Source organism: Triturus cristatus, chromosome 1_2 (assembly GCF_964204655.1).
Source record: "Triturus cristatus chromosome 1_2, aTriCri1.1, whole genome shotgun sequence".
Lineage (NCBI taxonomy): Eukaryota > Metazoa > Chordata > Amphibia > Caudata > Salamandridae > Triturus > Triturus cristatus.
In genome coordinates, this window is record NC_140580.1 from 308,486,727 (window position 1) to 308,558,815 (window position 72,089).

Consider the following 72,089-nt stretch of genomic DNA (forward strand, 5'->3'; position numbering starts at 1 on the left):
GGGGGGGGTGGGGGTGCAAGGGGCAGGAAACATAACCCACACCCCACAAAATACTAATACATCCTGCACATTAATTACCTCCATGGTCTGGTCACTTCGGGGGGCGTGTCCACCAATCCCACGTCCCGCCACAACGGAAGTGGACGTGGATGCGTACCCGTCCCCACCACAATGGTGGTACGGGACGTAACCACGCCCCTCAGAGCGTGGGTACGGACCGTACCCATGCCCCACAGAGCGTGGGTACGGCCCATACCACCATTGTGGTGTTGATGTAGGGGTACGCGTGTACGGACCGTACCCACACCCCCCAGAGTGTGGGTACGGACCGTACCACGCCTATCCCTACGTCACACCAACAATGGCGGTACGGCCTGTACCCACGTCCCAAAGGCATGGGTACGGGCCGCACCCCCAAAGTTGGGGTGCCGTAGGGGTACGGGCCGCACCCAGGCCATCAGCGCGTGGGTACGGCACATACCACGCCTACCCCTACATCACACCAACAATGGCGGTACGGCCGGTACCCACGTCCCAAAGGCATGGGTACGGGCCGCACCCCCAAAGTTGGGGTGCCGTAGGGGTATGGGCCGCACCCAGGCCATCAGCGCGTGGGTACGGCACATACCACGCCTACCCCTACATCACACCAACAATGGCGGTACGGCCGGTACCCACGTCCCAAAGGCATGGGTACGGGCCGCACCCCCAAAGTTGGGGTGCCGTAGGGGTAGGGGCCGCACCCGGGCCATCAGCGCGTGGGTACAGCTTGTACCACGACAGTGGACAAATACATAGGGGTGTGTGCCTATCACACCCAGCAGTGGCCAGACATATGAGGGGTGTGTGCCTATCACTCCCAGCAGTGCCCAGACATAGGAGGGGTGGGTGCAGAGGACTCCCAGCAGTGGACAGACATATGGGGGGTGGGTGCAGAGGACCCCCAGCAGTGCCCAGACATATGAGGGGTGTGTGCCTATCACTCCCAGCAGTGCCCAGACTTGGGAGGGGTGGGTGCAGAGGACCCTCAGCAGTGCACAGACATATGAGGGGTGTGTGCCTATCACTCCCAGCAGTGCCCAGACATAGGAGGGGTGGGTGTAGAGGACCCCCAGCAGTGGACAGAGCCATGGGGGTGTGTACATCACCCTCCGATGAGCAAAACTCCATGGGTGCATGAAGGCATACACAATGTGCGACAATGTTGAGAGTGCCATGACAACACATCACTGACTGCAGTGTCCCACTCCCATGAGGATGGATGTCCTTCCCCCACTGCATGACACACCACATGTGGGTGTGATGACAAATTATACATGCATACCCACCCCTGGCGGACACAGCACAATATACACACTGAGATCATGCAACAAGACAGAATCCTCATGTCAAACACCACGAAACTAAGAGAGCCTAAGGGAACACACACTGTCCCCCACATTCCAGGAATAATAGGAATGTACAGGTGCCGGGGCAGCCAACAAGTTGTAGCCACCCATGGAAGGAAAAGGGTGAAGTACACACAGATACAATGCCCACAATTGTCAGTCAGGTGCCCAAATACCCTGCAGAACACGTAACACATGTGTGTGAGGCAGGAAGTACACATATGCATAGTGCAGAAAAGGGAAAATGTCCACATGAAGTCATGTCAATACACTCCATACACAAGTACAGTGTCCAGCAAGGATGCCACAAACGATGCAGGTGGAGACATAGCAGAGCATGCATGGCCAAAGTCGAAGGGATGTGTCACACACCGAGGAAATGTTGACACAGCTCAGCACAGCAATTGGGAAACACCCTGCAGGGAAGATGGCAGGTGCCACAGAGTAAGGAACACACCTTGGGACAATGTCACCATGCAGTAAGGGCTAACATGACCTAAGAATACATGCAGTCACCTTGTGACGGCATGCAGATACCAGGGTCCACCCCATGAGCAGCACACTACAACATTTCCCAGACACACAACACATCATCACCACCCCAACTCAGGGAGCAGCAGCACCAACAGCAATACCAGAAAAGCCATAGTGTGCATAGGAAAAACAAAAAACCACATTCAGCATTTCGAAGAAAAGTAGCGACAGTACACTATTCACCAAGCCCATGGGCCACGGCAGATGCGGAGTCCTGGGGGGGACACGTTGGGACGCGTCTCCCATAGCTTGAGGCGGTTCACGTGTAGGACCCGCAGGGGATCCCGGGGCGACTGGACGTCCACCAAGTACGTGACTGGACTCTTCCGCTCAATCACTTTGAAGGGCCCGGTCCACTTGTCCTGGAGGGCGCCAGGCTTCACGGGGGCCATGACCCATACCTGCTGGCCCGGCTGGAACTCGACCAGAGTGGCATTCTGGTCGTACCAGTGCTTCATCTCTTCTTGGCTTGCCTCCAGGTTGGCCTCGGCCAGCTCTCGGAACTTCCTGGTCTGGTTCCGGAGGGCCAGAACGTATTGGAACACATCTTGTGGGGTGGTCTGGGGTGCTGCCTCCCACCCTTCCTTAACCAAGCTGAGGGGACCTCGGACGGGGTGTCCATATAGTAATTCAAACGGGCTGAACCCCAAGGACTTCTGTGGGACTTCCCGGTAAGCGAACAGGAGGCAGGGGAGCAGGACGTCCCACTTACGCCGGAGGGGTCCTTCTAGGCCGTTGATCATCCCTTTCAGAGTCCGGTTAAACCTTTCTACTAGGCCGTTCCCTTGGGGATGGTACGGGGTGGTGAACTTATAGGACACTCCACATTGTTGCCACAGGGACGTCATGTATTTTGAGATAAAATTAGTGCCGCGATCGCTCACGACCTCGCGGGGAAAACCCACCCGGGAAAAGATCCCCATCAGGGCTCGGCCCACCACGGGAGCCATGACGGTGCGTAGGGGGATCGCCTCAGGGTATCGGGTGGCGTGATCCACTAGGACCAGGATGAAACGGTGACCTTGGGAGGTGGGGGGATCCAGGGGCCCCACGATGTCGATTCCGACTCGTTCGAATGGGGTACTGACGACCGGGAAGGGTTGGAGGGGAGCCTTGCGCTTCCCCCCACTCTTCCCACTGGCCTGGCACGTGGGACAGGACTTGCAGTGGGCTTCTACAGCTGCTTTCATCCTAGGCCAGTAAAAGTGAGTCACGAGACGGCTGTAGGTTTTGTCTTGACCCAGGTGGCCGGCGAGGGGGACGTCGTGGGCCAAGCCCAGGAGGAAGTCTCGGAAGCGTAGGGGTACCACCAGCACCCGGCCGGATCCTGGCTCCACCGACTTCTGCTCACTGTACAAGAGGTTATTCTCCCAATAAACTCGGTGCGTTCCGGTTTGGTCGCCTGCGGCTTGGCCCTCGGCCTGGTGCCGCAGTCCGACCAGGGAAGGACAGGTGGCTTGCTCCCGGCAGAACTCCTCCCGGGTGGGCCCGCCCTCGTGGCGCCACGGGGCCAATTCGGCCAGATCGCCTAACTCGGGGACCGGGGTGGTGTCGGACGGTGAGGGTTCGTCGCTGGCGACTGACCCTCCCGATGGGGGGACGGGAGGACCCTCGGCGGGGACTGCTCTGACTCCCTCGGTCGGGGTGTCCTCGACTTCCCCCAGGGGGGTGAGTCGGGCGGACATAGATCGGGTGGTGGCGCACACCCACTCGGGGAGTCCCATCATTCCTAGGTGGGCCTTGCGCTCGACGTACTTCCAGGGAGAACTCTCCAGGTCGTTCCCTAAGAGGCAGTCGACCGGCTGGGAGGTTCTTACGGCAACCCTCAGTTTACCTATCACCCCTCCCCACTCAAACGGCACCAGGGCTACCTGACACATACTCTCTCTATTATCTGCGGAAATTACGGGGCAAAAGACGTTGGGTAGGATCTGCTCCTCGGGGACTAAGTGCCTGAGGACACCGGTGATGCTGGCCCCGGTGTCTCGCAGGGCTTCTATTTGGTGGCCATTGATCTTGACGAGCTGCCCGTACTTCTTCGTGTTGGAGGGCAGGAGGCTACCAGGGACCATCTCTCTATCTCCCAGGGATACTAGGGCCATAGCTGCGGGTTCCCACTCCCCGGTGTCCTCAACCTCCTCCCCCAGGGCTACGTTGGCTATCTGTCTAGCAGGGTTTGCAGCAGGGGGGAACTGGGGGGCCATGGGGCACTCCGGGTCATTGGCGTAGTGCCCAGGCCTCTGACAACGGAAACAAGTGATGGTTACCCGGTGCCCCCGTCTCCCGGGGGGTCCGGAGACCGGTGGGGGGGCGCCGGGAAAGGTGGAGGTTGGGCCTTCGGGGGACTCGACTGGGACTCTCTCTGCCCTCCCTGGTTCCCTCCCCCTCTCTGGCGGGGTGGTCCCTGACTGGCTCGGGGGTATTCTCCTACAATGCTCCGGGGGACCCGGGTGTTGGTCCAGCGGTCTGCTTCCACAGCCAGCTTCCGGGGATCGGTGAGTTTGCTGTCGAGCAGATGCTGGTGTAGTTCCACAAAGCAGTTCGCAGCCAGGTGTTCCCACAACATGAGGTCGGTGAGTTCCTCGAGGGTGGTGACCTTGCTGCCCTTGATCCACCCATCGAAGGCCCGACTGAAAAAGTTTACATACTCCACCCAGGTGGTGCCCGGGATCTTCCTGCAGTCCCGGAATCGCTGACGGTACATCTCTGGGGTGAGGCTGTACCTAGTGAGGAGAGCCTCTTTCATGTGGCTGTAGGAGGTCTGCAGGGAGAGGGGTAGGTCGAGCAGGGTGTCCCTTCCTTCGCTCAGAAACCGTCCCCACAACCCTGCCCCCCAGTCCTTCTGCGGGACCCGATGAGAGGTCATGGCGACCTCGTAGGCCCTGAACCATTGTTGAATGTCATCATTTTTATAATATTCTTTGACCACGTCCTTGGGGATGTGGACCTTCTGTTCCGCCGGGGAGGCCGCCTCTCGGTTCCCCGGGGGCCTCCCTTCCTCGTTTCTGGCTTTGAGCTCGATCTTCTTCAAGCTGCGTTCGTGCTCTAGTTGGAGCTTCCTTCCTTCGTGCTCCCGTTGGAGCTTCTTCTCTCCCAATTCGCCTTGTACGCGCATTTGTTCTACTGCTAGCTTTTTTTCCGCTAATTTCAATTCGCCTTCGATTTTGAGTTTGGCCAACTCGAGTTCGTGATTGCGACTTCTCTCTCTGTCTGCGAGTTCTTCCGGGGAAAGGCCCCCGTCTGGCACGAAGCCTCGCACCTGATTGCTGCTGCTTTCGCCTTGGGGGGGTTCTGCTTCGTCGTGTCGCTCCCCCATGCCTTCTGGGCGGGAGGCCCCGGCATCCACCCAAGCTTTCAGTGCTTTCTGCAAATCTTCTTTGGTGTTGAGACCGGTGGTAGCGATTTTAAGTTCTTTGCAGAATTGCTTCAGTTCTTTGTGCGTGTATTCTTCTAGTTGTTCCACCTGGAACACCCTGTTGGTGTTGGTTTCTGCGGGGCTCATGGCGCTTCCTTCTGCCATCTTTGTCGGTAGTGCGTCAGTCGTTCACGGTACGATCTCTAGGTTATGGGCCCGAATCCCGTCGCTTGCCACCAATGTTAGAAGGCGACCTCAGAGGGGCCCGGAGGGGGCCCTGACTGTCCTGAGACCCACCCTCAAAGTATCGTAGCCGGGCACTGGCGGGAGACTCCGCAGGGGAGGAATCTCATATCTAGGATCGTACACTCGGCACCACACGACAAAGAGACACCACACCGAGGGTTCTTAGGATTCACGCTTTATCAAATCGAAGTGGTAGGATCTTTATGATCAGCAAGGCAGATATTTACAAGCAGAGCGTGGGCTCACAGAGTCTTGGCGGGGGTAGGAGGTAGCGGGACAGTCTTTGGGGGGATATGGATCAAATGCAGGAGCGTACCCGGCGCACAGCTCACAATCCTCGAGCTGGGGGATACGCTTGTCGTCGTGGGGTCCGGCGGGACCAAAGAGAGTCTGGGGGAGCCGCGAGTCACTCAGCAGGCTCAAGCACAAGTTCGGAGGTCTTACGATCTTCAGGGAGCCGCGAGTCACTCAGCAGGGCTCAAGCACAAGTTCGGAGGTCTTACGATCTTCAGGGAGCCGCGAGTCACTCAGCAGGGCTCAAGCACAAGTTCGGAGGTCTTACGATCTTCAGGGAGCCGCGAGTCACTCAGCAGGCTCAGGTACCAGTTCGGAGGTCTTACGATCTTCGGGGAGCCGCGAGTCACTCAGCAGGGCTCAAGCACAAGTTCGGAGGTCTTACGATCTTCAGGGAGCCGCGAGTCACTCAGCAGGGCTCAGATGTTCCAAGGCGAATCTGCCGGACAGTCCCAGAGCACCCCTTGTTATAGGTCGACCCCTCTTTGATGTCCGGAGTCTGTGCAGGCAGGGGTCTTGTCACCTGGGGGTCGCTTGTCGAGGTTTCCTGCCATTGTCTTTTGATCCTTTCAGGGCCGGGTCGGGAGGAGTCCCAGACACCCAGCAGGCGTGGAGCCAGCCCTCAGGGAGGCCGGAGGGCCGATCGAAACCCATCGTCCCAGGGGAGTTCAGAGGTGCGATAGAAACTGCTCCTCCCTCTCTCATCCCCTGGAAGCGTGATGTCCTCCAGCCGGAGTGGCGCCTCTAGGCCCGGGTTGTGCTGGGGCCGGGCGGCCATCTTGGTGCATGAAGTGGGCACGCGTGCCCGGGGTGGCCGAGAGAGGCCATGGACGGGGATGCCCGGGTCGCGTGTGTGTGTTCTGGTGGGGAGGATCGGCTGGGCCGTGTGCTTGGGGTCCCAGGTACCAGGTTAGGTAGTGCGAGGACAGGAAGAGCCATGCTACGAGGCCGGGTCTAACACGGACCATGTCAGGGACTGTATAAGGACAGAAGTCCAAAATAAGTTGGATCTGGGTGTGATTGAACCCTCAGTTAGCCCTCGGGCTAGCCCAGTAGTCCTGGTACCTAAACCTGACACCAGTGGTGGAAAAAGAGAGATTAGGTTTTGTGTAGACTACAGGGGTCTCAATGCAGTCACTAGGACTGATGCCCATCCCATCCCCAGGGCAGATGAGCTGATAGATACTTTGGCCTCAGTCAAGTTTCTAAGCACATTTGACCTGACAGCTGGCTACTGGCAGATCAGACTAGCTGATGATGCAAAGCCAAAGACGGCATTTTCTACCCCTAGTGGGCACTCTCAATTTGTGGTAATGCCCTTTGGTTTGAAGAATGCACCTGCCACTTTCCAAAGGTTGGTGAATCAAGTCCTTAAAGGCCTGGAAATCTTTAGTGCAGCATATCTAGATGATATTGCTGTCTTTAGCTCCACCTGGGAGGATCACCTGGTCCACCTGAGGAATGTTTTGGAGGCCTTGCAAAGGGCAGGCCTCACTATCAAGGCTACTAAGTGCCAGATAGGGCAGAGTCAGGTTGTATACCTGGGCCACCTTGTAGGTGGAGGCCAGGTTCAACCATTGTAGAGCAAAATCCAAACCATAATGGAATGGATTGCCCCAACTACCCAGACTCAGGTGAGAACCTTCTTAGGCCTGACTGGGTACTATAGGAGATTCGTCAAAGGGTATGGATCAATAGTGACACACTTGAATGACTTAACTTCTAAAAAGATGCCCAAAAAGGTTCAGTGGACAGCTAGCTGTCAAAAGGCATTTGATGACCTGAAGCAGGCCATGTGCACTGCTCCCATTCTGCAGAGTCCTGACTACTCCAAGAAGTTCATTGTTCAAGCAGATGCATCTGTATTTGGGGGAGGGGCTGTACTGTCACAATTGAATGAAGAAGATCAGGATCAACTAGTAGCTTTCATAAGCAGAAGGCTGACCCCTAGAGAGAAACGTTGGTCAGCCATTGAGAGGGAGGCATTTGCTGTGGTTCGGGTTCTGAAGAAGTTGAGGCCATACTTGTTTGGTACTCACTTCCTTGTTCAGACAGACATAAACCCCTCTTATGGCTAAAACAAATGAAGGGTGAAAACCCCAAACTGCTTAGGTGGTCCATTTCCCTACAGGGGATGGACTTTACAGTGGAACATAGACCAGGGAGTAACCATGCCAATGCAGATGGACTCTCTAGGTATTTCCACTTAGAACATGAAGACTCAACTGGTCAAGGTTAGTTTAACCCGTTAACCGCGGCGTAACATCCGCCGCGGTGCGGGTGAAATCGTGCGCAGGCGGGGCCGAGTCGGCCAATGGACATGCGCAGCACTATGGAGGTAGTGCTCGCGACTCCCGTTGGCCGACGCACACATCGAAGGGGTTAATGTCCCTGCATTTGGGAGGGCAGTTGTGTAGGAGAGTAGTAGGGGTGGGCGGAATTTGCGAAAGCGACTTTCACAAATTATCGCGAAAATGTTAAAAATCTCCGCAAACAAGCGGAAATATCGCGAAGATGCGGACGTTTTTTTCCCGCCCGTTCGCGATATTTTTTGCATGGTTGCGGGTCGCTAACTTACCCCTGCGGTTGCTCGCGGGCGCGGCCATCTTGTTTTCAGTTGTCTCGCGGTGCATGATCGCGAGAAAAAAGACGTGATTGCGCGACGCATGACGTCACTGCGGACGCGAACTGTCGCGAGACAGCGCAAATGGCTAAAACAATACAACATCTCATGGAGAACGCGACCGGATCGGGAAAACTTGTCGGCGAACGCGGGGATTCAGGTTAGGCGATCGCGCGCGCGCGAGAATGTATTGTTTTACAGCGCGAGCAAGAACCAAATTATCGCAAAGCTGCGGAATGCGGAAATGTTGACATTTCCGCGCACTCCGCGGAACGCGGAAATGCCAAATTATCGCAAATTCCGTGAACGGAACGGAAATTTTGCCCAGGCCTAGAGAGTAGGATCTGCTTCACATGGGTACCCCCACTTTTTGCCGGCGTTTCACTGTTTTCGACCTTAGTCTGACTCTGGCCCTGCTAATCAGGACCACAGCCTAGCTGCTTCCTCTCTAAAATGGTTTGCATGTACATTAGGTACATATCTAATTGGATTCTGGAGTGCCTTATAAGCCCCTAGTATATGGTATACTATGTACCTAGGGCATAGGTACCACAGAGGCCTACCAGGGGCTGCAGCATATATTATGCCACCCCTAGAAAGCACTCCAAAATGGCACCACAGGTCTGCTACTGCAGCCTGGGTAAGGATGTGCTTGCACCCCTTATAGTGGTATAGACTACCTATATCCACACATATAATACTACCCCCCCTTCAGTTCTGGCAGCGGGGGTAGCATTCCACCCTTCTAGAGGGAGAGACGTGTTCATACTGGCTAAACCCGGTAGGACTTTCCTGAGCCCTGGCATCACAAAATGGATGCCTCTGCCACAGACACGGGTCTGGCCTCCTGCTGCTGACCGAAACTCAGGCATGGGAGGCCTGGACAATAGGTTTCCTGTCGAAGGGAGGTGTGACCACCTCCCCAGACAGGCAGATGTGTATTGCGGCTGGGCGGGAGCACTCTCTGGTGCTTTGAAGTCCTGCACTGGGGGCACGTTTGCTGTCCCTGTGAATAGCCCAGTTCAAACCGGTTGCAGGAGCTACCTGCCCCTGCTCTGGCGCGAAACTGGACAAAGGAAATGGGTGTAACCACCCCTCTTTCCAGGCCCACCCATAGGTGGGGCCTTAGAGTTAGTCCATCCCCTAAACTTACTATAGGTATAGGAATCCAGTCCCTAGGACTTGAGATTACCCTGGATGAAACTCTGCAATATATATCCTGGACCTTCGATGTTCTATCCTGACTAGAAGACTGAAGAAATCTCCCTTGGGGTGAAGGAGTGACTCCCCTGCTTGGCAGGCACCAAAGAAGCAACTGACTGGTCTGCATTGCTGAAGCTCCCACCGGATGCTGAAGTCTTTGCATCACCTGAGGTAGATTTCCAGACTTCCCCGAGGCTACCCTGAGTCCACAGCAAAGCTGAGGCCCGTGGCTATCGAGGGTGACGTGGAACCGTGACCCTGGACACCATGAACTTTTGCAGCAACACTATCTTCCTGGTCCTCCTCGAAGTTGTGCTTTGGGCTCCGATTAGCTGCAGCCTTCAGCACCTCCTGCACCGAAGATAGTTGGCCTCCACTCCACGAGTGACCCATGGGCTAGCTTCAAGTGCGACCGCTTGAGGCTCCTTCGTGATCACTAGCCCGTTGGCTAGCAGTTCCCCAAGAAGGCAACTCCTTTTCTAATTGGGCTTCTCTGGTTGCTCCAGACGTGCCCTGACATACCCTCACTGGGTGAGTCCCTCAGACCTTGCTGGTCTGCACCGCAGTCCTTCCTCTGAATTCCAGTGACTTGCCGTTGCCAAGGCTTGTTGGGTCCATTCTGGTCGCCAACACTGCAGCACTCGACAGACTTTGTGGGACAGCTCGAATCCGGCTCATGGACTTCGTCGACTCCTCCTGGACCTCGTGGCTGAAGAGTCAAGACACCCATCAACTCACCTGAAGCACCCAACATCAGTGGGCATTGGTCCATCCTGCCCTTGGTCACTGGCTAGTGACCCAGACTCTGGCCCCTCTGCTTTCAGGTTCCTTCCATCCTAGATCCAGGCTTGGATCTCTTCGGACACTTCTCCTCTTCACGGCAGCAGCAGTTCTTTGCAGGCTCCCATTGAAATCGACGACGCGACCCGACACCAAAAGACACCTATGCACCCGGCTTCCCTGGGTGAGGTAACTCGAGTACTCTGGTGCTCCCATGGGTGCTAGCCCTAGAACTTCTTAAGTCCAAAAGGGTTTGGTCCTGACTCGATCAGAAGTGTCCCTAATCTTTAAATTTCCAACCGCGACATTGCCCATAGAAGATAACGGGAACCCGCGGTTGTGTTTACACACTGCATACAGTCCCCGTGGGTCCCCTGTGTCACTACCTTGGGTGGTTCCTTGGGGTCCCAGCAATTCTACAGGCTATAGGCCTAGTGTCTATTCCAGTCGTGGTTCATATACAATTTTTTTGGTATATGGTTTGGTACGCCCCTAGGGCCCAAACGTGTATTTGTGCTATTACTGATAATTGCTGACTTGTAAACTAAGTACTTCGAACTCCAGTCTCATAAAGAGACTAGAGGGGTGTGTTTTATCTTAAATACATATATTTTTAATATATTCCTAGTGTGGTTGTCCTTTCATTTGATCATTCAAGAGATTATAGACTGGTAAAACAAGCTGCTTTACATTCCTTCAAGACTTAGCCTGAAGGCTGCTCTCCATAGCTACCACTAGGATAGCTTTCAATAAAGGTTGTCTTTAACCTATCACCATAAGGGGTTGTTTGGACTGATACAAGGTGCCCACTAGAACTAGTGGACAGCATATATCAGGCCGCCTTCTCACAACTTGTATGATTTTATTTATTAAAATTGATGAAAGTATCGACTACTTCTAATTCCCACTTGGAGAAAATATTCTTAATTTGTATCACTTATAAATAAAAATGTTTATTAAATTGATTAAAATTTATGTAATTATTTTTAATAACATTTAGTGTTACATTATGTTTTAAATTCAGAATTGGTTATTACATATTTTATAATTAAATAATAAGTATGTATTATGTTGTGTATATATATTTTTAACATTAAATTATATTTATTTTCATTTTAACTATTTTAAATAATCTAATTTACTTTTGGACTATTTTCAATGGGGTTTTATTTTAAGTCCTGCCTCCATTATTTTCCATGGAAAGGTGTTGCAGTACTGGTGATTTGCCATGTGTAGTAAAGGACTTTCTACAAAGTGTGTGTTATTACAAAAGTGTAAATTACATCTGTAAGTTACTACAAAAATGCAGTTTATGAAAGGCATTTTGTAGTATGTTTGGAGTCCAGCTGCAGTACTGCAAAACTTACTACATAGTGCAGTGTGTAAATCAGGTCCTGTGTTCAGTTCAATAAACTGTATGCAATAATATAAGAAAGCATTTGTGAGACGAGGTTCAGTAACCCCAATGCTCTGTCAGTCACGTTTCAGCTTGTACTGAGGCTATCTGCCCTCCCCCAACTACACCACGTCTGGAAACGAGAAACAATAAAGGAGGGGGATTTCAGACTTAAATGGAATCTCATTGGCCGAAGCAAACAACTGCAAACACTTGTAAACTTGAGACTGGGTGATGTAATAGCTGCCGTTTGTTATGATTTGATCCTCAATTCCTTTAGTGCAATCTCCGTGATCGTCAATAAGCTTATGTTGAAATTTCCGAGCTTTAAATAACACCGTTCCCAAAAGTGCCTTGACATTTCGTGCTTGCTCGCTAATTGCTACCTAAGTGCCTCTTTGTCACGAACCCTTTGTGGCTGAAATGAGGTAATTCGCAGAGAGCTCTATATAAAGCAGCTCTTGACAATAGAAAACCAATCATTGGAAATAGAGATGGGGTCAGTTACCACAGGCTAGCGATCTATTCATTATGGAAAGTGGCGAGTGGCTCCTTTTCTAAGCCCTCTGTGGGTAACTGCTTGATGTCAATATTTGACATAATCAGCGACTTGCATACTTCTGCCACATACATGCTCACAGCAGCAATGCTGTCAGACCTTTGCTCACTGGGGCTCATCCCCATTTTAAGATAGTTAATGTTCTTTTGACCCTAAGTCGTAGCCACTCTGGTCCCATAGAGCTACTCAAATAAAATACTGTCCCATGGGCTCCTATAGTTATTAACTTTTTTAATGTGGCCAGTTGTTCTAACTTGCCAAAGTCTTGATCCTGCTCAATTGTTTTCTCGGTCTTCAAAAAAGGAAACGGATATAATCTTTGCTGTTACTGACCCATTTAGCTCATTGACGTGATTGCCAAAATAGATGGCAGACAACTGTTAGAACAGGATTCTATGTGGGGACAGCGAAAACAGCATTACAGCTGAGGTATAGGATGGCTTTAGAGAACGCTATAATTATGTTAGAATTTACACCAGCAAATTAGTAAATACACCACACAGTGGTGGCCCGTGCAGGTAAGTATGGTAGGGTGGTGGGATGGGGGTGGGGGCACGAAGTGACAAACAACAGAATAGTGAAAATGAAAGAAAGAAAGAAAAACACTAACCTTGTGCCCGCCGTATCGTCGACCCGGTCATTCGGTAAGAGCAAGGTAAGTGGTTTTATTTATTTATTTTATTTTCCCTATTCCGTCATTTGTCACTTGCACCACCCCCCCGCCTCACCGCCCTTACCTGCATTGACCGCCACTGACACCACAGCCAGAAAAAGACAATCTATTTGGCTTTTATGGCTCTCAATACAGGTCTAAACTGTGGTCAGTCTTATTAGCAATGGGAGTTGCCGAGGCGAAAATAAATGTTTTGCAACAGTTGTATATGGTCTTTACACTTATGTCAGATATAATAAGGGTGAATACACAGATGACTATAGATTAGACATGGGGTGTATACAGAATTGTGTTCTTTTTATTTTCTATATTGACAGCTCACATTCTCACTTGATAACAGAAAGTCAGGACTCTCCTTCCATTAATGATAGACCAACTTCTGCTCTACTGTATGCCGTTGATGCTCTATTATTATCGTGTACAGCAAATAGTTTATAAAACTAGTTGATGTCTTTGTTTTATATATGGATGAGCTGGATTTAGATACCAACATTTGTAAAACTTAATCATGATTTGAGGTCCCACGTCAACTAAGTCGAAGCAGGAGAACCATAATTGGGCAAGGGTATCAGTTTTCTTATTGTAGTGTTTGACTCAGCATGCAATGGGATGCCCTACTGAGTAAGAGATGTAAATTATTTTTACACTTAGGGGCCGATTCCTATCTGGGTAGGAAAGCTCTCCAACCGAGCCGGATCCAGAGTGTTTTCTGACTGAGCCGGACTCCTGCAGTCCGACCGAACGAGTATGATGCGGCCGCATGCTGCCGGACTCAGTTCCGTCAGACTCCCATAGAAGTCAATGGGAGCCAGTCGTACGACGCGTACATGGGCACCCATTGACTGAATGGGTACGTCTCACACAAGGGCCCCCCTACAGTGGGTATGCGTGGTTACCATCTGCACGTACATGCCTGAATTGGTGAGACCCTTGGGTCTCCCCCTGTGTCCGAGTTGTAAGGCTGCGGGTGATGGGGGATCCGACGCGGACCCCCAAAGGCAGCTTCCCGGACTTTTTGCGAGCCGGAAACTTCGGCCCGATCCAGCTGTCCGACGCGTGCATCGTACTGGCTTGGTCGTAAATCACCTCCATTGCACGGCACGGTTTGCTTACGGACGAGACGTATGGAGCTGTTCGGACCTGGAAACGATTCGGTCTGTGAATTTCACGTTGCTCGCATCGTACTTGCTCGCTCGTACAGCTGTACGAGTCGGCCGGAAAACAGGCGTGCGGCTCGTACTTTTTCCGTCCGCATCGCATTCGGAGCCCCTCCGAGCGAGATCGGAATTGGCCCCTTAGTGGGTCCGGTCTTCAATTTTGCTGCTAAATCAGAGAAGAGATCCATAAAGTACAGAGCAGCACTTCATAATAGTAAATGTTAGCCCTGGCATCCCTGGCATGGTCTCCCTTGACTTTTTTACCTTCAGACCTCCTAGTTTTTACTGACTTAGTTTCTGCTGGCTTTAGGACTCTGTGCACTTTACCACTGCTAAGTAGTGCTAAAGTGCATGTGCTGTCTGCTTTAAACATGGTAACATTGGCTTATCCACAATCGGCATATCTAATTTACCTATATATAAGTCCCTAGTAAAGTGCACTACATGTTCCCAGGGTCTGTAATTAAATGCTACTAGTAGGCCCGCAGCACTGATAGTGCCACCCACTTCAGTAGCTTTGTAAACCTGTCTCAGGCCTGCCATTGCAGAGACTGTGTGTGCAGTTTTAAACTGCAATGTCGACATGGCAAGTTAATTCTCTTGCCAGACCGAAAACTTCCCTTTGAATACATATTAGTCACCCTAGTGTGGTAAATAATTTAACTACCGGGACTTAATTTGATACAGAAACATAATAAAAATAGCTCAGGAAATAAGAGGCAGAATCCGTGGTATTAGAGGTTCGGAATGGGCTTTATTCCAATGGTCGATTCGAATCGGTTGCTCCAAGTTCCATCACCACGAAGGTTCAGGAAGTGAAGTACATACGTTATTGATAATTAATCACTTTTATACAATAGGCATTACAGTGAAGCAAATGCAAGAGGCGTAACAATTGATAGTGTGGATAATACATTCATGCATAGCAAAAAGTAGGCGTAACTGGGAGTGACTAGGGAACGTCATCAGGTGTGACGTCATAATAGGGTGGTTCCATGAAAGAATTTCGCAATGTCAGCAGAAATACTTGGCAGAAATGCGCGCGCAGCAGCATGACGTGTGATTGACGTGCAACTAGGGGGTGAAGGGGACTTGACTTTTAGCTCTACATGTGGCGACAGAAGTCTGGAGGGTCAAGTCAACCTAATCCCAAATCATATCTAACATCCTATGTTTAAAGAACTATGTTATCCAAAAGAGAGATCTCTTAGAGTAGAATCTTATTCTATACTGACTATACTGACTGTTAGTGCGTGTACAAGCGTCTAAGTGTCTACACTAGATCTGAGGGCGGAAATCTTCCATAGTAATAGGGCTATGAATTACTTGCATAAAGACAGAGAAGCCGGGCCTTTGCTCGGTAGCTGGAAGAATGTTTACTTAAACTACTAGACAGGAATGCATTGGGCAGGGAACGGAGCAGATAATTTCGAAGGTGAAATACAGTTTTTGGCAGGCAACAGGCTGATGTCAGGCTTCGTGAACCGCGCAGGGAATGAGACAAAGTTCATGGTCACAGATGCAGGCTCAGACTGGAGCTTTCAGAGGCAGAAGGCAAGAAAAGTTTGATGACAGAATCAGGGCCTACTTGCCTGGACTGTAAAATGGCATAAGTGAACCATATAAAGCCGGTGGCCTTTCATACTTAGGAATGGAATATCCGGCCTATTCCTGGCGGATCTGAAAGAGGACATGTTGACGGTGGACGCACATGTGTTTGCGTCTTCATAACTGGAACTGGAGGGAACATACATGTACTTATGATTCATACATGAAACCGTTGGGGTCCAAGATAGGGGACATAACTGATCAGAAAAATCCATATTTCCACATTCCCTCCTTGTCCCCTACTTGCCCGTTAAGAGATATCAATCTTCATCAATCCGTTGATCTGTTCATATAGCATCATTTGTTCTTCTTTTTTCTTCCGTGATGAATGAAATCTTGGTGGTGGAATACACGATGTGGCACACAGACCACAGATCGCTGGTCCACATTGTAGACATAGACAGCAACTGAATGGTATGAGAAGGCCAATACCTAGGAAGGATAGGACCTTCCATCCAAAGGTAGACAATACACTCCAAAACCAACCGGACCAAGTCCAGGTGCCTGGGTTCTGGTGTATCTGGCTTACAATCTTATGAAGGCGAGTTATGGCTTTATATACAGATGGCGAATTTTCTGGTATGAAAATGCAACAGCTTGATCCGATGACCCTACAAGCTCCGCCCCTATCGGCCAGGATGACGTCAAGGACAAGACGATTTTGAAGCACAACAATCCGCATAGCAGACTGCTCTTCTGTTAAATTGCCTAAGGCGGAAATAGTTTCGGTCACTACTGCTTCAAGGGTTCTAGTTAATCTACGTATCAGCTTACTATTAGTAACTGTACCTATATAGGGAAAGAGACCTTTATTGAAATCTGTGTATTTTTCCCATGCTGTTTCAGTGTAATCGACTATTGGGAGATCTCTCCTTACTCTATTATATACTAAATGAGTATTTCTGTGATAATCAGGAGGAGCTAGGAAAACAGGTGGCAAAAGGAATCCAATGTAGCAAGTACCATCCCAATCTAGAGGCAAACGTACATATGCCGTCTGACCACATATGAAATAGGAATGGCGGGAAGCTCTAAATGTAGACTTGCCTTGATCACTAAATTCTACTACAGTGGTGCATCTACTATGGCCCATATGTATGGAACCATTCTTTCTTACACATAATTCACCTTTTACTGGAAATATTGACATAGCGGGCAAAATTGGAGTAGCTTCGGATTCGACATTTAGGATCATAAGATTAAGCGTAAAATTACCTAATCCATACACTTCATTTTCTAGATCAGTTCCTGTTCTCTGGGGAAGTCCCTCCTTGTTAGGGTAGCAGACTTTAAGTAAAACTAAGTTCAAATTTCCCCATACCCAGTTATCTTGATAAACTGCAGAATTCGAATCTAGAGAATTAATTAAACTAAACCATGCTCCACAGGAGCCGTTGTGTGTGAACGGGTATGGAAAGAGAGGTAGAATTCCTTTATAATTCTGATAGGGAGGGAGTCGGCCACATATCCAACAATTTGTAGCATTGCTAACCTGATGGGAATGATGTAACATACTAATAAACGTGTTATTGCGCAGCGCAAATCTATAAGACAACTCAAGCGGAGGTAATTCACTAAAAGAATGTTCAGCAGTAATATTATAAACATGTCTAGAAATAGGATAATATTTGTGCAACAATATACTTGCAGTAATTATTAAGAGACTTAAGAAAAACAAAATTAATAACGTCACTGTGCAATGACTACGCAGTGATTTACAGTACGCCTGTCGTTTCAACATTTTTCGGGTGTGTTCTCTATTCAGGTCTAAGGGATACATGTCAGAGACAATTCAACCGCTTCACCTTGGAGAGGACTTAAACAATCAAATTGCTTGACTGATTAGACCTGAGTTTTAGTTTATAAAGTTCGGAATTACTCTTTTCAACAAAAGGAAGTTTTGAGTCAATGGGTGAAGACACACGAGGTGTGGTATTCACATCCGATGATAGTCCATGAAATTTCTTGATATGACTTGAATGAATCCAGCCTTTCCTGCCCTCGATCTTCACGGCTGTCCTTGTGGTGAGCAAGACCAGCTGCGGTGACTTCCACCTAGGTTCCAGTTGAGTCTTTCGATCAAAGTTCCTCACCAGGACCAGGTCTCCCGGAACTACGTCATGGGGTTTCACCTCAGTGTTGTCAGGAAAAGCTGCAGCTACCTGTGAACGACAAGATTGTAGTGCAGACATCAAGGAAGCCAAGTAGTCTGTCAGCATATTACAGTCAATATCAGTTATTTTGCGTGGTATGGGCGTCCCCCACATATTTGGTGGTCTGCCAAAGATCACCTCATACGGGGATAGCCCTGTTCGAGAGTGTGCTACCATTCTCATGTAAAAGAGTGCAACTGGTAATGCTACTACCCAGTCGACACCTTTCTCTCTGCATATTTTGGACAGTCTGATTTTTAGGATCTGATTATGTCTTTCTACGAGACCTGCTGCCTCGGGGTGTCGGACACAGTGGAATTTCCACTGATAGCCTAACAAAAGTGAAACGTGTTTCATTAATTCGGATGAGAACGGCTGGCCGTTATCAGAGTAGACAACACGTGGTAAACCGTATCGTGGGAAGAATTCTCGAACCAACTGTTTGGCAGTAGTCGGGGCAGTGTAATCTGAATCCGGGTATGCCTCCGTCCAACGGGAAAGAGCACAGACAACTACGAGAACATATTTGAATCCTCGACATCGTTCCATCTGGATATAATCCATCTGGAGGACTTCAAAAGGGTGATCAGGAGGCTGAAATCCACCCTGTTCTACGGGAACGCTTTTTCCTGGGTTGAACTGACAACAGATCATACAGGTACGAACTTTTTGTTTAGCTGCTGCTCGTAAATGTTTATTGAACCAAATGTGTTGAATGCTATCTAGCATAGCTTTTTCTCCTAGATGTGCTGGACTATGTACAGTGTTAATTATAACCTGGACCATTGAATCAGGAAGGAACCACACAGACTTTTCCTTCATCTTCCATCCTTGATCCGTTTGGATCCCTCCTAATTCAGTCCATTTCTTTATTTCGTCTGGTGTAGTATGTGTCTGTATATCAATTACATCAAGAGTAGGATCTTTAATCGTCATACAATGTGTTGGCGTCGGGACTATTATCTTTGTCATGTCGGATGTTTGAGTTTGAGCAGTCTGTTTAGCTGTTCTGTCAGCTAGGTCATTGCCTTGAGAAATGATATCAGTAACTTTCGTATGAGCTTTACATTTCATAATTGATATTGCAGTGGGTAGATGTATTGCATCTAATAAGGCATGAATGAGGGGTCCGTGCTGAATGTGGGCACCGTGAGAAGTTAAATAACCTCTCTCTCGCCACAGCACGCCGAAGTCATGTACAACTCCGAATGCATAACGTGAATCAGTGTATATGTTGACTTTTTTATTTGTGGCTTGAATACAGGCTTGTGTCAGAGCGATGAGCTCTGCGGCTTGAGCTGACAAGGTATTTATGCAATTTGTTTCAATGATTTCAGTATCTGTTGTGACTGCGTAAGCGGCCACTAACTCTCCTGTACTTGTTCTCATACATGAACCATCTACATACAACGTCAGGTCTGGGTCTGACAATGGGACATCCGTCAAGTCTTGTCTGGGTTTCGTCGTGATTGTAATAACTTCAATACAGTCATGAGCTAGTGGGTCTGTTCCGTTTACAGGTAAAAGTGTGGCAGGATTCAATGTGTTACAACGTCTGATTTCTATATGTGGCTGAAACAATGTTAATTCATACCCTGTAAGTCGCGCTATAGTCAAGTGTTGTGTTTGCGTTCGATTCACGAGAACCTCTACTGCATGTGGTACTTGAACTGTCAATGGATGTCCTAACACTATGGCATCGCTTTGTCTGATTGCTAAAGCTGTTGCTGCCACTGATTTTAGGTATGCAGGCAAAGCCTGAGCTACGGGATCTAATGTACTAGAAAAATAAGCACATGGTTTGTGTGATCCTGCTTGTTCCTGTGTGAGTACTGACAAGGCAGTACCTTCGCGTTCAGTAACAAAGAGTGTAAACTGTTTATTGTAACATGGTGTTGCTAAAACAGGTGCTTGACATAAAGCTTTCTTTAAGCTTTCAAAAGCTTGTGTATGTTCCTGAGTCCAAGGGAGAACAGTCGATGTGGCTGCCTCCTGTGTTGTCAATTGAATGAGTGGTTTTGCTAGAAATGCATACTGAGGGATCCACTGCCTACAATATGAAGTGAGGCCTATGAAAGCCCGCACCTCCTTTTGTGTCTTGGGTATTGGCATGTTAGCTATTAACTGAATGCGGTCGGGTGTAAGCTGCCTTCCCTCCTTGGACAGCGAGTGTCCAAGATAAACAACTCGCTGGACACAGAATTGCAGCTTAGAAGGGGACACCTTGTGCCCCTTTTCGGCTAGAAATTGTAAAACTGTCAGTGATGCTTTCTCACATTCGGGTTCGCTTCTCGCGGTGATCAGCAGATCATCGACATATTGAAGCAAGGCAGTGTTAACTGGCATGTGGATACTGTCGAGTTCTCGTTTCAGTGCTTGGCTATAGATGCTGGGGCTTTCTGTAAATCCTTGAGGTGCGCGTGAGAATTTAAAGCTGCGTCCATTTAAACTAAATCCGAACAAGTATTGGCTTTCCGGATCTATTGGGACGCTGAAAAAGGCATTCTTGAGATCAATTACAGTAAAGAATGTTGCTTCGGAATCAATAGCTGTCAGTAATGACGAGATATCTGGGACCACAGGAAATTGTGGCACAATGCACTTGTTCAATTCGCGCAAATCAATAACCAATCGATATACTGGCGGGGCCCTCGGATCTGTTCGTTTAAGAATCGGAATTATCGGGGAATTACATACATTGGAGTCTGTTTCCACAACCACTCCTTGGGCAATGAGCTCGTTAATGATTTGCAGTAAAGCCACTACAGCATCTGGTGGTAACTTGTATTGTCGCATTCGTGGTAGTACCACTCCTGCCTTTAGTGTGACTCGATATGGTGTAATATTCATGCAACCAACATCAGTAGGGCCTTGTGCCCATAGATGTGTAGGTAAAGTCTGCAGTCGGGGATCCATGTCTCTAGACACATAGTGACCTTTAAAATCACGTAAAAACAATCTTACTCCTTCCGGAGAACAACATATTATAGCTCCTAGAGCTTTCAGTGTTTTTATACCTAACAAGTTTTCTGGACATGATTTAGTAAGCAATAAATCTGTAGTTCGGGTCAAAGGTCCTATCGTAAGTGGAAGAGGCTGTGATACTTCATTAACAATAGGTTTTCCTGAAAAACCAAGGGAAATATTCTGTGAGCCTGAGAGGGGTGCCCCTGGAACTTCACTACGTTTTATGGTTGTTCGACTTGCCCCTGTATCGAGTAAAAATTTTCTGTCTTGGCCTAATAATTCACTATGTACATAAGGTCCTTCTTGGTCTACATGTACCTCGATAAGGGGTAAGTCAACTTCCCTCTCTAGGCTGGTTCATGCGTATCGTTGATAATCAGGATAGTCGTACTGTGCGGTCTGGTACAGCTGTCGTGTCGTGGTTTGTGTGGCAGCAACAGGCAGCGCTGGTGCAGCTGGCACAAACTGTATAGACTGTGGTGGAGCTGGCATGGACTGTGCATGCTGCGGGGCTCCTTGTTCATTCTGATCCTGTCTAGGTGGCCGTGGTCTTTCTTTTGTATTACCTATGGCGATATTATGTTTCAAAACTGGACAATCGTGTACGTAATGACCTGGCTGTTTACAATAGTTGCATGTCCCTTTTACAGGTCCCGCTGAAACACTGGACTGTGTCGTACCCTTTTTATGTCCTTCAGCTGGAACGGTCTGGGAGACAAGCATTTTCATTTTTGTGTCTTTCATGCGTCTTTGTTCATGTTCTTGTTCCTCTCTAATTCTATTGTGATGGTACTGTAACATTTGCAACATTTGTGATGGGGTGTTACCTTGCCAGGTACTCTCGAATTTTAATACTCTATTCTTCACTTGGGGCAAGGAATTTTCAACCAATTTTGTCACAAACAGATGTGGGTATGATTCGCTACTTGCTTTTATGCCACTATTTATACCAAAACATTTTTCAAATCGGGCATAGAAATCACTAGTGTCTTCATCTTGCTTCTGTTTACAGGCTGAAATTGTACCCCAATCTTCCTTTTTCGTAGTTAATAAACGTGGCAGTACCTGTACTAGTAAACCTGGTAGTGCTTTAGTTTTATCCCCAAGCCCTGCTCCTGCAGTTCGGGCCTTTTCTTCTGCTTCTAATGCTGACCATTCTATCTTTTGGTCTCCCACCTCCCACTCTTTTTCCTTGAGTTTTTCGTAAATGCCAGCAGGCATCAATACCTTTAATATTGTCATAATGTCGGGATAGGTATACTCTCCCATGAGTAACATGTCTTTAATTTCTCGGTGGAAACCCGCTGGGTCTTTGTCATGACTGGGTACCACTTTCTTCATTTGTAACAATTCTATTTTCGATATGGGCGTATATACAAATACACGTTTAAACTCATTGTCCTCGCCTTTTATTGGGTGTACTTCTCGTAAGGGATTCTGTCTGTCCATGTAATACGTGGTTCTTTTCTTGATGGGCAGTGGGACATGTTCTGGGCATACAAAAAGAATGTACTGCTTTCTTGATTCTAGTATTTCTTTAATTAATTTAGTACCTGAACCTCTCCATCTATTCGTGAGTAATTCAGTCAATATATCAGGTAAGGGACCAGGATCTGAATGCTGACTCTGATATAGTATAAGGAGTTGTTGAATCATATAAATCCCAGCTAAACGCTGTTCATCTGGGGTGAGATTAAAAAATGTGTGTGCTACTGTATCATCACCATATTTTCCGGGACTGTCAACCCAATGAACGGCTGACCTGGCTAATTCTTGTTCATCCATAGAATCGAGAACATGATAACCCCTTCGTTCTCGGAGTAATTTGTCAGCGGCTTGGAACGAATGCTCGGGGGACCTTATATTTATTATAGGTGTTTGGAAATTCCTGTTATTGTCTGGACATATCGGACGCATCGGGTCAATAAAACATCTAGTACTATTACAAGATCTTCCTCTACCTACGTAGGCTATGGTGTCTGACTGTCCTGTGGGCAGTCCTGATCCTTCCTCCTCGCTTTGTTCGAACTGGTCTACTGCTAATCTTTCTTCGTGTAGGCGTTCTATTTCTTTACGGATCTTTCGGCACATGGCTATTATACAATTTTGCTTATCATGTCTCCCTTCTGATATATTCTGGCTCCATCTGGTAAGAATTTGCATTGCTTCCGGGTCTACCCCCGGTCGGTCTTGATTTCTGATCACACAATTTATGAGGAAACGTAACAGTTCCCCCTGTATCTCCACCTTCTGGTATTCCATAGCTCTGTTAATACATTCTGAATCTCGCCCTGTTTGGACAAAATGGTATATATTATCTAGATGCGCAGTCATTCCTGGTATCTTCCCTAGATACACCGCGGCTCGTCTGATACGTAATGATGCCATGATCATTTCGTCCTCTTTGCCGGGCACAGGGTCATATCTACAATCTATAAGAAGTTCCTTAAGCGTGCGGGCATTTATGAGTTTGGGGGTACGTGAATGTGCTGACTCTTGAAAGGTAAGTTTATTTACTCTGGGTGGCGTAGAAAAAATGTTGGTAGCACCTCCCGTAGCCCCGTCTGGGGTATCGGGCGTGAAAGGATTCGTTGAACGCGATACAGCAACTATAGGTGTGGACACAGCTATAGAAGTAGCTGTAGGAACAGATGTAGAAACAGATGTGCTTGCCGGAACTTGTGTCAGGATTTGTTGCTGTAGAGATACAGATACTGGATCTTGGCGTTGAACCTCCCTGGCAGGCGGTCTATGTGGGGCGGGATTAGCGTACTCGGGAGCTGCGTCATCTAAATATGAGGAAAGAAAAACATCTTCTGCCGTTCTAGGATGCCCCTTAGGATGTATTTTTATTGGAAACGATGGGGGTGGCAAGTCTTTTGGTATTTCCGGAGTAGCCTTAGGTAATCCCTCGGCCAGGAGGGGATACATACCATTCATAAGGGCATTTCTTTGTCTGTCTACTTGTTCTGATTTCACTCGGGTACCTTCTTCAATTAATAGATTTTCTCGGACTTTGTTTGAATTCTCTCTATTTTTCTCTTCCTGTCGGAGTGCTTTTTCTGTACGTCTATGAGATTCTTTACGCCATAACTCAATGGCGTCTTTCTGTGACTGTCTGACTTTCCTTTTCCATAACTCTTCCTCTACTTTCATGATGCACTCTGCATCCCAGGTCCCAGCTGCGGGCCACCTCTGACTTTCTGGTAATTCCTTAGTGTAGTCTACCCATAAATCAAGAAATAATATAGCGTCTAAGCCATGTTTATGATACATGAAGTACCCTGGAGTGTCCCTAGGAGGAATAGGAACGGCTTCTTCGAGTACCCCTTTTCTAGTTGTGATCTGTCTTAATTTCGAAAAGAGCGGCATATTGAGAACTGATCTGATACTTGATCTAGAACAAACTTAATACAGTAAACACAATAATGAACAGTCATTCATACCACAATATGCAGAACGTATTTAAAACATTTAACATTTAACATTTAACCGAGCAACAATGATGATGACGATCTAAGGAAAACTTAATCACTAAACATAATACTCAACATTATCTGGATTATTCTGAATATATATACTTGATATACTAGATATACTGCTAAACAGTACAGATACACTGCTGAAACAGTGCAGACCGGATTTGTGTACCCAAACCCGTCTTGACCGGCACAACCTATGTGCACGTCAGAACGCCTCCCCAGTAATGGTACTCACCGGGTAGCTCGGAAACGGAAGGCCTCGGAAACTGAACTGAACTTGAACCGGACTGGACTGGACTCGGGACTTCGGAAACTGGACTCGACTCGGGACTTCGGAAACTGGTGGGCCTCTGTATACCTCGGATCTTGCTCTCTCAGCTAGGCTCTGGTCGGGATACTTCGCACTTCTCACCGCCTCGTCTGGGTGTTGATCGCAGCCTCAGTCGCCCCCGCTTGACCGGAGGGAGATACAGGAAATCCTGCTGGTACGCGTTGTTGTCCGTCCAGCTGTGGCAGGAGACCGGGCCTGCAACTCACCGCCGGCGCGTGAGATGAGAAAGTGTCCCTGTTCGGGCGCCATTCATGTGGTAAATAATTTAATTACCGGGACTTAATTTGATACAGAAACATAATAAAAATAGCTCAGGAAATAAGAGGCAGAATCCGTGGTATTAGAGGTTCGGAATGGGCTTTATTCCAATGGTCGATTCGAATCGGTTGCTCCAAGTTCCATCACCACGAAGGTTCAGGAAGTGAAGTACATACGTTATTGATAATTAATCACTTTTATACAATAGGCATTACAGTGAAGCAAATGCAAGAGGCGTAACAATTGATAGTGTGGATAATACATTCATGCATAGCAAAAAGTAGGCGTAACTGGGAGTGACTAGGGAACGTCATCAGGTGTGACGTCATAATAGGGTGGTTCCATGAAAGAATTTCGCAATGTCAGCAGAAATACTTGGCAGAAATGCGCGCGCAGCAGCATGACGTGTGATTGACGTGCAACTAGGGGGTGAAGGGGACTTGACTTTTAGCTCTACATGTGGCGACAGAAGTCTGGAGGGTCAAGTCAACCTAATCCCAAATCATATCTAACATCCTATGTTTAAAGAACTATGTTATCCAAAAGAGAGGTCTCTTAGAGTAGAATCTTATTCTATACTGACTATACTGACTGTTAGTGCGTGTACAAGCGTCTAAGTGTCTACACTAGATGCGAGGGCGGAAATCTTCCATAGTAATAGGGCTATGAATTACTTGCATAAAGACAGAGAAGCCGGGCCTTTGCTCGGTAGCTGGAAGAATGTTTACTTAAACTACTAGACAGGAATGCATTGGGCAGGGAACGGAGCAGATAATTTCGAAGGTGAAATACAGTTTTTGGCAGGCAACAGGCTGATGTCAGGCTTCGTGAACCGCGCAGGGAATGAGACAAAGTTCATGGTCACAGATGCAGGCTCAGACTGGAGCTTTCAGAGGCAGAAGGCAAGAAAAGTTTGATGACAGAATCAGGGCCTACTTGCCTGGACTGTAAAATGGCATAAGTGAACCATATAAAGCCGGTGGCCTTTCATACTTAGGAATGGAATATCCGGCCTATTCCTGGCGGATCTGAAAGAGGACATGTTGACGGTGGACGCACATGTGTTTGCGTCTTCATAACTGGAACTGGAGGGAACATACATGTACTTATGATTCATACATGAAACCGTTGGGGTCCAAGATAGGGGACATAACTGATCAGAAAAATCCATATTTCCACCAGGGTAGGTCCTGGCAGGGTACAGTGTATCTAAAAAGTAGGATATACACTTTTTACATATCCTAGTACTAAAAAACTCTTAAATTCGTTTTTTCACTACTACAAGGCCTATCTCTCCTATAGGTTAACAGTGGGGTTACCCTATTACATCTTATAAGTGTAATGTCAAATTGGAAAGAGATGGACCCCCCCCCCCGTGTGGAGTCCCTGGAATCAACATTTAGAACCCTAACTTATGGTGAAGTTACATTTTAATTGGTAATTCAGAAAATGGCACTTTTAGTACGTTGCCATTATCATACCTTAACCTTTTGGCGCCATCTGTCTGCCTCTGAATATGTCTGTGCTAGGTGACAGCTGGGCTTTGTGAATTCCCTCTAGACAGCCACACACAAAGGGAGCTTAGATACCCCCCAACCCAAACAGATGGGTCATCCTGGGCAGAATGGGAGGGAGGAGCTGACACTTACACCTGAACAGGCTCTGTCCTGTTCCAACACAGAGGGCTGTATACCCCCACTGTAGTGAGTCTGGAGCCAGGACAGGATGGGCAGGGACTCTGTACACTTCAAAGGCCTCTCTTTGAAGTTTGCTTGATGTCAAATGCCCCACTGGGTATAAGTACTGGACCTCTGACACCATCAAATCAGTACACTTCTGAACCTGTGGAAACTCTGCTAGGAAGAAGAACTGCTCTGCAGTTGAAGGGTCTGCCGCTCTGCTGGACTGCTACTCTGCTGGACTCCTACTCTTCTGTGCTGACCTGCTGATTGCTACCCTCTTGCCTGAGAGTGAGAAGGACTGGACCTGCATCTCTCCAACCCAGAACCAAAGTGACTCAAATGGCTTGTGTGCTTGCCTCCTGTTTTGAAGTCTCAGGGACATTAAAGATTTCCAACCATCCTCTTACACCACCTGCACTCTGCCATCTGAGAGTTTTGCCTTGCCAAGTGGTGCTAATCCAGTTCTGGGCCCTTGGATGCATGTATAAAGTGCTTCTTCAGCGAACATCCATTCATTATCATCGTTGCACAGTTCATAACCGGCACATCTCCCCCACGAGTTGTGTGGATCGACAGCGACACAACACCTACATCTTGGAGTTCGACTTGTGCATCGACGACAACGCTTCGTCTCCTCTACTTCGAGTCTTCGTAGACGACTAAACATGGTACATCACTGCGGGACAAGGTTGGTTCCAGTATTCGACCTGTGCTCCATCGCGGTAGGCCAGAATGTTTGGGTTTGACCCGGTATAGCGGGACCAGATAGCCCATTTGGCATTTTATGCATTCAAGCGATACATTTCAGTTTAATCTTTAAATATTCCTGACTCCGGTTATACTTATTGAATTTTTGTCGTTTTGGTCTTGTTTTGTTCAATAAATTAAAAGTTCTGTTTTTCTAACTAGGTGTGGACTCTTTTTGTGTGATGTTTTCCCTGTTTTAATATTTGTAGTGTTGCACAAATACTTTACACATTGCCTCTTAAATTAAGCTTGACTGCCCAGCGCCAAGCTACTAGAGGGTGAGCATAGGTTAGTTTAGGGTGTGCATCTGACTTACCCTGACTAGAATTTTGGTCCCTGCTTGGGCAGGGTGCATACCTCTGCCAACCAGAAACCCAATTTCTAACAGTAAATGTCTACGAATCCTCTCCTCTGGAGTTGAAATCTGGGGTTACACAACTAATTCATCACAACTTAAAGGCACCCACTTAAGTTGTTGTTTTCTTTTGGGTCTCCCCCACTAGTACCCACTTGCCTTGTCATGAGGAACTAAGCCATCGCTGCATTGAGGCTATAATTAAGCTTGCCCTGATCCTATTATGATTCTGGGTCAACCCCCCTCACCAAACTCAGCATAGCTATTATTTTTTAATATTTGAAGTTGGACAGCTCTAATAAAATCACCTTATTTAAGTATGTGAAATCAATTTGTGAGGCTTTTGTCAGGCTCATTTTGTTCCTAAACCCTACTTCCCATACTCCAAGGGACAATTTCTTGGTTAAGAATGCATTTTTGTAGAGTACAGCACCTCAGAGAGGGAAGCTATTAAGAATTTATAAGCATCTGTTAGACAATACATTTTGCTATTAAATTTAACCTTGAAGCAGTTTTATTTATTCACGATCTCAGACTCTGGGATCAATTGTATGTGTTAGGTTGTTTTAGGATGGAAATCGTCCATCATCAATCATCATTTCCCATGGTTTGGTTTAGCGCAGTAACTGTATATTGTTGTTCATGTGATACATTTTCCTCTCCGACTTTGCTGGATTTTACATTTTATTGCAATTTTTATAAATCAATTTTTCACAACTACCCTATCCCTTTACTGATAAAATATGGTTTTACTTGATGTAAACTTTCTCTGCTCTATCTCCAAATGCTTTCTGACATACATTTTTGCTGTTTCTTCCATTTTATACACGGCCATAAAATATTGCAATTACTTGCTATTTTAACTTCGTAATGTATGGACCCATTTAGTTCTTTATCATAATACATATATATAGTACTTTTTATAACGTTTCATATTTGTGTTTGTTGTTATTTTCTTTTCATGTGCTGGTGGCTTTGATGGCTTTTCATTCACTCAAAGTTATTAAACGATTGTTTGACTGAAATCCAAAAACATAGACTCATATGACCGTCAGAGATACATGAACTGAAGGAAACATTTGTAAAGGTAGGACACAAAATACTGTGCAAATTGTGTATCAAGAAGAAGAAAATGCATTACTAGGATAGTTTTCAACCATTGAGATTCAAATGAACACAAACATTCATAAAAAGGATTATAAGAAAAGTTATCTACATTTCTTCCAAGTTCTTAAACAAAATCATAATAATATTACTATCCAACGATTTTAAATGCAGATTTGAAGAAAAGCAGAATGACACCTCCTTTTTTTCATCTCAAAAAAGAGCAACCTACCAAGGCTATACTAATTTAAAGGAAAATTCTGTCAATAAATTACACACTGGAAGTGTACTAAATATTATTATTAATACCAAAGCTAAGGATGAACCAGTGCCCTAAGTGAAAACACATAATTCTCCTGTGAACCTCATCACCCACCATCAATTGCTGAAACAGAAGTTAGCAGTACAGTTGAGATCTAAAAAGAATAGCTTCAACCTCCACAGCTACTACTGTAATTATAGGTAAAAACTCCACTCTATAAATGCCTAATACCTGACTTGATGCCCACAATACACAACTTGAATTGGAAATGCAATCAACATTTTGGGATTGGAATGTCCTCTGCATGGCTTATAGTCATGTCCCCAGCCTTGCATGCCAAAACTGAAAATATCTAATATCAAGTTTTTTGATTTTGGCCACAGGGGCACAGATCCCTGCCTGTACGGTGGAAAACTAAAGGAAGGGAATAGAGAAATACCATAAACCTGACCCAAATCTCATGCAACAAACACACAATGGCTTTCAAACTCATTATTTCATCCCACTCCCTATGCTCTCTCATCTTGCCTTTGAACTCCCTGACAGACTCCATGTTGAAGAAAGCCACACTGAAGAGGAAGAAGAACTTCACTGAGGAGGAGACAGACCTAGTAGTTATGTTTGTAGTTGATCATTACAGGGAACTAGGTGGTGTGCCTCCTAACTTCCTCAGTAGGGCAGAGAAAGCAGCCATATGGGATGCTTGGTGCTGGAGGTACACGCAATGAAAGACTTACATAAAAATGGGAGGCTGAGAGGGGGAGGGTAAAAGAGAAGTTCTCCAGGATTCAGGTGGCAAAGGCTCACCAATGAGGTGGACCTGGATCCCAGCTCCATCTGCCCCCCTCATAAAGTATACCCTCTCCACAGAGCATCCTGATCTGCTATATGGCCTGCCTGTTCCTAGGAATCCCAATGTAATGCCAGGTAAGAAGAACGATACCTCTATTTTATTTTAATCCACACCTATGTCATACTCTCCCTGAACCCGCACAGATAGACACAAATCGCACACTTCAAACTAAACACAGTTTGTTATTGAAAAAAGTAATTTGTGGGAATTTGATGAATATAATAAAAAACTTTTGGGAATGTTTATTCTTATTGCTTACAACAATTGACTTTAAATAATGATGAGGTGTTATTGTATCAATCTAGTAGCGCCTTAAAGAGTCATTTAAAAAAGAATGCTGAAAATCTAAGTTTTTCCAGCTTTACTTGTAACACGGTGTGGAAATCAAATGATTACAGCTGGGATGTATCTTTGTATGAAGTGGTGAGGTGCAATTTTACTTAAAGCCGAACTTATGTTCTCTATAGTGTAGATTTGTCATGAAATTCAGATTTAACAAGATGCCTTTGATGATAACTTGCACTTTACCTTTTTTAAATACCATGAATATTTGTTATGGTTTAATAAAATGTTTGGGGGGGCTTTCTTGATATAAATGGATGAATTTGTATTTATTATACTTTGTCTGTACTAATCTAGCTTTTTATTGTTTTAATCTTATGTGTGTTTGATTTATTGTATCTCTTTGTCATTGATTGTGGTGGCTTTTAAGTGTAATCTGTGGATGCACTTATAAGATTAAATAAATAAAGTGAATAAATACCAGTTCATTTGTAAAATTATGATAAGTAGTTGATTTAAATGCACTTCTTTTTTAATGGTGCCCATTTGCAGTGCATTTGTTGCATATGTAGGACGATCGAGCATCTACTATAGTAGAAAGACAGCTAGGGCTCTACATCTTCAACCATCCGCGCAATCAAAATATCTATGGAGTTTGCACAATCTGGATTTTTATAGTCTTGCTTTTATATCCAACAACCTTCATATAACTGTATCTTTCTTGCATTGCTTGTCCATACACGTATTACATTAATTTTCATGTAATGTCACACTAATTTTAATGAAACTTTCTTAGCTCAGTTAATCGGCATGCATTAAATGTGAAATTTGAAACGGAAGGTTTTTCAGATATAAAGCCAAACAATTAATAATGCCCTTATCACCCTCTCTTGCCTCGCATTTTTACATTGATTTAATTGAATCCATCTTTTCTTTTGCTTCACTTTTACCTTATTATTTCAAATGTATTTTCCATTTATGCCCACAATGGACACCTTTAACTGGCACTACTTCCCTGCATCTACCTGCCACAGGAGTGGTTTGGGTCTCGTGCTTTGTTGCACCAAATCTCACTGCCTACTAGAGACTCAGTGTCCCAGGAGTCCCTGCATTCCAGCACACTGATAAAACGCGGCAGCAGTCCCGTGGTGTGGGATGTGCTTGGGCAAAGCCCGGGCCAAGGGCCGGCCCGTCCGAGCCTGTCGGAGCCCAGAGGAGGCTAGGCTGCCAACCCCCCCTAACGTGGTGTTTTGTACACTCTACCAGGGGGTCATTCACTGACATGGTGAAGCGAAAGGCCAAGATATGTGATCAGGGATTATAGGCTGTTAACACCTTGAACTCTTTCCTACTGAGAGCAGCAGATGTGTTATCGAAGGAGATAGAGAGGGCAAAAGGATAGCTGTCTGGAGGAGAGGTGAGCAAACTGACTTTACAAATACCTTGTCATATTGGTGATCCCTTGCCCGGAGCAGCTGCCAACATGAATGCTCCAATCGCTGCTATAATTGTGGACCCCCACATTCCATCTAGTGACATGGGTAATCAAGAGTCTCCAGAGGAGCCTCCGGTTGAAAGAAAGATGGGGGGCAGGACCCAGAGATTAGCCAAAATGGCTATTGTGGGTGGGGAAGCGGGAAAGGAACTTTCCTTAAAGACTACATCTGAGCCTGCAAAAACCAACTAAGAACTGGAACTAACTGTCCCACGCCTTCTGCTACCCATAATAGAGAGCTTAGAGCGAATTGAGGCTAGCTTAGCTGTGATTAACAGTCGGGGTAGCACATCCGAAAGCACTTTGAGGCCTATAGAGGCACTGAGGGTTGATAATTGTAAATGTGAATGTAAATGTACAGATCATTCTCCTGGTAACCCACAACCTGGGGATAGGGATGAATCCTCACTAGCCCCATGACAATTACAGGTCAAATAGGGTGACTGAGAGCAATGCAACTAACCCAGTATTAACTAGCACTGACATCGCATGTAAAGGGCATCGGAATGATATTTTAACTAACCATGCTGGTTCCTCTAGCAATCATGCCTCTTGGAAATGGCAGGCTACATACACACCTAGTGCTCCAGAAATACCTAGAGTAAGACAGGACGTGTTAGGGGATAGGCGGGGAGGCCATTTACAACATAACAATTCTAACCGAAACCTTCCTTAGCAGACACTCCGCAATTGCAGTATGCACAGTTAGAAGCAACACATCAATTGATGCACAAATCCCTACTCTGGATCTCCAAGTTTATACCTATGACTGTCCCAACATTGCAAATCACATTATTATGGCTAGAAGCGTGCAATGGCTGGGCAATTCCCCAAACAACAGGTGGGGGGGGGGGTCTGTATAGTAATAAAGTTTAATAACCAATATCTTGTGAAACATCTTTTGGATAGGCTCCCCACATCATCTATGCAAATCTATGCTTTACCATTGGGGGTTTTCTATAGACCTCAGGGCTTAAGTCTACAGGGACCAGGTTGGTTGATACATTTGGTCACCAGCTCCCACCTGCTCCTTTGCTCATCCTTGAAAGATGGAATCACATTGCAGCTATTCCACTGGTTCATATATTTGCGGCCGTGGAGGGGCTTGAAACCTGTGATTGACAGGAGGATGGTAGGGAGACCCAGCATTTATTGCATGGTCAGGGACAGAAAGAGTTAGATTCCTTCATAGTTAATCATCCCCTGGTCCTGAGAGAAGATACGGTTAAATCTCAAAGCTGGACTATAGCGGGACTTAGATCCAAGCAAAATAATGATGATTGAATTAGGATCATTGAACGAATCAAGTTAGTATGTTTGCAAGAATCATGGGAAATGGGTGATGTTCAAATGAATGGATTCCGCACAATTCAAACCGCTGCTATTCCCTCACGGTCAGGTAGAGCGAGGGGGGGATTACTGACTTTGTTTAGAAATACTTTACGCGTAAAAATTTACAAGATTGACATACAGTCCTCCTATTACCATATTATAGTGTGTAGTGGCCCTGGTGTAGAGGATATCCTGTTAATTAATTTCTATAACAACAACTTTGAGGGTAATATGGCCGAGGTAATTGACTCACTAGAGGGTGCAATTGATTGGGCTATAACTGCTCATCATCATCCTTTGAACATAGTCCGGATGGGCGATTTTAATGTTCATAGTCACCCATAGATTACAAAATCATTATGCGGGCTGATTGATGAAGTAGGCGTAGTACCATTGCATTTTTCACACACCCCTTATGGGATAATTAAACAGGCTCTTGATTGCGCGAAACTTGGTCATACTTAACTCAATCAATGAGTCTACAGGTTCCTTGGAAAAAACGTTTGGGGACACTATCTATGGTACCGCAATAGATTATTTGTTGGTCGCATCTTCTGTAAAGATATTTTTTAATAAGATAGAAACCCTTGTCACAAATTTTAGTGATCATGCTGCACTCATTTTTCAAATTCATTGGAGCAGCCCTTTTAACCGGTCTGAAAGGAGAATACCAGTGCCAACAATAGCAAGCAGGAACATTCTCGTCCATAAATGGTCAAAGATAAATAAAGATGTATTATTATCTAATATAATTGGTTGCACGCAGCAGGAGCTTCTAATCTGTCCAGATTTGTATAGTGGTCCATCAAACATTGTGCAGGCATTTGTTTCACTGCTTAAGGTAGTGGAAAGCTCCTTACGAAATAAGAAGCCACACCCCATGGATCCGCGATGGTTTGATACGGCTTGACCCAAGGCTCTTAGCAACTTACATAAAGCATTAAAAGAAAAGCCAAGAGATAAATAAATGGTCGCCTATCTCCGTATCCAATATAAAGATTGCAGGCGAGATAGGCTCAAAACACTGAAGGAGGAGGCTTGGGGCTATCTGCAACATGCCACATTTTCAAAAGACTCTAAGGAATTTTGCGCTGTAGTTAATACCCCTATTTTGAATCAAGACACAGGATCTTCATTAGAGGCCCATGTGGGAGAAGATGATTGGGTGAATCATTATTCAGGTATATTTGTGTTAGTCCCAGATAGGGAAAACATTAAAAAAAGGGAAAATTATAGACCCATTTCACTCCTGGATGGAACCTTAAAATTAATTGGATGTCTACTATTAAACAAAATAGAGGAGTGGCTACTGAAAAAAATATATTAATACAGGTGCAGTCTGGTTTTGAAAAAGGGATGGGGACTTTGGATCAGTGTCTACGTTTTATTCTAATTACAGCTAAATACACCCAAATTAAAGAAGGAAACATTGTTATGGTGTTTATGGATCTCTCAGCAACTTTTGACTCTGTTTCACATAGCAAATTATGGATTATCCTGAAAGACATGGGGTGGACGAAATTATAATATCTTTCATTCATCAATTATACTCTCAGTCCTCTGCATGCGTTAGATTTGGTAGTCAGGGTGAATGTACTAGATCTTTCCCTATTCTTAGAGGTGTCAGGCAGGGGTGTGTGATATCCCCCTTTCTGTTTTCCCTCTATGAACCCAAGATTTGGAGTGGTGCACAACCTGTTATTAAAGATAGTTTGTCAATAAGTCATATAGTCTTGATTTTAGTTGTCTTAAAGAGTCCTTTAATTTCATAAGAATCCAAATACACTACCAAACGGAGCTGACGGCTGCTGCTAGTTCTAGATCAGATTCATTGCATGCTGGCACTTATTAAGGAGGCCCACGCAGGCATTCTCTCCCAGGACCGCAGTCGGGCTGGCAATTTTCTTTATTTTTTGGTTCTTATGAAAATAAAGGACTCTTTAAGACAACTAAAATCAAGTCTATATGACTTATTGACAAACTATCTTTATCAACGGGTGGTGCACCACTCCAAATCTTGGGTTCATTCATTATCTGCATTGCAGCTGGCACCCAACGACGGCAGGTGCTGGAGTAGCTTGTGCACACTCAGCCGGATTTATTGTTGTATCTAACACGAAGGGAACACAGCAGGGGAGTGCGGTCGTTATGTCCGCCGTTGCCCGTAACTGTACTCTGTTTTCATTCTATACCAACGGTGTTGAATCAGCAGTGGATCAGTCTGTAATCGACGTCCCCATGGTAAACAATAAACTGACTCCCATTTTGCTTTACGCAGATAATGTCGTACTAATTGCTAGGACTGGTATAGCTCTCCAAAAGCTGATTAATAACTATGGGGGTGATTACGATGGCGTAATGATCGCCACCGCCGTGTCGGCAGTGGCGACCGTCACGCCATCGTAACGTGAATTACCCACCGCCATATTAGGATGGCGGTGGGTATCGCGGCGGACGGAAAGTCCGTCCGCTGCTTTTCTGACGGTCAGCAATCGTTACAATTGCTGGCCGGTCAGAGCTGGGGCTCATATATGGTGGCGGTGCCATGGAAAGGCTGGCGGGGACTTGCTTTGGGGGCCCATTGTGGGCCCCCAGGGGTGCACTTGAGGGGTACCTATGGTATCCACCTACATGTCCATGCACACATTGGCAGGCACTGCGCGGTGCCTGCCACGTTGTGCATCGAAATGCACAACACAGCATTTTACCATTGCGGCAGGTGCTGCAGCTAGCAGCACCCACTGCAATGTTAAAATGCCAGATCAGACATCCGCGGTGGTGGTCGCATCATAATCAGGGGTGCGGGACCGCCGCATGGCAGGCGGGCGATCCCGTTCCCGCTAGGATGGCGGTTGGACTCAGGTCCGCCCGCCATCCTAATAGGCCCCCAAGGGTCCTACATGGCTTCTTCGGACTTAAAGGTGAATGAGTCAAAAACATATTTTAACTGTGGGAAAACAACCAAAAAAACCACCCTTATTTCATATTGCGGCGCTGAGAATGGAATCAACTAAGACCTTTTTATATTTGGGTGTACTTTTTAATAGTTGGGGAACATGGCCAAATATGATAGCGAATAGATGCAATGTTTTAGAAAAGAGTATTATGGCCATATGTTCCTTCATTAAAAAATTGGGCACTAAGCCATTGGAACCAATTAAAAAGATCTACTCTGCTACAGCCATTTCATCAGCCAAATATGGAACAGGGATATGGGGAGCATCGAACGCTGATATTTTACAACAAAAAGATTACTTCTTAAAAAAAATATTACCTTTGCCTAATAGTTGTTCAAATGATACTATGCATCAAGAGCTGAATGTACCATATATTACAGACTTAATATCCCTCACCCTGTTTTTAATATGGCACTCAATCTGGCGGAGGGACACAGTGGGTTTAAGCCAAAATATTATTAGGGACTCTCTTGCCTGTGAACAGGCTCATAAGGCACCATGGCTCAAATATGTAAAAGAGAGATTGTCAATATTGGGCTTTGAATCCCTATATAATGATCGTCCCAAGAGCCAGAAAACTCCCAAAGCTGAAATGAAATCTCGCTTTCAAACATATAGGGAAAACAAAAGAAATGCATCTAATTGTAATAAAATCATGGTAGCACTATATTTGGGACATCCTCCTGTCCCTGAGGAAGCAAATTCATACCTAGTTTTTGTGACTAACACTCGCCACCGGTATGTACTGGTGCAATTTAGATTAATTCTTACTTATCCCTTGCATGCTGGGTTTTCCTACGGGAGTCTATTCAATTAATAAATTGCCAGTTTGTCCATGTGACGGTATTTCCCCTTAGTCCAATCTTCACTTGACATTTTTTTGCAAATTCTATACATATAAATGCAAAAAGTACATTTGTCCCAAATTACAGAATTATAATTAATAATATAAATATAATTTTGCACAATGTCGTCCAGCTTTGTTTTTCCTCCAAATGCTCCCTGATCCTTATGTATGTTTTTCTCTTGCAACCTTTCAATGATTGGCTTTAGTAAATCGGAGATCGACCAGTCCATAGCTTGCACTTTCATTGATGTTGGCACTGCTTTGCACATCATCTTATACCGTGGATGAAATGTATATGTTTTTTAATAGTGTGTTTTTAACCTTAGTTTTTTTAGACAGTTTTATTAATATGTTGTGGAAATGGCATATATAATTGAATTTGTATTTTATGACTTATTGTACTTTTATGATTTTATTGATTAAGGTTGAATAAAGTTAATTGAATTGAATTGACACCTTCATCCCAGCAAATGTCAAATTGCTTTCCTTTATTCCGTGTGTGACAGACTTTGTAATGCACAATGATACTATTTAAATGCACTAATATTAAATATTTAAATTAACTTATATCCGCACTTCTTCAATGTACTTCTGCCTTTGGTGTCAATGCTGTGTACTACCCATCAGTGGATAATCTGTAAGAAGTAGTTCAGCCCGCTCATATCGCTCCTTCCGCCCATCTGGTATGGCTAAAGCATATTTACATGTTTTACTATTATTATGAATTTTTTACCTTATTTTAGATTTTGACTTTGCTAATCTATCTATCTATCTATCTATCTATCTATCTATCTATCTATCTATCTATCTATCTATCTATCTATCTATCTATCTATCTATCTATCTATCTATCTATCTATCTATCTATCTATCTATCTATCTATCTATCTATCTATCTATTTTACCTAGTGGCAATGCCACTCGGTAATTGGTAATTATAGTTAAGACCACTTTCCCATAGGAAATTGATATTTTGATTTGCTAATAGCTTTGGTGTAGTTTGACAAATCTTCTCTAAACTTTCCCAAAAAAAGTGTCATCCTCATCACCGTCTTCCTGGAAAGTTTTGGGGTAATACGCCTAGCAATGGCTGATAAAAATACAGAAATAAAGTGTACCAAGTGACTGTTCACTCGAATTGTGGATGCACAGCGTCAAATTAAACACAAGAATCTTTAAATTACAGCACAAAAGGTATGGCCTTTATTTAGCTCATTATGCTAATACATGTAAGGCTCTGACACGTAGGCAATATTTCCAAACAAAACATAGAGACAACAATTTGAATTGAGGTCAACAAATATGAAGTCTTCGTTTGTGAGATCAGCCCAATGCATTTTGGGATTAAAGCATCCCTTCTTCAGGGGCCCCTGTGAACGATATAAGCATTCATGAATAAAGTGATAATTATGGAAGAAAACAATAATCAAAATGTACATCGTACAGGGATGAAATTTCCCAAAAATGCGCTAACGCATGGCAAAAAAAGTTACGTGAATCAGGCAGTATGAAGAATCGTGCACCCAAAAGTTCCCTACATGAAAAAACATGCACACCAAGGTGAAAGTCCACGTGAGTCAAGGCATGTACAAACACCAGCAACAAACAAATGGACCACCGACTGAAAACCATGTGATTTAGTGCGATAGTGCCACTCATGAGAAAGGAACCTCACGTTTCCTACTATTTATGAATGGTCGCTTACATAAAATAAGTCATGTATGATCCTCAATAAACAATACGCAGCCAGTGGCGCGGTCTGAGGACAAGATTAATAAAATTATCAATTCGAACACCATAATGTATAATACTACCAAATTTCATAGATATACATTCAGCATTTTCATGCAATTTTCAAAACAAAAGTCTATGGAAAATGCATGGGTGTAAAAATGCATTTTGGGACCCCCCTTTTATCTGTGCACTCCCTCGATCAATCACCACAAACGTTCCATACTCCGCCGAAGTAGAAATGGCTTTAGGTCTGGAAAGTTTAGTAGCGATTTGTCAAATGGGGACAAAGTTATTAGTGAGCAAAAGTCTGAGGAATTCCTAAGCCAGTGAATCCTAATTATAACTGCAGAGTGGCTGATGACACTCTGCAATATTACACAGCACAGTGGCAGTCGCAGAGTAATGTAGAGTTCCCATAGAAAGAACATTTGTTTGTTTTACTAGTAACTTTGGTTGTGTTCGTCTAATCTTCACACAATTTTCTAGAAACAAGTTCATCGATCTCACCTCCTTCCTGGAAAATTTAATTGTGGTTTTTATGTTGTTTAAAATTGTATTGTTTTGTAAGATACATTTTCCATATTTTGTTGATATTTATACATAAAACAGTACTTGAGAATGGGCCAAACAAAAATATACTGCCAACTACTGTTAACCCTAGAAGAAATAGGACAAGCCTTTTTCAATAATTACTCTGAACTTTACAATGAAAAGTGGACACAAGAACACAAACAAGATGAATAGGAAATAAATTCCCAGAAGTTCTACAGGAAATACTTGAATCACTAAAGGAACCCATATAATCTGCAGAAGCTATGGAAACTATTAAAAAGCAGAAAACAACAAAGTTTCATGACCAGATGAATTAATAGTATCTTTTTATGAAGCAAAGAACGATATATTGAAAGACCCACTGGAAAAAGTATTTATCTATTTTTTAGCCTCAGATGAGGTGACCAAAACTATGATTTAATCAAAAAATGTATTGATATTGAAACATAATTTGGACTGGAAGCCCTGTAGTTCATATTGACCTATCACTGTTGTCAAAATTTACAAAAGAATAATAACAACCTGCCTCAGGAATGTGTGGCCACAGTTGATGAAACAATTACCTTGCGGATTCATTCAAACAGACTGTGGGCAATATCCCCCTGTCTTAAATTTTATTGATGCCTCTTACAGAGAAACATCAAATATGCTTTTTCTTTTGCCAGAATCAATTTGACATTTCTCTAAAAATATGTCAAAGAGAACAACACTAAGGGGCCAGTTAAGAGTCTGGTGGTCCACGTACTACCAGACTTATAGGGGTGCAACAGAGGAGGTCTCCTGACCACCCTATTATGATTAGGGAGATAAGACCATCATTGCCCCATTGCAGCCACCAGGGAACTGCTCTCTAGTGATGTAATATTTGAATTCATAAGCAGTGCATTGTGTGGCGTAAGTTATAGTTAGCTCTGGTAACTATAACTGCTGAATTTCTCTGGTTTTGTACAAGTCAAATCTGAGACTAACTTTGACATCCCTGTAACCTTTGTTTCTTTCAGTGAATTTCTAAGGTTTTTTAATTCTATTTCCTAACCTAAATGTCCCTATTGCCTTTGGTTTTTTCAGTGAAGTTCTACTTTTTAGTATTTTTTATTTCCCAACCATAATATCCGTGTAACCTTTGTTTTTTTAAGTAAATTTCTAAGGATTCAATTTTATTTTCTAACTGTAACATGTAACCTTTAGAGTGAGTGTGTGACTGAGTGCATGCGTGTCTTAGTGGGTGTGTCAGTGAGTGCATGAGTGTCTCAATGTGTGTGAGTGGGTGGCTGAGTGGGCCTGGGAGTGGCTGCATAAGTATCTCACTGAGTGTGAGAGTGGGTGCATGAGTGTCTGAGTGGGTCTCTAAGTGAATTCATGAGTGTCTGGGTGGGTTCATGATTGTCTGAGTGGGTGTGAGAATGCCTGAGTGAGTTTGTGAGTGCCTCCATGTATGTGTCAGTCTGTGAGTTAGTGCATGAGTGTCTTAGTGTGTCTGTGAATGGGTGTGTGACTGTCTCACTGGGTGTGTGAATGGGTGCATGAGTGTCTCAGTTGGTCTGTAAGAGGGTGCATGACTCTCTGATTGGGTCTGTGAGTGGGTGTGTGAGTGTCTCAGTGGGTCTGTGAGTGGGTACATTAGACTGAGTTGGTTGGTGAGTGGGTGTGTGAGTGGATTTGTGAGTGGGTGTATGAGTGTCTCATTAGCTCCGTTATTGGGTGTACAAGTGTCTCAGTTGGTCTGTGAGTGAGTGCATAAGACTCTGAGTAGGTCTATGATTGAGTACATGAGCCTCTGAGTGGGTCTGTGAGTGGGTGTGTGAGTCTTGTAGGGGATCTGTGAGTGGGTGTTAGTCTCTGAGTGGACCTGTGAGTGGGTGCATGAGTGTCTCAGTATGTCTGTGAGTGGGTACATAAGTGTCACAGCACAAATACGAATAACAAAACAAGCTCAGGCACCCAAGTGTGATTAGGAAAAAGCCCCCAGGTGCGCTAGGTCCTGGAACATGTCCATTTATTTTAAAATTAAAGGAGGGGGTGCACAGGGCCCCCCTCCATGGGCATTTATATGCTCCGGGGACCACTACCTCCCTGGGGCTTATGTTTATATGAATGTGGGGAAGGCATGCAGACCCCATGGGCCCCGGGAACCACCTCTTCCCAGGGCTTTTATTTTAAAAAATTTGAGGAGGCCACACGGACCCCCCTGAACCTGGGGACCACCACCTCCCCAGTGTCAAATACATTCATTAAGGTGGAAGGGAGGCCGTGCGGCCACCCTTCCTTGTCCACATAGGGCCCGGTCCCCATTTTCCAGGTTCTGGCCATTACTCAATGGGGAGGGGAGTCATGCAGCTCTCCTCCCCAGGCCTATTTTGGCCTCGGGGATCCCACTCCCAAGACCCAGCCTTTAAAAATATATATTTTAAATGGGTGAGGGGGAACATGCTGATTTTGTCGCCAGGGACCACATCCCCCAGGGCCCGGCCATTAACAAATTGAGAAGGGGCAGCGCTTTACCCCTCCCCAGACTGATTAAATCCCCGGGGACCCCATCTCCGGGGCTTGGCCTATAAATATACATATTTGTAATAAGGGAGAGGGGCTTTGTGGCCCCCCCGGGCCGATTTCAGACTCACATACCTCATCCTTCTGGCCCAGCCATGTCTCCTGTGTGCCTCCAGGGTTCTCAGTGTGCAAGCCTAAGGCCCTTGTGGTCCCAGCCAGTTCCAGCCTCCTGCAGGAGCCAGCATTGCTGCCGCAAGCAGGTAGGTGCTTAAACATGCAGCTCCCTGCTTGCAGCAGCAATGTTTTCATATGTTTCCCTGCATGCATATTTGCCTACAGGGAAACAGATGAAAACACTTCTGGTTACAGAAAGTGGAGTTATGTTTGCTTTTGCTTGGTGGGAGATATTAGCTACCACCAAGCACAGCTAACAGCTTCCTCTCAAGGGATTGTTACTTCGGCAGGTAGCAGGAGCTGGTCCTGAGGGGTTGCAGTCCCAAGAGCCATCCGTGGCTCCACGAGGAGGGCCTTGTGGCCCCCTCCATTGTAGTATTTAGCCCTGGGAGGTGATGGCCCCATAACCCCCACATTAATTTTTTTCAGCTGGTGGTAGTCACCAGGGCTGTGACTGGAGCCGTCTGGGCTCCTGAATTCTTTTAGCGTTATATGCCCCGGAAAGGTGGCAGTCCCTGGGGCTGCGGGGGGTCCATGCAGGCCTCCCCATACTTTATTTAAACAGATTTTCCCTGGGGAGGTGATGGTCCCTGGGGTGAGGATGGGGCTTGTGGATGGGCCTTGTGGGCCTGCCCCATACAAGTTCCCTGGGAAGGTGGCGGTCCCTGGGGATGCTTGGGGGCTGATTGGGGAACCTTGCATTCATTTATACAGATTTGCACAGGGTAGATGGAGGTCCCCAGTGCTTTCATAAGCCCTAAGAGGAGGGCACATGTCCCCCTTTCATGTTTATATGTCAAGCCCCCCAGACCTGACCCACCCAGGGTCTATAATAAAATCAAGCGCGAGAGACCGCACTTGATTTTATTAATTGTTTTTTTTTGTCCTAGCAAGGTCCCTCTGGGATCCCCTCTAGAGAATTAAGGACCCTGCCCCTTCTCTTTTTTTAAAGATGAGTGCCAACACCTCCTGCATGAAGTGTTGGCAGTTGTTCACATTTCCGCTTCCCTATATGTGCAAATTAACATTCCTTTGAATATCCTAAAAACTGCTGAATCGATTTAAATCAAATAACAAAAATGGTTCTTTCGGAAACAAGAACTATCTTTTGGACAAATTTGGTGTTCTTTCGTCCAGTGGTTCGGGCTGCAGTTGTATCTAAAAATCTCTATGGAAATTAACAATATAAACAACAAATTTAACCCCTTCCCCGCTCATGACGGAACCACTCCGTCATGAGCCACGGTTGCGCTGTGCTCATGACGGAGTGGTTCCGTCATGCCGCGGCCGTTGGCGGCCGCTCCTCCCACACGGCACTAATTCCCCGCCTGTGCGGGCGATTAGCGCCGTGGGCGGAGTCATGACGGAACCACTCCGTCATGAGCACAGCTCAACCGTGACTCATGACGGAGTGGCTCCGTCATGAGCACAGCTCCACCGCGCTGCCCCCAAACCCCCCCCAGCGCTGCGGCGGAATTCCTGCCGCAGCCAAGGGGTTAAAAGAGGAAATGTTTGTAAAACATAATAGTGTCTTGTATGTGAATATTTGTAGCCATAGCAAGTTGTAAATGAAAAAATGAGCGAGGAAATTGTTTGTTAGTGAATGCATATTACAATGAGTTTTGCATATTTGGTTGAGCCAGTGTAATTCTAGTTGTCTCAAAATGGTGTTTTGGTGACAGCGTTTAAGTTTACAATTCATAATTTGACTCAACACTGTCCAGCTACCCTGATGCTGTTACCAAAGTAGTAGCTCAGATAAAAAATTAAGCCACTAGTTGGTCATGCCAACCCATTTGGAAATTATCATCTTTTGCGTGGTGTACACCTCAGAGTTTTGGCTTGACAAATGTTTTTGTCTGTAGAACTTTTGCACTTTACTCCTGCTAACTAGAGGTAAAGTGTCTGTGCCCCCCTTTTCAAATTGATAAAATTGGCATACCCCAAATTGGTATATTTAATTTAACTATACATGCCTATGAAATTGTAACAAGCATTCCAGGGGCCTGTATATATCACAAGTGGAATATAACACCCAGGAAGCCCTCCACTGCAGTGAAAGTGCAAACATGATTGCAGGCCTACCATTTGTGGCCTGGCTGTGCAGTTCTAAAACTGCAAATTTGACTTTTCGAAATAATCTCTTTTAACGGGCCTAAACTTTCCTTTGAAATATGAATGTCAATCCTAGGTAGGCCTTAATGCTCGTAAGGCAGTGTGCGTGGTATTTATGTAAGTTGGTTCACGGACAAAATATCAACCCCCAAAATATCCCCGTACAAAAATATGGGGAAAAAAATATCATTGTCACTAATATCGTTGTATAACATATTGTTAAAAAAAAAATAGAGAGATTTAAGGAGTAAACATTAAATATATTAAATAATAACATTAATGTAATAAAAATAAAATATATGTTATTTTTTTTTTAAAAACACACATATATTAATATATATTTATTTATTTACATAAATCTAATTAAGAAATATTATTAAACACATGTTTTTAATGTATACTATAATGTAATAATTGTTTTCATTTAACAATATAAAATATATCTATATATATATATATATATATATATTTATCCAATAACAAAAAATATTTACAAAAAACCATTTTAAATACAAATAAAAAATTAAACATAATAAAAAGGTATGATTTCCTAAAAATATATTACATATTAAAAACATCTGACTGCCACACAAGCCCCCGTAAAGAAATAGAAGTCTGCCACCGCAACATGTGCGGTCGCATCGTAATAATGTGGTCAGGACCGCCGAATGGAGGTCGGTCGATCGCAATTCCACAGCGATGTCGGTTGGAGGCAACTCCGACCAACATCGTAATGAGGCCCAAAGTAACTTGAACAAAATAAAATTATTTCAAAAACATACTAAATAAAAAAACATATACACATGTTAATATGAAAAAAATCAATATTTTTAAACATAAAATAAATATTTATTACAATGTTTAACAAAAATAATAGCAACAAACATTGCTATAATTAAAATACAAAACTATATTCTCAATTTAATTTTAACCAATAAATACAATGTCATATGCATTTAAAAAGCACAACTCATGTGACACATAAAATAATAAATAGCATATTTATAAAACACTGATGAACTATGTTTAATTTATTATTACTTAAATAATGTTCTACCCTATATTTCTACAAAGTACACAAGACATAACTAAAATTAAATCTATAAACAGTATGTCAGGAATCAGACTCATGTGGTGTCAGCGGTGCACCATATATGGCAAAAACCAAAGAGACAGCGGATTCTTGTGAAGCCGCAAGTGGTGAACTTATATCGAGACTTATAATGTTCTATGTGCAGTTGGACCTTTCAAGATGGCCGCGGCTCTTGCCGTCATTTGCTGTACATCTTTGACTTGACGGTTGGGCGCGCGGCAATCTGCGCACTTCAATCGAGATATCCTGAGAGAAGCTAGTGTTTTCTGTGTGCTCCAGAATCCTGAGGAGAACTGTTCTAGAACTTGAAAGAGAGATTTTAGGAATAATCCACAGAGCCGAATCAACCGCTATTAGCCGAATAGTCAAGTTTAGCGGTTTTTGGTTACCCAAGTTTCAGTCAAGAAAGTTACTGAGAATTCTTCTGGCTGGAATCTTCGTTTGTTCATCTGAGAAGGAAGCTGTTTACCGGAGTGTCAGAGTATCGGATTTCCCTGTGAACTAAAAGAAACCAAGACTGAGCCAACGACTAAAGTCAGTGAGTGCGCATCTGCGCCAAACCTCCAATTTCCTCTCCCTCCCTTGGCGACCTTTCCTTTTCCTTTCCTCCCTATTTTACCTTTCCCTGTACCTTTTTGCGCGCATCTTTTGTTAAGGAAGTTGTTGAACCTACCCAGACTTTCTTCACTACAGAACCTGCAAGAAAGGAGAGTGTTTCGTTAATTCATTATTTATGTACATATCAAATTCTTTGTCAGAAGATGGAACTGATTTCTTAAGCCTGCAAATGTGCGAGTCCGTATAACTAAAAGATTACAAAGAATATAATTATATAGAAGAGTAGCAAGCCTGTAGGAGTAAAAGGTAGGAGCAGAGGAATCTAAAAGTCATTAGGAAGATTAGGAGAGTAGGATGTTCTTGTAATCCCCTCTTCACCTCTGTGCATTAGGTGTACCTCGTTAAGATGTGCCAGTGAAGAACCATACACTACAGAAGACTCAGCAGAGAAGGCAGAATCACCACCCAGAGGTTATACACCATCCTGAGGCAGTCTCTTCTCTTCTCTTCCACTTCCCCTTTCCCCCGTGCTAGTGCCGTTACCCTTGCTTGGTGGCTGCACTGATGCAGGGGCATTGGGAGTAATCGTCACTTCTGCTTCTGTGGAACTTGAGGTACCTTCTGACAGATTGAAGTGCCCACGAAGTAATTTCCACCCAAGCGGAATGGCGGAAGGCTTTAGTTTAAAATCCTTAGGGGAGATGTTGGAGGCCATTCAAAGGGATTTAGGAGCGGTAAGGGAGGAAACGGTTTTGCTAACTCGAAGAGTAGATGGGTTAGCATCGGGAGCCACTCCGGTAGCTCAGACCTCTTCCCCCAATTTGTCTTCTGAGTCCAACCCCAGGACTGTTGCACAAGTGGTCCATTCTGTTTCCCACTAATTCCATTAGCTTCTCCTGAAAGGTATTCTGGGGATGCACAGAAAGCGCAATTATTCTTGACACAATGTTCCCTCCATTTCATGTGTCGACCAGCGTTATTCCCTGACGCACAATCCAAGGTTGCGTTTATTCTCTCTTATCTGAGTGGGGATGCGGCTAACTGGGCAATGCCATTGGTGTCCAAAGATTCCCCATTTTTGTATGACCTGGAGCGTTTTAAGGCCGAATTTTTGAGGATTTTTGACAGAAGAAAGATCTCTCAAGTCACGGACAATGAACTCTTAGAACTTCGTCAAGGAAGTAAGGATTTAGTAACTTATTTAACCCAGTTTAATAAGTTGATTGTGGAAACGGAGTGGCCAGAAGAGAAACGAGCGGCTCTCTTCTATAGAGGATTGCGAGAAGAAATCAAAGACACATTAGCTCAAATTCCTAACCGTCCTACAGAATTATCAGCTTTAGTGGATCTGGCTTTAGAAATCGATTTTCGTTGGACAGAACGAAAAGGTGAAAGAAGAAAAGAATTTCGTTTCCAACCTCCTAGATTTGATCGAAGTCGACAAGAAATCAATAAGACGTCTCCTTCGGATGTGGAACCAATGCAAATTGGGATGGTGAGGGGCCCTCTGAGTAAAGAAGAGAAGGAACAACGAAGGCAGAAAAGACTGTGTATGTATTGTGGAAATTCAGGACACTTTGTAAAAGAGTGTCCGAAAAGGCCTAAAACTTTGGTGAAGGGAAACGAGCAACACCACCAGTAGAGGGGAGCACACTGGTGGTGTCAGAAGAAAAGATGGCTCCGAATTCCCATTATGTGATGAACACTTTACAAACCATGACACCTCATTTGATTTTGCATATGACTATTCAGTTTCGGGAACAAGAAATTTCTGGGGTGGCCATTATGCTCGACTCTGGAGCCACCGGAAACTTCTGCGACATAAAATATGCACAAAGAATGGGAATAAAAGGCATCAGTAAAGAGAGAAGTGAATTGGTTCGGGCAGTAGATGGAACTAATCTCTCCTCAGGGCCCTTCACTCAGCACACTGAACCTTTGAAGTTGATTCAAGCAGATGGCCATAGTGAAACCATTCAATTTAATCTTATTGATGCACCTCAATTTCAGATGATTTTGGGGCTTCCATGGCTCACTATCCATAATCCTACTATAGACTGGGAAAACCGAACAGTATTCATGAATTCCCAATATTGTCTAGAACATTGTTACCATGATTCTGAGGGAGATATTGAACCCTCACAAGCAACCTTGTTATCTGGCGGAGGAGAATCAATTTGTATTATCAGTACTACAGAAATTCCCCCAGAGTACCAAGAGTTTAAAGAAGTCTTTTGTGAAAAAGATGCAGAAAAATTACCTCCACATCGTCCATACGATTGTACCATCGAATTGGAACCGGGAGCGGTTCTGCCTTGTTCAAGGATCTACGCCCTAACTGAAGGTGAAAATCGCTATCTCAAGGAGTATTTAGATCGATATTTGGCTAATGGTTTTATTAGGCCTTCACAGTCCCCAGTATCCTCTCCTTTATTCTTCATCCCCAAGAAGGAAGGATCTCTTAGGACTTGCATCGATTATCGTGCCCTCAACCGAGTGACCATCAAGAATCGATACCCGTTACCCTTGATTTCAGTCCTCCTTGATCAAGTAAAGGAAGCTCAAATTTTCACGAAATTAGATTTAAGAGGGGCATACCATCTTATTCGTGTCAAAGAAGGCCATGAGTGGAAAACGGCATTTCGAACTAAATATGGGCTATTTGAATATCAAGTTATGCCGTTTGGCCTTTGTAATGCCCCAGCCGCTTTTCAACATTTTATTAATGATATCATGGGAGATTTGATTGACAAGATTGCAATTGTATATTTGGATGATATTTTGATTTTCTCCAAGATTCCACAAGAACATGCTACCCATGTAAGGAGGGTTTTGGAAAGGCTGCGTTTGCATCAATTGTATGTGAAACTGGAAAAATGTGCTTTCAGTGTGCAAACAGTGGAGTTTCTCGGATTTGTCCTTTCCTCAGCAGGAGTAACCATGGATCCAAAGAAGATTCACTCAGTTATTAATTGGCCCTCTCCAGGAAACGTTAAGGAGATACAGCGATTCTTGGGATTTGCTAATTTTTATCGTCGCTTCATTCAAGGATTCTCACAGAGAATCATTCCTATCACCAAACTTTTGAAGAAAGGCCAGAAATTTCATTGGACTGAAGAGGCTGAGATGGCTTTTGAGTTTCTCAAGAAGAGCTTTACTACTGCTCCCATTTTGCTACATGCAGATCCGGCAGAACCCTTCTTTGTGGAAGCGGATGCTTCAGATTTAGCCATTGGAGGGGTGCTGTCTCAGCGTCACAAGACAACGGGACAGCTTCATCCAGTGGCTTTTCGTTCTAGAAAGCTTACGCCTGCCGAAGTCAATTATACAATTGCCGAGAAGGAATTGTTGGCGGTGAAAGATGCGTTTGAAGAGTGGCGACACTATTTGCTGGGAGCTCGTCATACTGTTACAGTTTATTCTGATCACAAGAATTTACAATTTTTGAAATCTGCTAGAACTTTGACCCCTCGTCTCTTAAGATGGTCTCTCTATTTTGCAGACTTTGATTTTGTGATTACCTACCGCCCAGGAAATAAGAACGGAAAGGCAGATGCGTTGTCCCGAATTCAGACAGAAGTTCAAGAGCCTCCCATGACTCAAAAGACTATCATCCCAGAAACCAAGATCATTTGTACGCTTGATTTGGTTGATTTCAAAGAAGAAGTAAAGAAAAGGTTGTCTCCAGAAGAGATACAGAATTGGGTTCAACAGGATTCTGTACGAGAAATCTTCGAACAGTTACCCTACGTTCAAGGTGCCCTGTATTTACCCACTGCAGAACTTCAGCACAAAGCAATGCAAGCATGCCATGATCAACCTTTGGCTGGACATAAAGGTATTCAAAAGACTCTCGAGCTCATTCAACGATATTTTTGGTGGCCAGAGATTCGGTCCAGTGTCATACAATATGTGGGAACGTGTCCAACCTGTGCCCAAGGAAAGGCCATGAGACAAGCCCCATCAGGCCTTTTGCATCCCTTGCCCACCCCTTCCCAACCTTGGCACACAGTCACCATGGATCTCATAGTGGATCTGCCTCCGAGTCATGGGTATAACACTGTGTTAGTGTTTGTTGACACCTTCACTAAGATGAGCCATTTCATACCTTTAAAAGGGGTTCCTACTGCGAGGGAGTTAGCCAAACTATTCAGTGAGCACATTGTTAAAATTCATGGAGTCCCAAAAATCCTGATTTCAGATAGAGGGTCTCAGTTTGTGTCCCATTTTTGGAGAGCCTTCATGCAAGGGTTGGGAGTAGAGACCAGATTTTCCACCAGTTATCATCCTGAAACAGACGGGCAGACCGAAAGAGTCAACCAAGAGTTGGAACAATATCTGAGAATGTTCCTTCTGGATCAGGAGGGTGAATGGTCTGATTTTTTATGGATGGCAGAGTTTGCATGTAATAATGCAAAAAATGTGTCTACTGGGTTCTCTCCTTTCTTCCTAAATTATGGTAGACATCCAAACCCTTTCATGGGACAGGGAGATATGGGGGTTCCAGCAGTAAGAGACCTCATGCAAGACCTTGTTAACACTCGCAGATCGGCAGAATCCAATTTAGTCAAGGCTAAAGCGAGTTATAAGAAACAGGCAGACAAACATAGAAAAAAGGCTCCAGATTACAGGGTGGGTGATTTGGTGTGGTTATCTACACGTAATCTCCATCTCAAGGGTAATCGGAAATTTCAGCCACGTTTTGTGGGACCTTACCTAATTGAAAAAGTACTAAGCCCTGTAGCGGTAAAATTAAAATTGCCCTCAAATACAGGTATTCATCCAGTTTTCCATGTCTCTCTGATTAAAAGATGCACTCCAAACACGAGAATAGTGAAGCCTCCAGCGCCCCTAGTGATTAATGGACATCCTGAATATGAGGTCAAAGATATCTTAGATTCCAAAAGAACTAGAGTTGGGCTTTACTACTTAGTAGACTGGAAAGGTTATGGACCAGAAGATCGCTCCTGGGAGTTAGCTAAGAACATTCATGCTCCTCGACTCTTAAAAAGATTTCACATTCGATACCCCTCCAAACCTGGGCCGATGAATCGGCCTTTGAGAGGGGGTACTGTCAGGAATCAGACTCATGTGGTGTCAGCGGTGCACCATATATGGCAAAAACCAAAGAGACAGCGGATTCTTGTGAAGCCGCAAGTGGTGAACTTATATCGAGACTTATAATGTTCTATGTGCAGTTGGACCTTTCAAGATGGCCGCGGCTCTTGCCGTCATTTGCTGTACATCTTTGACTTGACGGTTGGGCGCGCGGCAATCTGCGCACTTCAATCGAGATATCCTGAGAGAAGCTAGTGTTTTCTGTGTGCTCCAGAATCCTGAGGAGAACTGTTCTAGAACTTGAAAGAGAGATTTTAGGAATAATCCACAGAGCCGAATCAACCGCTATTAGCCGAATAGTCAAGTTTAGCGGTTTTTGGTTACCCAAGTTTCAGTCAAGAAAGTTACTGAGAATTCTTCTGGCTGGAATCTTCGTTTGTTCATCTGAGAAGGAAGCTGTTTACCGGAGTGTCAGAGTATCGGATTTCCCTGTGAACTAAAAGAAACCAAGACTGAGCCAACGACTAAAGTCAGTGAGTGCGCATCTGCGCCAAACCTCCAATTTCCTCTCCCTCCCTTGGCGACCTTTCCTTTTCCTTTCCTCCCTATTTTACCTTTCCCTGTACCTTTTTGCGCGCATCTTTTGTTAAGGAAGTTGTTGAACCTACCCAGACTTTCTTCACTACAGAACCTGCAAGAAAGGAGAGTGTTTCGTTAATTCATTATTTATGTACATATCAAATTCTTTGTCAGAAGATGGAACTGATTTCTTAAGCCTGCAAATGTGCGAGTCCGTATAACTAAAAGATTACAAAGAATATCATTATATAGAAGAGTAGCAAGCCTGTAGGAGTAAAAGGTAGGAGCAGAGGAATCTAAAAGTCATTAGGAAGATTAGGAGAGTAGGATGTTCTTGTAATCCCCTCTTCACCTCTGTGCATTAGGTGTACCTCGTTAAGATGTGCCAGTGAAGAACCATACACTACAGAAGACTCAGCAGAGAAGGCAGAATCACCACCCAGAGGTTATACACCATCCTGAGGCAGTCTCTTCTCTTCTCTTCCACTTCCCCTTTCCCCCGTGCTAGTGCCGTTACCCTTGCTTGGTGGCTGCACTGATGCAGGGGCATTGGGAGTAATCGTCACTTCTGCTTCTGTGGAACTTGAGGTACCTTCTGACACAGTATTATTTATATACGTTAAATAATTATATATTTATTAAATGATTAATAAGTAACTATTACTAAAATAATTATATTTAATTACATCCCCTCCCTTTAGCCACACAAAACAAACAGCACACATCTAAAATATTAAATATATATATATTCACTGAAAAAACCATGGGTTTCACACACGTTATAGTTAGGAATTAGCATTTAAAAAACCTTAGAAATTCAATGAAAAAACCAAAGGTTTCACACATGTTATAGTTAGCTGGACATTTCACTCGTAAAAAACCATTGAAATTCCCCCGTTATAGTTAGTTCAGCTAACTATAACTCGCGCGCCCGCAATGCACTACTGATGACGTCACATATTACATCACTCATGACATGGTCACTGACATCACTCATGACATCACTGATGACATCTCAAATGACATCACTGATGACATCACTGATGACATCATCCTTGTGATAGAGTGGCAGACCTCCTCTCCCCCTAATATAACCATTGAAACACACATTCAAAAATAGAAACTAAAATGTTCAAAATAATGAACATATCAATATCAGTTACAACAACCTATTCAGTAATTCTAAGAACCACATACACATACAGTAATTCACCAACAGTCCTCTACAGTCACTCATACATGTACTCACTCATCATATGTACTCATACACCTGTACATCCCGTTACACAATGCCACTCATCCATAGAGTAACTCACACACATAGTCACTCATGCTAATAAAGAATCAATCATCCATTTACTTGCATATACAGTTATACACACACCACCACACTTACTTCTACAGAAACTTACATATACTTACTCTTTTAAACAATCACTTATAGAAACACATACTTATTCATACAGGAACTCTTCCAATCTCTCACTCTCACATATACTCACTTATATACACCAATAGTCACATATACTAGTTTAAAACATATGTAGTTACTCATAAAGACACTATTGAGACAGTCATTCACTCACTAACACACCCATGCACACACTCATCCACCCATACAGTCCTGCACACATGCTGTATTCAACACATACAAACAGTGAGTCACTCATTCATGCACCTATGCACTAAGTAATACCCCCCACCGAACCATACAGAAACTCAGACACTCATAGTGATAAAAAACCAACTAATAACCTATATAGACACTCATGTAGCTACTCACCAACCCATGCAGCCACTTATATACAAAGTAAGAAACTGATACAGATATTTAAATATTTAAAGATTACTCAGTAAGCCATGTATTCACTATGATACACTTAAACAGTCAGTTACACAAAAAAAAATCCAAAAAAAAGTATCCATTTAGACACTTATATGCCCATTTATTCTTCCTTTGACCTTGAGATATACATAAATATAAAAAATATATAATTTTCATAAAAACACACAATCACTGGATGATGTCATCAGTGATGTCATCAGTGATGTCATTTGAGATGTCATCAGTGATGTCATGAGTGATGTCAGTGACCATGTCATGAGTGATGTAATATGTGACGTCATCAGTAGTGCATTGCGGGCGCGCGAGTTATAGTTAGCTGAACTAACTATAACGGGGGAATTTCAATGGTTTTTTACGAGTGAAATGTCCAGCTAACTATAACATGTGTGAAACCTTTGGTTTTTTCATTGAATTTCTAAGGTTTTTTAAATGCTAATTCCTAACTATAACGTGTGTGAAACCCATGGTTTTTTCAGTGAATTTCAAAGGTTTTTTAAATGCTAATTTCTAACTATGCCTACAGAGATAGGACATGTGAAGAAAGAAGAAAAAATGCACAGAAAGAAACAAAAGAAGTGCAGAAAGAAGCAACAGAAGTCCTCAAATACGAAGATAAGTGCAGGAAGAAGGATAACGTGCAGAAAGAACAAAAAGAAGAGCAGAAAGAAGCCTTGTTGCAAAATCATTCTGTACCCTCAACTTTTTCAGACGGATACTGGTGGTAACTGAGTCTGACTAACCAGTCCTAGAGCCAGTGCTATGTTAAAAGACACTTAGAATACAGTGAAAACACCTACATACACTAGGGAACATTATGCGTTGGGGTCCCCCTGTGATTAGCATGACCTCCTCTGTAAGCCCCTAGTGTATAATAGGGCATGGGGATTAAAACTACCTCTTAAAACAGGCCACAGGGCGTTTTTGCACACATTAACTCAGGCCCCGTCCCCTCCCTTCACCACTGTGTAAACACGCCCTGTGTCCATTTTTAGTTGGGAGATTAAGTTCATTTGAATCCTGAGGGTCCCTAGGGTCCAACTAGCCCACTAGGTACCTCCAGTAAGTGCCACAGAGCTGCGTTGCAGAGAGGTGTAAAAAGTGGCACGGCCTGGACCACCTCTCTGCAATGCAGCTCAGTGGCGCTTACTGGAAGCACTTGGTGGGCTAGTTAGCCCCCAGGCGCCCTCAGTATTGAAGGGAAATTATATCCCCAATTTAAAACATGCCATAGTGCGTGTTTGCACACGTCACCTCAGGCCCCGTCCCCTCCCTTCACCACTGTGTAAACGCGCCCTGTGGCTGTTCTAAGTTGAGAGTCCCCCTGAATCCTAAGGGTCCCTAGGGTCAAACTAGACCACTAGGTACCTCCAGTAAGCGCCACAGAGCTGCGTTGCAGAGAGGTGTAAAAAGGGGCTTGGCCTCAGAACACCTGTCTGCAGCGCAGCTCCCTGGCGCATACTGGAGATGCCTGTTGGGGGCACGTTTGCAGAGTGCTGCACGGAGGGGGCATGGCCTCCGGCACGATGAAAGTCTTTTATTTATTTTAGTTTTTTAAGAAGGGGGGCTGTTTGGTTCCCCTTCTTATTCTAATTTATTGGCCCTGATGACCCCATCCCCCAGGGCCAGTCTCCTAATTATATTTTTTTGACCCCAATCCCCAGGGCCGGCCACTGTTTTTTATTATTTTTAAAAAATATATATTTATAGACACACCTAGGACATGCTGGACAAACCGTACGTACCTATCACCATGACGATTTGCGTGATATTCATTAAAAGGCGACTATGCATGCAATGAATCCACGTGGAATGTATTTACACCACTAGTGAAGCTCTGACATGTCTGATGCCCTACCGTGCCTAATCTTGGTAGACACCCTTGTCGTTTATTTATACAAACATGGGTAGCTATTGACGGGCACATTTAATACACATGCACACCAAGCCATTCAAAGGGGATTCGACAAAAATTCGACCAAAACTATGCAAGAAACCCCCCTCACGGTTAATAAAACACACATCCACTGCCGGATGTGTAATACTTTTTATTTTACTCTCTGGAAAGGGGACGAACATCACTTGAGAGTCGCAGCGTGCTCCTGACAGAGCCCAATGCTGTGTTACACCCACCATTGCCTGCCGAGTGCCACACACCTCTGTGTTGTATTCCACTAGCTAGTGCATATGCTATGACACTCTCTAGCCCATGTGCACTGTAACACCACCCCGTGAATATGTCATGCCACACTTGTCTTCGCACGGGTTATATTGCCCCATCTAACGTGCCTTTCTCGATGCCTATGTTATAACGCACAGTGCTATGCCATACATATTACAATCTGGGATCCATATATTTGTCACAGTGCATATGCAACGTTACACTCCCCAGCACATATTTTATATTACAACTTTAGAGACTAGTTAGGTTACACAACACTGCCCTGTGCATATTACACTCCAAGGCGCATATCGCATAGCACGCGCTAGTGCCTGTGCTATCTCGCGCTCTCCAATGAATCTGTCATTGCGCACAATGTATTGCAAATTATATTTCACGCCCGGTTCATCTTATATCGCACTTTTTGGTGCATAGTTTATACCATACACTATATCTAGTTTTCATTTTCAATCGTGCTCTCAGGACTATGTTCTATATAACACTGTGTTCACCTACCCTTTTCACGGGCATTACATTTTGCGATAGGGGGTGGAGGGTCAGGGGGTGTTTCTGCCAAGTGAGCCCGGAGTCACAGTCACAAACGTCCTCTTCTTCCTGAATAAAAGTGAGATTATGCTGCATACTTGTTCATATTTTAAGTAGTTCGCACAGACACAATGTTTTAAAAACAATAAAGTTCCTAATACCCGCCTTCTCTGAACAGTTAGCTTGCTGCCCCATCCCCTTCCTCCCTATCCTCTGTTGTGTGAATCCATGGACTAGCCTCCTCCCTCCTGCCATGCATGGTCTGATGTGCTGCCACTGCCCTCAATTTAGTATGATGTACCAGTCCAGTCCTCCTGCCCTCCATTGCCCAATTCTATGCCCCATCATTGACCTCCTGCTTAAACTCTGTGCTTAGCTTGCTGCCCCTATTCTCCTTCCCCCTGCCCTCCGATGTCTTTGTGCATGCCCCTGCTCCATCCTTTTTGCCCACCATGTCCCATGGACCTGCCACTCCTATCTACTCTGAGTGTTCTGTTGAGCTGCCACTCCCCTCCCACCTGCCTAGCATTGTCAGATGACTGTAACCTGTCCCTGCCACCTCCACCCTGCCTGTCCACATGCCATGCCCCTATCCTCTTCCTCCTGTCCTACATGGTCCATTGTACTGCCACACCCTTCTGCCCTCCCTGGTCTGTTGTGCTGCAACTGCTCCTCCTGCCTGCCCCGTGTGGTCTGTTGTGAGGTCCCTTCCCCTGAACTTTCTTGTCTGTGCACAGGTCCTGACCCTCCCTTCTATCCTCCATTGTCCTTTGTGCATGCCCCTCCACCCTCCTTCTTGCCCATCATAGCCATTGTGCTGCCACTAACCCTCCCACTTGCCATGCATGGTCTTCTGTGCTGCCATGGCCCCTCCCACCTTCCCTGTGTGGTCAGTTAGCTGCCCCTGACCCCCTCCCACCTTCCCTCCATGGTCTGTGTGTATGCCATCACAGTCTCACTGTTGCTCTTCATGGTGTGTCTTGCTTCTAGTGCCCATCCTGCCTGACCTCCATGGCTATCTTGCTGCTCCTGCCCTGCCCCCTTGCCCCCAGCCCTACTCCCTCCCTCCTGGCTTGTCTGTTCCATTGTAATGCCCCTGATCCGTCCCTCCTGCCCTTTATGGTCTGTTATGCTGCAGCTTTCTCTCCTGTCTGTCCATTATGGTCAGCTAGCTACCATTGCCTCTTGCCCCTCTGTTCTCTGTTGTCCATGTGCATGGTCCTGTCCCCTCCCTCTTGCTTTCTATGGATTGTTGTGCTGCACTCCCGTCCTGCATGCCCTGTGTGGTGTATTGTGCTGCTGCAAACCCTGATGCCTGCCCTGCAGGGTCAGTTTGGTGCACCTCTCCATGTCCCTCCTGTCCTCTGTTATCCAAGTCCATGTCCCTATCCCATTTCCTTCCATGATCCAATGTACCATACTTGCGAACATTTTGAACTTGGTAAGAGGGAGATTTTGAAAAAAAACTGGGGTATTGATTTTCCCCTTTGAGTTACATTGAAAAAGAGGATATTGTAGACAGGAGACAGATCAAATAAAGCCCATTTGAGCTTAAAAACATTGGACGTTTCCTGGCTGAATCGGGTCTGTTGGCATGTATGGTTGTACTACCATTGCCTCTTCCTTCTGCCCACAATGGTCTATTACATTGCCACAGCCTTGAAGGAGGGTAGATTTTGTATCAAAGGGGGCCCCTGGCCCGTTCTGTCCACACCTGAAGTATGAGACCCTTGTCCTTGCCCTGCCAGCTGCATTTGTAGGCCGTATTAAATTGACCAGCGGGTCCTGTATTGCTATATAATTATCCTGAGACATCCTTACCACTCAGCCAGCATAAAACCCCTGTGTAGGCCCTTCTGTTCAATATGTAGGCCTCTTTGTTAAATTGACCATAGCTCTGCAATTTTAGTGTATAGCAGTCTGAAGGCAGGTCTGCGAGGCCTTCTGATCCAAACTAGTAGCCCCCACCCTACCCGAGTGCTCCGTGCTCGGTATCAAAGTTCAACATCCCCCTGAAGCTGTCGACATACAGTAGGCTGCATCCTGGACTGGTACTTGCTTCCTGGGCAGGTTTCCCGCTTTTAAGGAAGTGGCAACCGCAGAGCGTCAAGTTAGGAGAACTGAGGAGATTTTATACATGAATATATTGAATTCCCGTACAATACCCATTATTTTCTGCTTGCTCTATGGAACTTACGATAAGCGATTGGCCTGAGAGACTGACCTTTTCACCCAGTCCATTGTCAGCATTAAGTGGGTAAATGACGAAATGTCTGGTAAAATCTGCAGTCGAAGCTTTTGGGTAGCATACGTAGGTAGATGTAGCGTGCAAAGGAGCCCACAAAATGATATAAAAAGGGAGCACCCACAGATATCGACGGACTACCTCGCCGTCTGTATGTAGGTTAACAGGCAGTGCAGGTTTTCCCCAAGAGCTGGGAGCTCTTGTCTTCCTTTGCTTAAAATGTCTTGCTCTGCTTTGCTTGAAGTATCTTATTCTATTTTACCTATATGAAATGTCATGTTATGTTTAACCATTGTTCTCTTTACTTTTGCATTTAAAAGATTTTGTATTGTAATTGCAGGAATGCTTGCTCTAAGAGTAAACGTGAGTGTTCCTAGGTAACATTTTCCTTGGTGTAACTTGTTTCTCATGATGCATTTATAGATGTGTTTTCTCTCTCTCTCTGTCAGTACATTAATTGAGATACAGAGAATATTATGACAGCTGTATGATTATCTGGATTCTGTTTTTTGTACTTTATGTCTCTATTCTGCGGTTTCTTTGAAGTTGCATCTTCTCATTAAACTGCCATTGTATTCTGCCTCCAATTCCATGTCTCATATGTCTGTTTTCTTCATTTTTGGAGCAAGCGTTCCTAGGCACCCCGGCTCAAATTAAGGTGCCCCTTTTGTCCCTGACTCACTCTCCTGCTCAGTTCTGTGGTGGCTCCCGGGGATCTGGGGACCGCCCCTAGCTTCCTTGACCCGTAATAGATCTTCCCTCCAACAGCCTCTCTTGCAAGTCCTGTATTGTTGGTTTGTTGCCCCTGCCCCCCTTTCCACTGCCCTCCATAGTCTGTTGTGCTTCCACGGCCCTTCCTGCCTGCTCAGTGTGGTTAAATTGTTGCCTTTGCACCCTCCTACCTGCCTTCAATTTTCAGAGTCCGTGCCCCTGGCCTCTGCCTCTCAACAGTATCCTAATGAACAACTAGATTGCTAACATTCTATATTTATTACAAAAGTGTGGAACGCCTGACATCATCTTGATGTAATCAAAACTGTAATAACTAGAGCATTTCCTTTAGAAATTACATATATGAGAGGGTCTTATTGGCATCAAAATTATGGTTAGTGCTCTAAAAGACTAAAATAAGGACATATTTTCTGAGTTTTCAAATAGCGACAAAGCACTTTTTAAATTATTTGTTATCTTTATGTTTTTTTATCCAGTTGACCACTTGATTAAATGTTGCACTTAGGGGAGAGGATGTGGTGTTACTTCCAGAACTGCAGACTTTGCAACTGGGGAACCAGGTTGAAGTTTCTGCTTCAGCTCGACATACTGTGATTCTGGTCAAATCACTTAGTCTCCCCATGTCTACAACCAAAATGAATTTGTTCTTGTGTGATGTAACCAATGCTCATGTAAAGCACTCCAATACCTGACAAGTCTGCACTATATAACACTGCAAAAACACAAAATAATAAGTGTTTTGCACACTTCTGTCATTGGGCTATATTTGGGCTACATCTGGTTGATTTTGGGCTACATTTGGGCTCTTTTGTCTCCGGTGGCCATCTTGGGAGATTTATTTGTTATGAAGTTTCCTAATTTCCTCATGTACTGCAGTCTCCTCAGTAGGAAATGCTTTCAGTTTTTTACTTTGATTCCATCATGAAGGTATTCAGATATGTCACACATTTGCCATAAATTCTGAATGTTAGCACTCTAGTTGCTCATTAGATCACTGTAGTAAAACTACTCCACCATGGAAGTCTGCTCCTGGTATTAAAAGTGCATGTTTCAGTCTGCATGTCAGAATTTTTTAATGAAATAGAAGAGGATTTGAGAAGTCACTCAAAATGTGCCCTCATTTTCTTTCTTCAGTATTAATCATAATTTCTATGGCAAAATGAACCTCCTCATTGTGTTCCTTTTTAAATTAAATGTTTTAAGTGTTACCAGTTTATTCCAATCAAGATGGCTTCAGGTGTGCCATACTTTTGTCATAATGAAGACAGTAAGCGCTCTAGTTGTTTTTAAGAACATTCTGGGACATTCTGTCATTGGGCTATACTTGGGCTACATCTGGGTGATATTTGGGCTACATTTGGGCTCTTTTGTCTCTGGTGGCCATCTTGGGAGACTTTTTGTTATGAAGTTTCCTAATTTCCTCATTTACTGCAGTCTCCTCAGTAGGAAATACTTTCAGTTTTTTACTTTGATTCCATCAAGAAGGCATTCAGATGTGTCACACATTTGCCATAAATTCAGAATGTTAGCACTCTTTTTGCTCATTAGATCACTGTAGTAAAGCTACTGCTCACCAGGGAAAACTGCTGCTGGTATTGAAAGGGCATGTTTCAGTCTGCATGTCAGAATTTTTTAATGAAATAGAAGAGGATTTGAGAAGTCACTCAAAATGTGCCCTAATTTTTCTTTCTGCAGCACTAATCATACTTTTTATGGAAAAATGAACCCCCTAATTTTGTTCCTTTTTAAATTAAATGTTTTAAGAGTTACCACTTTAATCCAAGCAAGATGGCTTCAGGTGTGCCATACGTTTATCATAAGTAGGACTGTTAGCGCTCTAGTAGTTCTTTGGAACACTCTGGGAAGCTGCAGTAGAACACAAAGGAATCAACTGACAGTCTCTGCCCTTGTTGGATGTACATGTTTTACTGAGAATATCAGACTTCATTCTCAAATGACTGAGAAAGATAATGTGAATTTACAGAAAATAAGCTCTCAGTTTAGCCTATAGATCACCTTCCAAACCTCTGTGGTAAAAGCATGAGAAAATATTTTTCTCTCAATCATGATATCCCAGCAGAAGGCTTTTTCACATGGTGAAATCACCTTAGAACATACCACAATTCCTAAAATGAGTATGGTACCATCAACAAATGATTTATAATGTAACTAAAGTCTTAAAACCTTCTATTAACTGCAATGCTTTTTAATGAGGTGCTATCATGTATATTTGTCCCAAGATGGCTGCCAACACTTCTTGGATGAAGTGCTGACAGCCAATCAGATCTCAGGATGAGATGTGTGGTTAGGCTCCGCCCACATATATATATGCTTTTAAATGCTATTTACTCAGGAAATACTGAACAGATTTACACCAGACCTGCAAAAGGCACTTCCTTGACCTTATGGCTACCTCTCTGCCAAATTTCTAGTAATTCTGTTCAGCCGTTCGGGCTGTAGCTCGTTCTAAAGGTCCTATGGAAAAATGCATGGGAAAAACGCGTTTTGGGACCCCCCTTTTATCTCAGCCCCCGCTTGACGAATCCCCCCGAGACTTTCAGGGTAGGAGCGGAGCGTAGCGCCCCACCTATTTTGAGAAATTCGCGAGGATTCATCGACCGGCGCCAAAGTTATTCAAAATAGAATGTTGCGGATTTCCTATGGAAAAGGGGTCCTAACTATAACTACCTACTGGCGACCGCCAGTAGGTAATATATATATATATATATATATATAATTTGCATCATTTTCATAATTAATTGTCAATTAAACAATTATTAATAATTAACTATAAAAAAATATTGTTTTTTATTAAATTCAATTCCTTTAATACTACAAATGCCAGAACTCACTCCTAAAATGTGACATTAAGAATATCTTAGTTAAATAATTTATATAATTATTTATCATTTCAATAATTATTACACATGAACATTATGAATTAATATAATTAATTTCCTGCACACCCTTTACCCATACAAAAACAACACAACAACACCCACCCCCCAAAAATATTGTATTACGCAATTTACATATTTAATTGTCAATTAAATTATTAATATTAATTAACAACAGATTATTAATTAATTATAATGAATGGGGGGATGTGAAAAACTGCCGCAGATGGCGAACGCATGAGGAAAGAGCTCCCGGGCCTGGGCCAGCCAATCCTGTCAAAACACTCATCTTCCTGAGCCATCTGCCCCTGTAGCTGATGCCCCTCAGAGTGTGGCTGCTGTACTGCAGCTGGCATACTGACATCGGAGTGGGCAAACATGTAGACCCAGGGGCCAGCGTCAAACGACTATGGGACCCCCAAGAAAAGAGGCTGCACCTCCAGTGATCATTCGGCTGCGGGGATGAGGCCGCTGGGTGGAGAGGGCTGTGCATGAAGGAAGAAGCACGGCTCGTCGTGATAGCGGCAGCCAGGGTACACCAGAGGCTCCCTGTGCACATATCCCCATGTGTGCACTGACTGGTGATCTGGTCTCTCGCAGAAGAAAAACACTATGGGCCTATCACTCGTGGGCTGTCACATGCTGGAACATATGGCTGGAGCTGACACTGCAACAGACTGCACACACTCTGCAAGAGAGAGTAAGGCCACCTGAAGGCCGGGACAGGGCTTCTGTGGTACGTACCCACTGAAACGGTGCACCAATATGCGATCTGCCATGTGGCGCCTGAGGCCCAATCTCATAGGCAACGAGGTGGTTGCCACACAAGCGACTGTTGAGGCCTGCTGGTGCTGCGGGTGCCTCGCACTCCCTCTCCTCTTTTTTACTGCCTGGAACAAACAGTGCTCTGGTGCCGCAAGACGGGGCCCCCTGGGGTGTCGGGTCTTGTTGGGCGGGGCTGCTATCTATGTGACCTTGAACGCTTGCAGCCCAGCAATACAGAGAGTGGGTGGACCCTGCGTGCGTAGAGGGCAGGGTGTTGGAGGCCGCTGCATCTCCCCCAGGCCAAACAGATGGGGTTGCCGGCTGCTTGGGACCATTTTGCCACACAAAATAGTGGCCTAGGATCACCTGCTCTGTGCCATACGTGGCTGTGAGGAGCTCCCAGAACATCTGATTGGGGCTCCAGGCAGCGGTGGCAACTCTGCCAGTAGGACAAGCCCAAATTGCTTGTAGCTCACCTCCTGGAAAGCCAAGAAGGCGAGGGCACTGTATTCTGACTGGGCTGCTAACTGAGGAGCCACGTGCTCCCGAGATGGAAACCAAGCCACGAGTTGCGACTAAGAAGTTCTTCTGCCGAAGTGATCTGTGCTCTCCAGAGGAAATGGATGGGGCTCCACCCAGTGAAGGCACTCACTGGGAGCCTGTGTCTGCCCTGTGCCCCAAATTTTCCAACATAGGCCACCTCTGGGACCAAACCCTGGCTCACATCACAGAGCTTGAGGCCTGAGTGATGATTTTGGTGGAAGCGGACAGCTTGGGGGAGGTGCAGGACCCATCCACGTATTGCAAGTGAGAGGTCAGTGAGGCCTAGTTTGGACGCCATAAAAATGGGCCGCACCAAGGAAAAACCGACACACCACATAACCTCAGAGGGACCACTGCCTAGAGGAAAAGGGGGTTCCCTGCCTTCAACCGTGAAAAAGATTGTGCCCCCTACCACAGAGCACACCCATAACAAGCTAGACCTCATCCTTAAGGAGAAGAGGGAATCCCGGGCGGCAATTGAAGCACCAACTGGGAACCATTAAAACTGATGTGGGGCTGCTGAGTGTGGACCATAAAAAATTAGCTGATAAGGTCAAAACCATAACGGTGACCCTCTCTGACATTGCTCCATGGCGAAAAGAGCAGGCAGCAGCTGTGGCTTGGCTTGAACACCAAGCCACTGAGCTTTCAAGAATGGGTTGAAGATTCTGAAGGGCAATCCCGAAGGATCAATGTAAGAATAATTGACCTGTCCGAAAAGAGTGAAGGCAAAAATCCCACTCAATTTATAGAGCACTGGCTGCAGACTGTGGTAGCCCCTGAAGTCCTCAGTGAGATGTTTGGCGTGGTAAAAGCACACAGAGTTCCCACCAGGATGCTAGGTGCGCCATTCTGGCCGATACTGACTCGCATTCTAAATTATAAAGAACGTGACACACTACTTCGTAAAGCACGGGAAACAGCACTGATTGAACATGAAAATGCCAGAGTCTCTTTATTCCCAGATTACAATATAAATGTCCAGCGCCAAGGAAGCATCCTATCAAGGACTTAAAAAACACCTCCAATACTTCAATCTTCAGTACCCCCTATTATACCCTGCTTGTCTCAAAATCATCCATCTACATACCAGCCATTTCATTGATGACCCAGAGGTGGCGTGGCCATGGATCAAGGGAACCTTTCCGAATCTGGTCATTCCTGATGAACATAGTCGCCCAACCCCCATACTACACAGTGAAGGTCACTAATCTCCACAATCTATTCAGATTATCAGTCCCCAATTAACTTTGATTGGTATCACTGATAATTACCGACAAGCATTTAGAGAGAGAAAAAAAAATATATATATATATATTTGCTTTTTTAATTTTTTTTTTATTTTACACAGCAAGTTTCTTCAAAAAGAATGTGATGGTCGCCATGACCATTTGTGATTTATAAAAAATTACAAAACCTATCAATAAAACTGACACTATGACCCAAGCCCCTGATGCCTGATCCACTACTGGTCGCCAGAAGTGAAACAAAAATCGACCAGCTATAGGCATCTACAAGAACTTGGACTACCATGAGCCCTACGATATGCACCTAGGGGTCATTTGAGACCCAGGTCCTCACGCTGACGTAGGGCAACGTATGCACCCTCGCTATCCCCACCCGGGAGGTAAATCTCTCGATATTCGATCACAGCCGGAAAGAGAGATCCCTGCCTCCTATTGAGAATACTTCTAGCGACACAGACCCCCCCCACCAAGAGATCAGGCCAACCCCAAATCCCCAACACAGACACAGAGTAGCCCTTCAGAGCACGCCCCCCTCCCCCACTGCCCCCTCTCCCGAAAGGCATTCCCCCTGTCTCCTCAACCCGGCCTCTGCCCTCCTGACCGGACCACACTCTCTCCTCAGCACGTCACTCCAGCCTATTACACATTAGAGAATACTCGCCTTCCCCCACAACACAGAAAAAAGGCCACAGAACACTCAATTGGCTGCTGCCCTGCAAACCCCAAACTATCTGAGTCCCCATGGACCGAACTCCTTTGCTATCACTTTCCCCCTAACCTCTCCAGCAAAACGAAGAAACTCTTCAAACACAGACTACTCAGACAACACCCCGAAACGCTATTTGTAGACACCTACCATTGCGCCACTAGAGGCCAGATAAAAATGGACTTCATTTTCTACACAGAAAGACCTGACAACTGGTCCCAAATTTTCAACACACACTTCATCATCTCCAAAACCACCACTACATCCCACAGCCGCAAATTGACGACCTCTCTCTCTAATCACCAGCCGATGAGCGGCAATATCTCCATAACCATCTTCGCTAACGGCACAGTCCTGATACAGGCTAAGAGCGTTCACCTTGAGGTCTTCGACTCCCTCTTCCGCGCATTAAAATAGGCTCTCGTGATCACCTCCCGATCAGGACCGACCCCACCCCTCCCCCCAGTGAGCCTTCCAGGACAGGGGAGGCACCAGACCCCTCTAACATCCGCTTAGAGAGACCCAGTGCCACCATTCCGAGACTCCCACTGCAACTCGGCACCCCCGAATGTCGATTTCTCCCCCTCGGGCAGACGACCCACCCACCCCTGCCCCACCCATCCGATACCTACTTCCAGGATGGAGCATCCCCCTCTAGCTCAACCTCCTTACAACTACCCCCCACCCTCATACCACACAAAATCAGATGTCTGTCTGGAGAAAGCACTCTCCCTGCCCTTGAACCCCCCCTCACCCACACCTGGCAGCTCCTTCCCTCATAACCATCACGACCAGGTCACACACTCCATCTTCAACAACCATCTCTACAGGGACCCACCCCCCTCCCCCAAGGGCAATGCTGCTCCTGACACCATCCCTCTAACCTCGGACCCCCTCTCTCACCTAAGGGCATCGCTGCCCCAGACACCCTCCCCCCCTCCTTGGATAACATGACACAACGCCTCATCCTCCTAGAAAATCAGCTGGAAATCCTGCTCCGAGGCCTGAACGAAACTATATCCAACCTGATCTTGTCCCAAAAGCCCACACATCCTCCCACTGAGCTATCTAGTCTCACCCAAACCAATCAAGACAAAGTTCCAACCCCTAGCGAGCCACATGGTCCCCCTAGCAAGCCTCAGGGTACCCCTAGACCCCGATCCTGGTCCAACAGAAAAGAGAAGGATAACTGCTATGAAATATCCAGAAGAGCAACACCCTCGCTCCCCACTCAGGAAGTAGCCCACCTAGTCTCATCATACGACCCCCCGGCGAATTCCTCCCCCAAATCCCTGATCCAAGTAATTACGGGATTTAGAAGTGAACATCCCCCCTCGACACTCCCCAGACCCCCAGCCCACCTAGCCTTCCTACCTAGAGCTAAATCCTCTGAGAACAGGAGCAAGGAATGACCCCCCGTCAACTGCATGCTCATTAACTGCAGATCTGCCTCTAAACATGCAACCGAACTCGCAGAAGCCATCCTCTCCCATAATATAGACATAGCATTCATAACGGAGACCTGGCTCAATGATCTCTCCTACCCCAGCAGGGACATGCTGGTGCCCTCCTGGATTCACAATGATTACCAAAGACAAGCAAATGGGGGAATAGCAATCATCCACAAAACAACATCTCAATCACGGAAACTTCCTCCTGTCTGTATAACTCCTTCGAATGTCTCTCAGTCACCATCAAAACACACGACACCAGGCCCACACTTTGCCATCTTCTTTACCACCCCCCAGGCAACTCCTCAGAATTCGGGGTTCACCTTTCCGACCTGATTACCCATTGCGCACTCGGCAACTCTAACAACATAATTCTGGGCGACCTCAATCTTAGATGGAATGAAACAAAAAACCCGCTCATTCAAACCCTAAACAACCTACTACTAGAAAACAATCTGACCCAACACTGCTCAGAAGAGACTCATCATAGAGGTGCAATCCTCTATGTAATTATAGCCGGAAGCAATGCAATCTCCATCGACCACATCCTCCCCGTTGACTGGTCCGATCACCACATAGTTCTTTTTCACGTCAACCACATGTTCTTGGCAAAGCAAATCCCCACGCAAGACCCCCCCAAATGGGTTAGGAACACAGCCCAGATCCCTCGTGCTGACCTAGAAGAAAGAATTAGCATGCTCCTTCCAAACACCGCGGACCTCCTCTCAACTACGGAACTCACCTCTCTCTACAACTCCAATATGATGCGCACCCTGGATCACCTTGCCCCCTTGAAACAAAAAAAATCCAGGATCATTCCCTCCAGATCATGGTTCTCCTTCGACATTAATGATGAAAGAAGACAGCTAACAACCGCTGAAAGAACTTGGTGGAATAATCCCTCCGCCCTCCATCGTGATCAACTCCAAGTAGCACGCAGGAAGTACAAAAAACACATTACGAACCAATAGACAGCTTTCTTCTGCTCTGCTCTCGATTCTGCTAAAAACCGTCCCAAAAAGCTCTTCAATATCATCAGAAATCAAACCTCTAAGCCTACACCCTCCTCAACACCGGCATCCAAAGAACGATGCGACAACTTCGCCATCTTTTTCAACGACAAAATCGCTAAGATTTATCTCTCACTCAGCTCAAATCTCATCCCCTCCACCGAGATCAATTCTAACGAAACTCTTATCGGCTCCTCCATGAACCCCCCTAAACACTGGTCCTCCTTCACTCCGATCCAGGAAGCAGAGATAATCAAACTAATCTCCAATGCTAAACCCTCATCCCACGCCCTGGATCTGCTACCTCCTCACCTGACCAAAGACATGAAGCTCGTCCTAGCCCCACTATGCTGTAGGATCATTAATAGCTCACTGAGCTCTGGAATCGTACCTGACTGCCTCAAAGTTGGCCAAGTCACGCCACTGCTGAAAAAACCAGGGCTAGACACTGAGGATCTGAATAACTTCAGACCTGTATCGAACCTATCTCTTTTGTCCAAGATCTTGGAAAGATGTGTACTTCCCCCAGTTGAACCAACACTTGGATGACATCAATCTCCTTGATCCCCATCAATAGGGCTTTAGAAGAGGCTACAGTACCGAATCCACAATCCTCAATGTCATAGACGATCTACTCAAATCCCTTGACTCGGATCAATGCTGCCTTCTCATCCTCCTAGATCTATCGGCCGCATTTGACACAGTTGACCACAAACTGCTTATCAAGGCTCTTCAAGAAAGAGCCGGTCTTCAGGAGATGGTCCTCCACTGGTTCACTTCCTTTCTCCACAACCGCTCACAAAGAATTAAAATTAAAAACTTCGAGTCAGACCTCCACCCTGTCATCAGGGGAGTTCTTCAGGGGTCAGTGCTCTCCCCGCAGCTTTTCAACATTTACATTGAACCCCTCACCACTCTACTCAGGAAAGCCAAAATCCCCTTCCACCTATATGCAGATGACACGCAGCTTTATCTGAAAAGCACTTCAATTGAGGACATCCAAAGACTTAACACCACGCTCATGGAGGTTCAACACTGGCTCACAAGTAATCACCTGAAACTCAATCAAGAAAAAACGGAAATACTCCTCATCTCCAACAAAGACGAAAACCCCCAAATCGAAGAATGGCTCAAAGCAATTGACGCCCTCAATGGTAACCTCACCTTAGCGGATTCAATAAATTCCCTTGGGATCACCCTTGACCCGAAACTGGACATGAAGAGACACATTTCAAGAACCGCTAAAAGTGCCTTCCTCAACCTGAAACTACTATATAAAATAAAACCCTTGCTCCCACCCAAGGACCTTCAACAAGCCACACAAGCACTAGTGCTCTCCAGAATAGACTATGGGATTGCGACCCTGACAGGGACAGCAAAATCTCTCCTCGCCCCCCTGAGGACAACCTTCAATGCAGCTGCCAGAATAGTTACGGGTATTAAGAAATTCGAACACATCTCTCCCGCTCTCCAAGAACTTAAATGGCTCCCAGTTGAGTTGCGAGCCAGCTTTAGAACAGCCTGCATCATGCACAAAGCGCTACACACAGGCAAACCGGAATACCTGGCCGCCAAACTTAAAAGGGCCGGCCAGGCCAGAAACCTCAGGAGCTCCAACTCTTTACCACTCATCCCGCCAAAAGCTCGCAAGCAGAAAACCACAGCCAAATCATTTGCTGGAAACGCACCTAAAATCTGGAACTCCATCCCCCCCACATCAGAACAACCCCCTCATTTCCAAAATTCAAGACACTACTCAAAGCCCTCTTCCTTGACCGCTCTCGAACGAACCGATAGAGCATAGGATGTTCCTCAGCCAACGCCCCACCCTACCTTAATGTGGGACCGATGTCACTGTCACGGATCATGAAAACTCTCTTTGCACGATCCAATTGAACAATGAATACGCTATGATGATCGTCTGGTTTATATTGCATCCAACTCCCCTTTGCTTATGTACCTGTTCCCCACCCTGCGTGTTCCCTCTTGCTCTACCTATTACCTGTACCGTCTATTCGCTCATAATTGTATATGCTGTAAAGCGCTCTGATACCCCCGGGTCCAGCCAGCACTATATAAAACTCCCAAATAAATAAATAAATGAATAAACAGCGATGTACATCACAGAACCTCCAGGATGAGGATTTGTTACCCAATCAAGAGCAAAGGTTGGAGAGTCGCTGAGCTGTGCCTTGGTCTGCACCCATGCTCAGGGGGACAGGGACGCCACCAGAAGATGAAACATCATCAGACAGCATGGCTCACACAAACTCAGAGGGCAGACTAGCACTCTTCTCGCCATTAACCCCACAAACAGTTACTGAACAACTAGACTAAAGACACTGTTGGACTGCAGACCATTATGGAAGCTGTGGGCTAATGGCTAATACCTTTTTTGACCTCACAAATGATACTGCACAGAACATATCAGATGCTCTTGATGTACTGCTGGTGCACCTTTGGTCTCCTAGGGTCTATGTCATAATATATAGCTATGCCTTTTCGCTCCTATGCTAACAGAGCACCTGGGGCAGACATCCTTTATTAATGTCTGCTCATCCTGTGACTGGCGGGAGAGGGGGAGTCTTGGGCCCGGGAGAAACGCCTCTACATAGGCTTCGCATTAACCTCACAGGCGGATGCCTCCAACTATTGCACCTGCATTAACCTCACAAGTGAATGCACACAGGTTGTTGCAGTTGTTGTATTGCAATGTTTATGTTTGGTTGAACACAGTTTTTCAGTTGGAGCATGTATTGGGGATTTTGAAGTTCATTGAAGGGGGATGCCGGACGGTGCTCCTTATATATGCCCTCTCACACATGCGACCCAATTAGTTATGCACACTGACACTACACATATCATTCATAACACGTGACTATGATACAGCACTATCACTTTGCAACTTGGAATGTAAGGGGGATGGGATCAATCCATAAACGACATAGAATTTATGCCCATCTGTGCAGAAATAAGATGCACATAGTGTTTCTACAAAAGATTCACTTGATGTCCTCGGAAGCTCACAAGCTCGGGAAGAAATGGTGAGGAAAGATATTTAACACCTCATACTCCAAGTTTGCAAGGGGGACAGCTGCGTGGGTCAAAGAGGGAGTTCCATTTGAGACACTAGACACAAATAGATGCAGATATACACCGATTTGAGGGAAATTGGATGGTATACCAGTGGTACTTGGTAGTCTCTATGCTCTAAATACAGAACTAGACACCTTCCTGGCCCAAGTCAGTACAGCGCTAGTTGACTGGACCATGTACCCTTCTCTATTAGGTGGCGACTTTAATGCAGTGCTGGACTTACAGCTTGACTGTTCTCACACACCTCAGCCAATGCGCTGCCACAATCTATCAGGCTAAGGCTCTTGTATCATGGGTCCAGGGATGGTCACTGGGAGATGCGTGGCAAAGCAAAAATACTGGGATGCGGGAATACTCATTTTATTCCTCAACACATGCACTGCATACACGAATCGACCATATACTATGCCCCCCAGAATTTCTGACCCACATCACACATACCACCTACCTAGGAAAAATGCTTTCTGACCTCAATTTCCTGTAGCTAACCATGTTCTCGAGACTAATACTCACCCGACCTGGAAGTTAACCCCCCTCCTATTAGAAGATGGAGTTTTTTGTGCCCATATGGCTGCCACTTTTGAAACATTTTTTACAATGAACACAAATATGACCTCCTCACTACTAACAGAGTGGGAAGTCTTTAAGGTAGGAGCTAGGGGAGCGGTGATTAGCTCGATTGTTGGAGCCTGCCATACCATTCACCAGGTGCTGAAGAAGGTAGAAGATACTCTGGGAAGCTGGAGGAGGATGCATTATCCAACAGCAAATAACTACCTGAACTGCAGGCTGCACGCATAGAATACACAGATCTGCAAGAGCGCCTTCGGTGTTGGAGTACTGCATATATACCCAGAGAATACATGCAGAAGTGGACAGGTTGGGCCCCATGCTTGCTCGAACAATTATGGACACCCCCCTCCAATGCCCATACTGGAAATTACTACTCAACTGCATGCATATGTAGACACGCAAAAAGGAATAAATATGGCTTTTCATGAGTACTACGAAAACCTCTATGCAGCACCCCACGTGGCAGAGCCCAAATTGATAATAGATTTCTTACCTGCGGTCCTGCTGCCTTAAGTAGCGGCTGCGGAAGGACGGACACTCAGGGCACCAATTTCCAAAACCGAGATATGGGAAGGACCTTCCCGTAATAAAATCCCGGGACAGGATGGCTTACCCGTGTAGTTCTATGCTGCCTTTGCCACGCAGCTGGTTGAAGAGTCTGTACCGTGTCTCCCTAGAAGGTGGCACTTTACCTCCTACAACGGCACAGGCCCTAGTGACATCGCTACGAAAGCCTGGCAGAGATCGCACTGACATTACAGCATACAGGCCCCTGTCCCTCTTAAACACAGAGTACAAAATACTGAGCAAGGTGCTGGCCAGCCGTCTGCTCCCTCCACTTCCAAAACTCATGCACGTGGACTAATGTGACTTTGTGCCAGGAAGGAATACTTCACTGAACAAACTAAGGCTTTCCCAAGTAATGTGTTCATCTCCTGATGCCTTTCCCAGAGTGGGGAGCCTCTCATTCGGCATGATACTCTGAGCTGGGAGTACAT